This window comes from Rhineura floridana, chromosome 1 (assembly GCF_030035675.1).
Source record: "Rhineura floridana isolate rRhiFlo1 chromosome 1, rRhiFlo1.hap2, whole genome shotgun sequence".
NCBI lineage: Eukaryota > Metazoa > Chordata > Lepidosauria > Squamata > Rhineuridae > Rhineura > Rhineura floridana.
In genome coordinates, this window is record NC_084480.1 from 210448363 (window position 1) to 210520451 (window position 72089).

General features: G+C 40.6%; 1 protein-coding gene across 7 annotated transcripts; it reads right to left on the reverse strand.

The window, feature by feature from the left end:
* Positions 1–16339: 16339 nt before the first annotated feature.
* SLC35B3 (solute carrier family 35 member B3) lies at positions 16340–53429 on the reverse strand. 7 transcript variants are annotated; one of them, XM_061591651.1, is made up of 10 exons: positions 53106–53429; positions 47973–48230; positions 42190–42311; positions 40029–40183; positions 38300–38407; positions 27583–27647; positions 26700–26792; positions 25424–25535; positions 22608–22677; positions 16340–19733 (listed from the first exon to the last, which is right to left on the reverse strand). In XM_061591651.1, exons 1-10 carry the CDS (start codon positions 53247–53249, stop codon positions 19583–19585), a joined length of 1278 nt encoding a protein of 425 aa, XP_061447635.1. In that variant the 5' UTR covers positions 53250–53429; the 3' UTR covers positions 16340–19582. The 7 variants fall into 7 exon arrangements, with proteins under 7 accessions (XP_061447635.1, XP_061447627.1, XP_061447672.1 ...); XM_061591643.1 differs by having other exon boundaries at positions 27583–27680; positions 53106–53427; XM_061591688.1 differs by lacking the exon at positions 53106–53429 and adding an exon at positions 52926–53030 and having other exon boundaries at positions 27583–27680.
* Between the last annotated feature and the right edge of the window lie 18660 nt (positions 53430–72089).

A 72089-nucleotide genomic window follows, 5' to 3' on the forward strand; every position in this document is an offset into this window, starting at 1 on the left:
AGCTTTGGGGAACAGGCTCATGTGTTGGAGGCTGAACATTGCAAAGGAGAGCCTTTTCTCTAGGGTTCCAAATTACATGGGGAGCCTACATGAGTACAGCAGACTCCTTGCCTCAGAAAGACCGGGGGCAGTGATGGTGACATAATGGAGAGGGAAGGGTTAGGAAGCATGTCTCTATTCTTCTCCTCATACCATGGCAATCACATGTGGGGGGAGTATACCTGGCTTCATATAATAGGCGAGGGATCGCCACCGTTTTTGGACAAGTGGACACATTTGGATTTTTGATGAAGTGCTGTGGGTGCCAGTCACAAAATGGCTGCCTTGGGATGTGTCATAACACAAAATGGCTGCTGTGGGAATGTAGCATAACATAGAATGGCCGGCATATCTAAAGGAGCAGAAAAAGAAATAGGATCACACAGGCCTTCGGGCCCTGGGGCAAAAGCATAGTTGGGGCCCCCCCACATTCTTTCTCTCTATATATATCCTTTCCTCCAGGCAGCGGCGGAGGCTTTGTATTTCGGCTGCTAGGAGCTTGTGGTTGCGGCTCCCTTTTTTGCAGCTTTTGTTGGCAGCGGAGGCAGCTTGTATTCTTCGGCTGCGGCTTCTTTTTTTGCAGCCGTTTGTAGACTTGCTTAGCCTTTTTCACTGCAAGGTTTTCTCCTTCCTGGCTCGCTACTGCGGCCACCAGGAGACCGCCGCTGCACCTCTTCCTCCCTGCTCATTTCTACACTCCCCTCAGCTCGCTACTGTGGCTGTGAGGAGGACGCAGCTGCTGCTTTTATATGCAGATCACCAAGCACGCCCCCCCAAAGCATGGGGCCCGGGGCAACTGCCCCGCTTCCCGGTGCCTAGGGGCGGCTCTGGGATCACAAAATAGTGTGGACAGCCCCCCCAATCAATGGAAAAAAGGCACTTACATCAGCCGCCACCACCATGCTTCACTTAAAAGGTCTTTGCACCCCTCCGCTGCAGAATGGAAGGGAGAGTGGGTGTTAGATCTTGGCATCCAGTGAAATGTGAGCATGATTAATAAGGCTTATTCAGTGGAGGAGAGGCCAGGGCAGTGTGAACTGGAATTGAGCAGGAAGAGATAACAGTCTCTTCGGCATTGTGGATTTTTGAGGGATATTTATTGACACGTCTCATGAGTACCATAGGAGGCAGTAGCCTGATGGCTGTGGACTCCTCTGTGATAGGGTTATATGTATGAACCTTCTCTGCATTCCAAAGCCTTTGGGATGGTGCACAATAAATTTCAACTTGCTTTATTGAAGCCAATAAGCAATATGATGATAAGGCATTACAACATAACTTAGCATATCTGTACCAAGGATGCCCTAATAAGCATGTGATGTCACATCAAGGTTATCATCACAGGTTAAGGAGTAACAGCAGAAGCAACCATAAAGACTCTCCCTCCCCCAACAGTACAGCATTATTGCTATTAGTTATTTGTTATTATATTTCAATCCCACCTTTCCTCCCAAAGGGGCCCAGGGTGACAACCACCAAAATGTTAAAACAATACAATAAAAAATACAATAAAAACATTTTTAAATTAAACACAAACATCTACAAACATTTAAAAACAATTACAAAATAATCACATACCCTCACATCTAATAATTTTGAGGTTTCCAGGAACAAATGCCTGGGTAAACAGGAATGTTTTTTAAGTTCCTCCTGAAAGTTAATAATGAGAGAGACAGATATACCTCGCCAGGGAGAACATTCCACAAACGGAGCCACATAGGTCAATGCCAACTAGCCGGTAGCCAGCAACAGCACCAAAAACAGAGCCTCCCCTACCGATCTTAGGGGCTGAGATGGTTGATAGTTTTGGTGTGTGTACTCATTTGGGTACTTGGACCCCAAGCTGAATTGCATGAAAGGAGGAACCAATAGTCTCTTTTACACAGAACAAATCTGTGGGGCCTATAATGCATAAGAAGAGAAGAAGACAAAGAAGAGGAAGGAGAAGAAGAAGGCTAGGAGCCATGATGGCTATGTTGTGCCTCAACCGTTGGAGACAGTATGCTCCTGAACATCAGTTATCAGGAATCACAAATGGAGAGAGTGCAGTTGCTCCACGTCCTGCTTGCAAGTCTCCTACAGGCAGGAGAACAGGATGTTGGATTAGATGGGCATTTGGCCTGATCCAGCAGGGCTCTTCTTACATGTTGTTAAGAAGAGGAGGAGGAGGAGAAGGAAGAGTAGCACAATTCATTTAAATGAGCATTAGCTATTCTACTATGAAATATTTTCACTGTTAAGATCTTCCATGGCCCTCCTTTCTGTTTTGCCAATGTGCATTTGGTGGGAACACAGAAAAGTGCCTTCTCAGGGCCAGTTTTGGAACTCCCTACTGAAGGAGACTTGTCTGGACCCTTCATCTCTGGCTTTCCACTAACAGGCAAACCTCTTTTCATTTACAAAAGTTTTTGGCCCACTGAGCTGATTTGTTTTTCTGTGTTGCTCATTGTTTTAACTTGAATTTATAAAATTATGTTTTTAAATAGATTAAACAATTTTTTAATCAACATCTTTCTTCATTTTTATACAGTTTGATTGGAATATTGCCTTGTTCTTTCAGTGGATTGGTTTTCTGTTGTGGATGTTTTTGTTGTTAGCTGCCTTGAGTATTATTTATAGAAAGGTGAGATATAAATGTAATATACAAAAAAGAGAACACTGAGCATTTGCCAGAAACACTCCTCCCTCCCCCAACTTCTCACCCTTTAAAAGAGGATTTTTAAAAAATTGAAAATGTCTTAAGTGTGAAAATTTGGGAAGTGGGGTTGTGGAAGACAGCTTCAAAGCTCCATTCACTCAGAAAGTTTGCTAGGTAGTGGGGAGCAAACCACTGTGCACAACCATACATTTAAAGAGCATTTCTCCCCCAAAGAATTCTGGGAACTGTAATTTGTTAAGGCTGCTGGGAATGGTAGATGTCTGAGGGGTAAACTACACTTCCCAGGGTCTTTGAAGAGGAGGGAATGTGCTTCGAATGTGCTTTATATGTATGGTGGGTAAACGTACCCTGCAGAATTAATGTGAATTAAAATTGGTGTCACTCCAGGTATTGTGCTCTGAGCTCCTTGGAGGTCAGACAAGTTACAAATGTGATCAATATTCCTGATGATAATCTGTCATAATTTTGTATTCTGATTCTATAGGACATTTGCACCTGGGGGAAGAGGGGGGCGGATACTCCCAAGGATAGAAGCCATGATTAGATGTAAGAACAAAGCAACCTTAAGCATTGGCCCAGTGCTAGTAAGCCACAGTAAAAAATTGTGAGAACAAAACTAGAATGTGTGAAGTGTATGGGAAGTGAAGGGAAAGTTCACATACCCCTTCTTTTTGCCTTGGGATAAGCTGCTGAGGTAAATATACAACATGATTCCTCCACCTTCCATACCCTGTCAACAGCAAGCTAGGAGTCTATGACATTAACCACAACAATCGCAGCAGCAGCAGGGAAGAAAAAAAGCTTCCTGCAGCCAAGTTCAAAAAAAGGTAAATCTTGTTCCTGGACTTTCAAATTGTTACTGTATGTATTTATTTTTACAGAAATACAAATGCCCTTTTACATTATTTAAATGGCATGTAATTAAGTTGCAAGGTTCTTGGCTGCTAGAGAGGGAAATCCAGCTTGTGCTATGACTCCAAGCCCAGAGGGCTACAGCAAAGCACAATGAGAGGAAGAGAAAGGGGGGAGAGAAAAAGAGGGGAAAGGGAGGTGGGCGGGAGGGACGGAGGGGAGAGAGAGAGAGAACAGAGTGTTTAACATTCAGAATTTGTCCACGGCCGATAATTTATTGGAACTCATCTGTAACAAGGCCTGGCACTGATTTATAAGTTGATTTGAAAAATAAATAAAAGTGATAGAAACCTGCATTCGGTTTTAATGATAGACTGTTGCAGCGTGAAAAGTAAGGATATGAGACATTGCAAGGAAATTAGATATTATGCCCTCAAGACAACTGCAGCTACCAGCCCATTAATTGTTAGATATTTATTATTAAAAATTTCTTTTCATGACTGACTGCAGAATATTTGCGCTGTTAAAGTTGTTGAGTTCTGACATGAATGAAGTGCATAGAGGAACTCTCTCTCACTCTCCCCTTTCCCCACCCTAGCCTTCCACCCCTTTTATATATGGGCTTGTGGAGTGTGCCTGACAAGGAAACTGGCTTGAAAAAGGTGAAACAGTGCAAACATTAAAAAGAACATGCTGCTTCCAAACCTCTTGCTAAATATTTGGAATCTGAGGGCACTTCTGGAAGTTCTTCTGTGAAAGTTCCATTCATTTCAGTAGAACTTGTGCAGGAGGACATACAGGTAGATTGTGCCCTCACTGTATATGCTAAGTTTATGCTTGGAATAATACGTCCGTGAACAGTCAGTTCTAAGATGCTGCCCCTGATGTAGTCAGCAGCAAAATGTTACACTCACTGTTCTGCCAGAATGTGTTTACACTTCCAACAGACACTGCGCTAAAAGAACAGAAATGTGATGGGCAGAAACCACTCAAAACTAGAGATGCAAAGATCTGTCAATTTTGGTTCTCTCAGTGTCCCATTTTTCCAATCTTAAATTCAGTTCCCCACATTTCTGCAGCAATTTGCAATTTTAAAAAAATCCTCATGAAAATTCTCTAGCATTTTAGTGTAAATTTTTCTTAATAAACACATTTTTGTGGGCAGTTTTCCATAACATATTTTTGCAAGCAATTTCTCATCATATAATGCATTTTTGTTATAATTTTCACTTTTATTTATTTTTATGCACACTTTCCCCTAACATGCATTTTTGTAAAGAGTGGTTGGTTGGTGAACTGCATTGCAAAATTCAATTAAGTGTAAATTTCAAAGAATGGCTGTGTTTTGCTTCTCATATTGTTTTGGAAAGTGCAAATTTGAGATTCAGCTTCAAATGTGAACTGAACTGAAATTTTTGCCCATACCTGCTCAAAACCATGGCCTCAACTGCACTATACATTCAAAATAGGGTTATACCACTTTAAATTGTCATGGCTTCCCCCAAAGAACCTAAGAACTGTAGTTTGCTAAGGGTGCTGAGCATCCCAGTAGCCAGCCTTCCTTGTTAGGTGAGGCAGCTACATTTCTAGGTGGGGCATCTGGGGGTGAGAGGCGCATAGCGCCAGCCAGGGCTGGCTCTAGGAATGCCGGGGCCCTTGGGCATCAGCTTGCCCTGGGCCCCAGCGTGTGCGTGCGTGCACATTCGCATTTGCATACAGCGCACCCCACCCCCACCTACCTGTTACCTGTCTTTTACTATTGCCATTAACCAAGATGGCGGCCTCAGTTTCCCTAAGGGGATGAAGCCTCCGCCACCATCTTTGTTGATGGCACACATGCATGCTACATGCGCGCATCTCTGCCATCAACTAAGATGGCGGTAGGGGCTTCAGTACCTTAGGGAAACCGCGGCCATCATCTTTGTTAAGGGCAACAGTAAAAGACAGCAGACAGGTAAGTGGGGAGACGTGGGGGGGTGTGGATCACAGAAGGGGAGCGGAGGGGCGGCTGAGGGGGCCCCTGTAGCTCCAGGGGCCGTCGGGCCAGTGCCCAACCTGGCTGCCCTAGGCAGTGACCTTCCCTGTCACTCCTCCATCCAGAGAGTGTGTTAACTTGTGTGAATGAAGTTTAATCTGTTGAATTGTCTCACCCTTTTTTGAGAGATCCACAGGAATACCAGACTCAAAAGCTTAACTTTGCCAATAGTAACAGTCCCCTTTCATCTGGGTCTGTCCCTGTGTTCTGATTTTTCATGAACTGAACTACTATATTAAAGACAGTGAGCTCCTGAGCTTGCCTTTGATGCTGCATTCGGTATCTCAGTTTTAGATTCAACCTGAAAAACAAACTTATCCATACTACTTGGGTTCTTGATTTTAAAGGAAGCAAAAGCTGAGTGTAGCTATATGTGTACCCTGGACTTCAGGAAAGTTGATTTTAATAAACTTAGAACAATGATAAGTAAGGTCCCATGGCAAGTGACCCTAATGAGAAAAGGAATCCAAGAAGGGTGGGAATTTCTTTTTTAAAAAAATTCTAAAGGCACAATTGCAAAGAATTCCAAGAAGGAAAAAGGGTGGAAGGTAGCAGAAGAAGCCAAAGTGGCTTCACAAAAAGCTTAGAGATGTCCGAAAAACAAAAAAGGACACATACAGGAAGTGGAAGGAAGGCCAGGCCACAAAGGAAGAGTACAGACAGGTAGCACAGAATTGCAGGGATGGTGCCAGGAAGGCTAAAGCTGAGAATGAACTGAGGTTAGCAAGAGATGCCAAAAGCAACAAAAAAGCTTTCTTCAGGTACATCCATAGTAAAAGACAGAGAAAAGAAATGGTGGTTCAGCTACCCAATGAGGATGGCAAAATGATAACAAAATGCAAAGCACAATGTGGCTGCAAAAAAGGCAAATGCTATTAAGGCGGCATTAACAGAAGTCTAGTTTCCAAACCATGTGAAGTAATTGTTCCCCTCTATTTGATACTGGTTAGGCCTCATCTTCAGTACTGGATCCAGTTTTGGACACTGCACTTTAAGGATACAGATAAACTGGAACAGGTTCAGAGGAGGGCAGCAAGGATGATTAGAGGACTGGAAACAAAGCCCTATGAGGAGAGACTGAAAGAACTGTTTAACGTGTTTAGCCTTGAGAAGACTAAAGGGTGGAACTATTCTCAATCATTCCAATGTGCAGGACACAGAATAATGGGCTCAACTTACAGGAAGCCAAATTTTCGCTGAACATCAGAAAAACCTTCTAATAGTTAGAGCGGTATGACAATGGAACCAATTACATAGGGAGGTGGTAGGCTCTCCGACACTGGAGGCATGCAAGAGGCAGCTGGACAGCCACCTGTCGAGTATGCTTTGACTTGGATTCCTGCATTGAGCAGGGGGTTGGACTCAATGACCTTATGGGCCCTGTCCAACTCTCCTATTTTATGATTCTACAAGTTTAGGGAAAGGCACAGAAAATAAATACTGTAGGGTGTGTTTGTTAACCCCTCCTTGAGAGTCCCTCCTTTTAGTCTTGTTCTTGGCCTTTAGATTTCCCTTCCTGTTGGACAATCAAGGGAAAACTTTTTAACTACCTGCTCTATAATAGACAAACTAAGCAGTTGGAAACAAATTGTGGAAAGCAACTGGATTTTTTTAATTGGTTACTGGGCTGATCTTTCTGTCCAAAAACCCTGAAAATGCCTCATGCTGAGTTGCACATATTGGAAAAGCAGAAATTAGGCCTCAGTTATAACCTAGGTGTCTAGACAGCCAGCTAGCTAACTGTAGTGTACACTGCAATATTTCTGTTCCTCTAGAACTATTTTCTAGGGTTGCCAGGTCCCTGGTTTTCACCTGGAGATTCCACATTTTTGGCATCCTCTCTGGGTCTCTGGGTGAGTCACCCCAATCTCTGGACTCTGTTTTCTTTCTTTTTTTAAATTAAATTTCTAGGTGGTCTGGTTCAAGAGATATACACCAAAACATCAGCAGCCCTCCCACAAAGAGTTAAATTAGCTCATAGCTGGCTGCTCTAACCCTGTCCTTTCAGGTTTGTAGCCAATAAGTGCAGTCAGAATTGTGATTGACAAAGGATTTGTTGGCCTCCAGGCAATAGCTAAAACCTGTTGTAAGGCCAGAAAACTGTTGTCTTTTCCTGCTTGTCTGAAAATCTCATAAATTAAGTTTATAGTTTTCAGCAGTAGCAAAAGTCCCTTTCTCTTTGTGTGCAGGAGACGTAGAACAAAAATCACAACAGGATCTTGGTAGGTAACTGTTTACTGTAAACAATTTCAGTTATGATTATAATAAAAGTGTACACACAGGGTTTTTTAATTACTTGCAAAAACAGCTTATTATACATTTTATTTTTCAAATACTTTCTGAACAGAAATTTAAAAGAAGTGTACAGGCAGCTTATGATGCCATTACAGTGTGTTATACTTTTCTAATTATGAAGAGTCAAACAAGTTTAAATTTTCCTGGGCTGTTGAAGAGGGTAGTTTATTTGTCTAATTCATAGCCTGTTTTGAAAACCTTCCCAATATGAAACTTTAATCCTATAGTTTTTCTGGCGGTAAAGCTGTAATGCTAATCCCGCATACCAGGAGTAAACCCCATTGAATCCAATTAGATTTACTTTTGAGCAGACATAGTTAGGATTATGCTGTGAATTAGTGGGACTTTTGAGTGAACATAGCAAAGGATTGCATTTGTGTTGTAAATCTTTCTCTCCCATTCCAATCCTATTTTTAAAGCAATTAGGCAGAGCTTACCTAGGTGTCACTGCTTTTATTTGGTAGGAAACTAATACGGTAGGGCCCCACTCATATGGTGGGTTACGATCTGGACCCCCGCTATAAAGCGGAACTCATTTAATAGAATGGCACGCGATACCCGAAAACCGCCGTAAAAGCGGAACAAGCACTGTATGAATGGGGTTTTCGTCTAATTGCGTCTAATTGAGACAGCTGTATTAGCGAATCGCTGTAAAGCAAAGCGCCGTAAAGCGGGGCCCTACTGTACTGATTTTATTTTTTTTTAAAAAAATGTTCTGCAAAATCCAACTGGTTTTAACAATAAACAATATGGGTACATGTATTTTTACATCTCCAGTGTGTGTCTATATGGAGTCTTTCCAACAACCCTGTTAGGTAGGGTTGCCGATAGGAAACCAAGGCAGCTCACAATAAGAAATAAATTCCTTTAAAATCCAGTTACCATAAAAACAAGTATAAACAGTTGCAAAACAGCTTAAAGTGGCATGATTTTGAATTTTGGGTTGAATGAATGAAGTTCGTTATCACTTGAGGTTGCAGTTCTGTGCACGCTTCCCTGTTTGAGTAAGCCCCATTGAATACATTGGGACTTGCTTCTGCATAAACAAATATATGATTGCACTATAAGTATCTTTACAGCTTGTGTAAATAATAAACATCTTTGACAGTCATGCTTATATAAATATTTCTTCATACTGTGTCCCGATAAGTATCTGATTTCACTATGGTTGTACATTATTATTTTCTCTACATTTTAAGTGTGGCCTTCTTCCTTGACATGGTTCCCCTCTGTTGTTTTCATCCTGAGGGGCAGATTAGGCTGAGAAATGGTGAGTAGCCCATGGAAAAATGGAAATGGACTGCCTTCAAGTCGATTCTGATTCATGGTGACACTATCAATAGGGTTTTCATGGTAAGCGGTGTTCAGAGGTGGTTTTACCATTGCCTTCCTATGAGGCTGAGAGGCAGTGACTGGCCCAAGGTCACCCAGTGAGCTTCATGGCTGTGTGGGGATTGGAACCCTGGTCTCCCAGGTTGTAGTCCAACAAGTTAACCACTATACCACACTGGCTCTGGTCACTCAGTAAAGTTTATAGCTCATTTCCATTTTAAAAAATTAATGTAAACGATTTACATGCATTATTTATTTTTATTATTTATTATTATTTATTTTGCCTAAACAAAAATGTTTTAGCAGGTGCCCAAAAGAGTACAATGAAGGCATCTGCCTAATGTCAATAGGCAAGGAGTTCCAAAGCATAGGTGCTACCACACGAAAGGATTGATTTCTTACAAGAGCAGAACAAGTACTACATGGCACCTGTAACCTGGAAAGCACACCTAGAAGTATAATCTTGCACTTTTCCTTTGAAATGTATGATACCTGAGTAGTATAAAAATTGTGTTTCCAAGTAATTATGATTTATTTTAACACATAGTATTTCTATATAATGATTTCTGTTCATTGATTTTTGTAGTCAGTAGGTGAGATGGCAGTAATCAATAAAGGACTGTGGGTGAGATAATGAACCCATAGAGTCAAATGAGGAGTTTGAATAAGGATTTTGAGTCACAGTACTTCACAGTGCAAGCACTGCTCAATGGATCATAAGACATAAGATGATATCCAACACTGATTTAATGGGTCTACTCTGCATATAACTAACATTGGACATCACCTGCAGGGTTGTTGTTGTTATGTGCCTTCAAGTTGATTATGACTTACGGTGACCCTATGAATCAGTGACCTCCAATAGCATCTGTTGTGAACCACCCTGTTCAGATCTTTTAAGTTCAGGTCTGTGGCTTCCTTTATGGAATCAATCCATCTCTTGCTTGGCCTTCCTCTTTTTCTACTCCCTTCTGTTTTTTCCAGCATTATGGGCTTTTGTAGTGAATCACGTCTTCTCATGATGTGTCCAAAGGATGACAACCTCAGTTTCACCTTAGTGCTACTACCACTAGAAATAAGACACAGTACTGTAAAAAAACCCACACCATTTAAACATTATGCCCACCAAGCAGAAGGGCTTTTTGGCAGCCTTCACCTAAGGGTAGGAGTACTGGAACAGGGTGAAAGGATTTGTGTGTGTGTGTGTGCATCTGCATTTGGTTGACAACAATCTCCACGCCTACTCACCTTCCTCCCAATCTGATGTTTTTGATCTTATTGCAAACCCATTTCTTGTCCATTTCTCTGGACATTTAGACAGAGCAGAAGATCACATCTTAAATATAACTAGTAGAGGACAACACAGAAACTCAGTGCAACAAAAAGGACACCAGCTTTCCATCTTTTCTATGCTATGACCTTGGCTTACAAGAAAGGTAAAAAGTCTTTACAGTCATGGAGAAAGATAATGGTTATAATGAAGTTTTGCAGATAAGTAGCTGGGCAGACTGCTCAAGCTAGCCCCACCCTATGTCACACATGTGAAGAGGGTGTGTTGGCACCTTCTTTTTTTGTGGGCTAGATTTTTGAAAAGAAAAAATCTCTGCAAGGCTGTTGTGATCCAATCCAACTTTAGTCTTTTTGACATTCAGCTGTAGTCCTGCTTTTGTGCTTTCCTCTTTAACTTTCATCACCATTTGTTTCAAATCATTACTGGTTTCTGCTAGTAGTATGGTATCGTCTGCATATCTTAAATTATTGTTATTTCTCCCTCCAGTTTTCACACCTTCTTCATCTTGGTCCAGTCCTGCTTTCCGTATGATACGTTCTGAGTATAGATTAAACAAATAGGGTGATAAAATACACCCCTGTCTCACACCCTTTCTGACTGGGAACCAATCAGTTTCTCCATATTCTGTCCTTACAGTAGCCTCTTGTCCAGAGTATAGGTTGCGCATCAGGACAATCAGATGCTGTGGTACCCTCATTTCTTTGAAAGCATTCCATAGTTTTTCATGATCTACACAGTCAAAGGCTTTGCTGTAATCTATAAAGCACAGGGTGATTTTCTTCTGAAATTCCTTGGTCCGTTTCATTATCCAATGTATGTTTGCGATATGATCTCTGGCACCTCTTCCCTTTTCAAATCCATCTTGGACATCTGGCATTTCTTGCTCCATATATGGCAAGAGCCTTTGTTGTAGAATCTTGAGCATTACTTTACTTGCATGGGATATTAAGGCAATAGTTTGATAATTACTGCATTCTCTGGGATCCCCTTTCTTTGGAATTGGGATATATATTGAATACTTCCAGTCTGTGGGCCATTATTTAGTTTTCCATATTTCTTGACAAATCTTTGTCAAACTTTGGACAGACTCAGTCTCAGTAGCTTGTAGCAACTCTATTGGTATGCCATTTGTTCCTTGTGATTTGTTTCTTCCAAGTATTTTAAGAGCAGCTTTCACCTCACATTCTAAAATTTCTGGTTCTTCATCATATGGTTCCTCCGTGAATGAATCTGTCATCCTGGCTTCTCTTTTATAGAGTTCTTCAGTGTATTCCTTCCATTTTCCTTTTATTTCATCTCGATCAGTCAGTGTGTTCCCCTACTGATTATTCAACATCCCTGCTCTTGGTTTAAATTTCCCTTTCATTTCTCTAATCTTTTGGAATAGGGCTCTTGTTCTTTCCTTTTTGTTGTCCTCTTCTATTTCTATACAATAACTATTGTAATAGTTCTCTTTGTCCCTACATACTAGTCGCTGTATTGTTGCATTTAGGGTTCTGACTGTGTTTCTATCTCCTTTTGCTTTTGCTTTTCTTCTCTCTTTTAACCATTTTAAGAGTTTCATCAGTCATCCATTGAGGTCTTTCTCTCTTTTTAACTAGAGGTATTGTCTTTTTGCATTCTTCTCTGACACTGGCTCTGATTTCACTCCATAGTTTTCCTGGTTCTCTGTCAACTAAGTTTAAAGCCTCAAATCTGTTCCTTATTTGATCTTTATATTATTCTGGGATGTTATTTAAATTGTATTTTGGCATTATGTTTTGTTCTTCTTCTTTAGCTTTACTCTGATTTTTTATACGACCAGTTCATGATCTATAGCGCAGTCTGCTCCTGGTCTGTTTTCACAGTATGGAACTTTTCCATCTTCTGCTACCAATTATATAATCAATTTGATTTCTATATTGACCATTTGGTGATCTCCACGTGTACAGTCTTCTTTTCAGTTGTTCAAAAAATGTGTTCGCAATTAACAAATCATTGGCTTCACAGAATTCAATAAGTCTTTCTCCTGCTTCATTTCTGTCTCCTAAGCCCCATTTCCCCACAATTCCTAGTTCTTCTCTGTTCCCTAATTTTGCATTCCAGTCCCCCATGATTATCAGCACATCTTGTTTTGGTGTGTGATCAATTTCTTCCTGTACTTCTGCATAAAATCTCTCCAATTCCTCTTCTTCTGTGTTTGCAGTTGGAGCATAAACTTGGATGATGGTTATGTTAATAGGTTTCCCGTTTAATCTCATTGATATCAGTTGCTTAGACCTTGCGTTGTAGCTCCTAATTGCTTTTGCTACATCACTTCTCACTATTAAAGCAACCCCATGTCTTCTTAATTTCTCATTTCCTGCATGAAATATTTTGTAGTTGTCTGATTGAAAATGTCCAATCCCCATCCATTTTAATTCACTCACACCAAGTATTGTAATATTGATATGTTCCATTTCTTGCTTGACAATTTCTAACTTTCCCTGGTTCATGCTTCTCACATTCCATGTTCCTATTGTGTGTGTCGTACAACTCCGGACTCTCCTTTTGCATCTCTGCACATCAGCCTCTGGGCTTTCTTTGACCCAGCTGTGTCATTAGTCACAGAGCTACTCGTACTTGTCCTTTGTTCTTCCCCAGTAGCTTGGTGAGTGCCTTCTGACCTGGAGGTGTCATCTTCCAGCACTATGTAGTGTTGCATTTGGATTCTCTGTTCATAGGGTTTTCATGGTAAGAGGTATTCGGAAGTGGTTTACCTGTGCCTTTTTCTGAGTTTGGATGCATCTTAGTCTGGTGTCTCAGCTTTGACCATTCCGCCATGGGTGCTCCTGCTAGGAGTTTAGCCTCTTGTTCTAATTCCACTCCTGATGGCATTGCTCTCAGCTTTTTCAACACTCTGAAACCCCCTCACCATGTTAAGGTGTGCATCCTAAAGGGGGCAAGTAGAAGCAAAGTAGGCTAGATTAAATGTTCCTTACCCAGGTTTCCTAAGCAAGTGAGAAGGAACGATCCTGTCACTTCTGCTGGACCTGGGAATGCCGTCATTTGGCTAAGATTTCTATCTTAATTTCCAATCAGAGTTTTTTTTTGAGTGGTATGCTCCAAACAGTGGTTAATGCTTAATGTATCATGCTTAATGACATCACTAGGACTCACCTCAACACATCACTAGGACCCACCCCAAGACATCACTAGGACTTGCCCCTGAATGTCAGGGTTTGGGATGCTTCTGATCTGGCAACCCTACTGTTTTCTTCCTATGCCATCATGTAATCAAGAAAAAAGAAAAAATAATCTCTATGATTAAGTATACTAAGTACTTTAAAATAGTAAAGAGCAGCCATTTTTCCAGATCACTTCAAGTTTTCTCTTTATTTCACCCTTTAGCAATAAGCACCCAATCCTGCTCTACTCATAATAACTGCAGAATAAACAAACTCTTTACTCCTTATTGCTGGCAAGCATACATGCTGCTTTATTGCTGGCCTGATCGACAGCACAACTGAAACTGAAAAGCAGAGCAAAGAAAAGACCAAAGGGTGGAGTGCAACTCTAGCCCATAATATAAAGTTCTAATATTTAACTGTTCAAGGGTCATGCTACCATACAGGCTGGTTTTTCCCAGGAGTTAAGTAATTATAGGGTGATTGTGATAATGAAAACTCAACCCCCCGTCAGGGAAAGTCTTGAGTGAGCAGACTTTGGGGGCTGTTCCAGACGATGCTTTTGTTGTGCACTCGCCCTGCCTTATTCACTGAATTTTTCAGAGGGTCCTATTCTTAGATTGCTTCTGTTGTTAAAACAACCTGTCATTCTTTAAATGGAGGTTGTCATTGTTGGTCATGTCACAAATTAAAAAGACAATAAGACAATTTTCCAAAAAAATCTGGGGGGGGGGAAAGCACAGCTCTAGGGGAAGTAGCACCTCCATTCCCCTGCCCCCGGCTACAGGCCTGGTGCTGAGAGTTAGGAGATCCATATTCCCTTCACAGTATTACAGTTCTCAGAGCGGTTTAACAATCAAATCCTCTTCCCAAGAAACTCTGGGAACCGGAGCTCTGTGAGGAGAACAAGAGTTTCTGAACAACTCTCAGCACCCTTAACAACCCACAGTTCCCAGAATTCTTTGGGGGAAGCCATGACTGTTTAAAGTGGTATAATACTGCTTTAAATGGGGAGATGGGGCCCATGTCACTGCTTGTTATAGTGTACTACAGCAGTTGGCAACCTGTGACCTTTCCAGATGTTGTTGGACTACAACTCTCCTCCTCCCTGACCATTGGTCATGATGGCTGGGGATGAGAGAAGTTGGGATCCAACAAAATCTGGATGTCCACCGGATCCGCACTACTCACTATAGGCATACCAGCATGAAAAGACCCAGTACTCTGGAATCATGTCCTTAAAAAGTGTCCAGTTTCTGCAATCAGAATTTCCATGATTGAAATATTATTTACAAATTCAGTAAAGCTGCATAAATGGCTTTATTTGCTGAGGTCATTCTATTGTACTTTTTAAAAAAAAAAATACTAGTCTGTGGTGGAAGAGCACCTGAAACACTTCCCCAGGGTTTCAGTGTGTGGTTGGGTATTTCATGGGCAAAAGTCTCCTAGAGCATAGTGCTCTACAAACACCCTTTGTAGTGCAACACAAGGGGAGTGGGAACCTAAGGCACTCTAGATGTTGGCCCATCAGTCCCAGCCAGCATGCTTAATAGTAAAGGATGATGGGAACTGGTATCCAGCAACAGCTAGCAAGCCACACATTTACCATCCTTGTTATAGGTCTTCTGGGCACAGAATATGCCAATCAATGGACAGATTTTGGCACACTCTCACTACAATTAATATTAAATACTTGTGGTGATATAGAGGCAGGCTTTTTCACTGGTGGCACCTGTGTTTTGGAAGCCATTCCCTGCTGAATTAAGAGAAGCCTTGTCTGCATTGGCATTCTGCCAGCTTTGGAAGACGTACCAGTTTACACAGGCATTCTCTTGATACCGTGACCTGACTCGGTTTAGTTGCTGTGTTGTTCTACCGGTATTATTTTATTGTGCATTTTAATTATTGATTATATTTTAAAGTTTGTGTCATTAGTTTTTATACTTGTAAACCACCCAGAAGCCTATTTGGCATTAAGGAGTATAATAATTAACAGCAAGATATGCCACATATATTTATCAGAAAACAGAAATCATTGGCAAGTCCTATCACAACTTCTGCCTATCACTCAAAACCTTTGACTCTGCTTAGATTTGTGGCATTCTTTTGCTTTCTTTCCATTTGGCCTATGGCTCCACCAGCCAATCAAATCCTAAACATTTTTTCATTAATTTGTTACAAACTAACAGTACCTTGCCATGTTTTCAGTTATAATACAGCTCTTCTTAGGTGTATTCCACCATGTGGAGCCACTTTTGGAATTCTTGATACCGAGTCTCATTGTGGATCTAATGTTACTGGTGAAAATGAAAAATTGTGTTTGTGTCTCCAACTGTGAATATTCATATTCATTCATCTTTCGTGCATGAAAGCCTCCACTTAAACAAGAACTTAACATTTCTCATCAGTTCTGATCTGTTTAAACTTCATGGCATGTATAGCCAAGCTGCTGACAGGGAGAAGGAACTTTTTCCCCCTGCCAATAAATTGTTTCTTAATGGCAAGAGCTGCCAAGCATTAAGTGCTATCTTTTGGCTTAACAAAGAGAACAAAAAGCCCAACAATTTGGGGATGTCCATTCTCTTTTAAACTAACTAAAGTAGTAGGACCCCCATCATACCAGAGTCAAAGCAAAACCTTAGACAAGAATCAAGGCAATGGAAAACCATGATATTTATAGAAACTGGATTTTTAATGCTTGGAAAACGGTCCCCAATTATAGTTAAGGAGTGTGGTGTTTTGCTTTTAATCCAGACATAACAAGAAACATGGAGAGGGCTGAATTCTGTGTTCAACAGCTGCTCCATTTCACAGAACAGAGGTAGCCAACATAGTGTGGACTATACCTCCCATCATCCCTGACCATTGGACATGCTGGCTGGAGCACATGGAAGGTGTAGTCCACAATATCTGGAAGGCACTGTGATGGCTACCCTTGCCACAAAACTATAAGCAATCCACCATAATCAAATAAACAGTTTTGCAAAAAGCTTAATTATTTCATTTACTGCAGACCTTAAATTAATTGGCAGTCTAAGCATATGAACCATTCACAAGATATCAGTGACATTAATGCGCTGTTTCATTGCATACATGTACATCACTTAGTTTTTTTGAGACTTAACTGTACATACGCTTTTTGGCTGCTGACTATATGAAATGGTTTCAGTAAAAAGCATCATCTTGAAAGTGGTTTAAAGCATCTGGAAAAATAGATTTACAATGAACAATTTACACTTGTGTGAAATTCGCCTAGGCTATGCAGCTGAACTGGACCTAGAAAGGGCAAGAACATTTTCAGAATGATATGATGGACTCTATACTGTCTACTCCATATAAAAACAAATAAGCTTCTCCCTTCAGCAAAAAAACAATCCCTCTCAACATACCTCACTAGCAGATTATTATTTTAGTTCATTATTTAAAGTACCTGCTCTTGTTTCCCTCTTTTCCCATTTGCCTCCTTCATCTGATTTGGGTGACCTCTACTATTTCCTCCTTCTTGTGCAATAAATAATGGGAGACGTCTAAAGCTCATCACAACAGCAAATAAGGTGCTGTATAACACATCATCCTCTCCAAGTTGCCATAGTAGGAAGTGCTGGCAGTCAATCCATTACCTACATTATTTCAGGCACAAGCGTTCCCTATTTGTCCTTGGACATGGGGAGGTAGCAAGTAAGGGGCAGAGTAAACAGAGGGTAGTAATACAGAGGCCTGAATCTTTTTCACAAGGACCTAGTCTTATTTGTCATTTTAAATATGAATTTTGTTCCAGGGGGAAAATAGTAAGGGTTGTTATCATACATGCAATATTCAGCATGTTTTTGTCCACTATATGTATGCATGTCAGTGAGCTGCAGTCATTCCTAGCTCTCTGGTACCACAATTCTACATGTATTGACAATTACAATGTGGGAATGCATATCTTACAATTTTATATGTACACTTTACAAAGTAGGCCATTCAAGGCTACGTGCCTGAGCTCTACATAATGTGAAGTACTGCAGAGGGAAGAATGCCAGCAGCAGGTAGGTCTTACCAGTGTATAACATTTAGAGATTCCTTGCTGTTTCACTTTGCCAATGCATACATATCAACCCCTTTTAAGGACAGGAGAAAGATCAATAAGGATATAAGATCTGTGCTTCTTTTGGTATATCATGCTCCAACTGTCCATATTTCCTAGCATCCATTCTGAATAAATCTGCCTCTATTTTGTTCCTCTTTTGTGGAGCCGTTGGGGTGCCTTGTAAAAACGTATTAGCATGCATACAATCCAAATGAGTTCTTCAGGTTTCATCGCTTCCCACTGCTTTCTAGAAGTTAAATGTCTTAGAAGATGGTTGACACTAACACACATCTATGTAAATGTGAATACCAAATGCCAGTTCACTGCTTCCTTTACATCAGGAGTAGGGAAACTGTGGTCCTCCAGTTGTTGTCAGACTCCGACTCCCAGCAGCCCCAACTAGCATGGCCAGTGGTCAGAGACGATGCATGTTGCAGCCAAACAACATCTGGAGAACCACAGGTTCCTCATCTCTGCCCTAAGCTAAGAAAAATATTCTGGTAAGAAACACCACAGTCCTTGTTTTGAATATCTGGATGCAATACAGTAGTGACGATCTGTCACAAATCATGACAACATGAACTAATGTCAGGACACTGTATTCTTCAACTGCCACATGTAAATTGCAGCATTCAGCATCCTGAGAATGTCCACATTCCTTTAAAAGAAACTGCTACTCCATAAGGCTTAATAACAGGTTTAAATGTGTGTGCACTGCCTGGCAGCCTCTCAAAAGTTAAAAGGAAACATTAAATAGGTGATAGGTAAAATTTTGGCTCGAGTATCCTTTATAACTGTTTGTAGTTCCCCATGATTTGCAGAAGCAGAATGAAGAATGTAAAACAAGCAAATACGCACATCTGCAGAATTTATTCAGGTTGCAGAGTTTAGCTTTTTGTGCACAGATTAATTTTATTATTTCTTAAATTTATATTCTGTCCTTCCTCCCAGAAGGAATCCAGGGCGGCACTTTTAAAGTGCGCAATATAAAGAGCGCTCCACTAAATGAGCCAGTTTCTAAGCTAATTACAAAAAGCAATAAACAGTGCAAAGTAACCATTCTCCCACTCTCTAGTTTCTTTCCCAGCTTCCTCTCATTTCTTTACTATATGGAGAGATGGCCAGGAAATGAGTTGTTTGGCACATTAAGACCTTCTTGATACTTGTTTACAATTTTAATGTGAAAGAATCAATAAGAATCAATGAGAGAGAGAAAATGCATAGTCAGAAGACTGGTCCCTTTGAACTTGTCTCAAAACCCTCCACTAGGAGAGTTACATTTTTCAGAAGAAAACCTTCAGTACTAAAAACAATGGGAACAAAAGCTTTAAAAACCTGGATAAGCCTTTTTTTATTCAACATGAAAAAAGTTATGGCATAATAATTTAAACCCTTGCAGGCTTAACCTTTCAGTTTAGTTAATCAGGTTCTGATTAGCGTTTATCAAGTTTCTATACAGCATTACATTTAAATAAACTGATCCCAACAATAAAAAACAAAGACCTACTGATTTCAGCAGCAGCAGCATCTTTGATGCAATTAAAATGCCCAAATTAATCACATGCACCTTCTTCCACATGCCCTACTTGGAGTGAAGATTTCAACAGCTCACTCAAGAACTACTGTCCTTCAGAATCTATAGTCAAATGACATTATCCAGGCCAGGTCCCCTCACAGGATGAGATCCAAGGGCTCCAAAGATAAGGATTTCACTGAAACAATGATATCAGCCATCCATAAGTAGACAAAACTTCTTCGACTCCTTTGGTTTTAGTATCATTCGCTTTGGAAAATGTATCAGCTGGAGACTATTGCAATAAAAACCAGAAATGAACAGTCCAGACCAACGTATGGCACAAGTCTACACAGTTTCGGACAACGTCCTTGTAGTTTTTTCTTCAGTACATTTATTCCAGAGACCGCGTACTGAAGGCAGTCTGATTTTATCCATATTCTTGCTGTAAACATTGAGAAAAATACCAAGAACGACTACTAAGCCTGACCACACATACCTAAAGAAGGAGAGTGAGAACAAAAAAATCACATTAGCACTATCTGTGTTGTATAGAAAGCAAAACTGTAGCCTCAGAACTAAAATCAAATTTCTAAGGGTGGTCGTGGAGGAATGTGGTACACCTAGAAAAAACAGCTTTCAGAAGTATTCATTTATTATGCATCTCCTTCTAATTTCTATACAGTGAGACAGATCTGCATTGTTTGAAAGAAGGTTTCCATTTATTTATTTTACAAGTCAGGTCACTGCTGTTAGATTGTTTTAAAGTTGTTGTAACCCACCCTGGGAACTTTGGGTGAAGGACAGATAATGAATAATAATGATGATAACAATGACAACTGTTGTGTTTTCCAGATTTCTGAGCTAGGAAATGTTTTCCCTCCCGTTTTAATTAAAAATTGGATGCACACTTCACTCTTATTACCTACAAATGTTTACTTTCAAAGTGTGCAACAATAAGCATTGCCTGCCCCCAGAGTTGCCAAAGGCTGGGCTTCTGCATGTGTGCTGGAAGGAAGGAAGTCAGACAAAAAACAGGTGGCTCCCAATGAGGGTAGGCTATTCTGCTGCATTTCTGCACTGAGTGTGATTGAGCCCTCTGAAACCACACCTGATGCAAAGATGGGGCAACATTATCTGCCTCAGTGGAGATTAGGAGGTGACAAAGCAAACATCTTTGGGTGGCTCCTTAATTCACTTTAAAAGTTCACTCATGCACAGTTTGGAATTTTCTGGCAAATGATATAACTATAGTAATAATCAAATTCATTAATAGTATTCCTTAGTCCAATCCTCTTCCTTCCTTCCCTCTTGCCTGAAGCATGGCAAATCCTGACTGGGATTTGCCACTTTGAATAATTTGTCACTACTGTATTTCCTTTTCAAACATTCTGAAGATGTAGTGGTTTTTCCCCCTCTCTTCCCAATTTTATCCAACAGTGCCAAGTTACATTTGACAATCTAAGGTACTGCATTAAAACCTTTTCCAAATAAGCCTGATATCACAGGTACAGTAGGGCCCCGCTCATATGGCAGGTTCTGTTCTGGACCGCCGCCGTAAAGCGAAATCTGCTGTAAAGCAGAACGCATTGACTAACATCGTCTAAAATGGTGTCCGACGCCCAAAAAATGCTGTAAAAGTGGAACAAGTGCCATAGGAGTGGGGCCTTTCTGCAATTGACAACCGCTGTATCGGTGGAATGCTACAAAGTGCAGCGCCGCAAAGCGGGGCCCTACTGTATAGATGGTGCTCCAGTATAACAATGGCTAATTCACCCATGGATCACATCACAGATGCATTCTGCATATATTCCATGAGTGAAGAATGGAACAGAAGCAGAAAATAGAAATCCCGCTGTGGGTGTAACAAAACAGAGGAAGGTGGCTTGCCAGTGTGGTGTAGTGGTTAGAATGTTGGACTTGGATGTTGGCGACTACAGTTCAAATCCTCACTTGACCATGAAGCTCAATGGGTGGCCTTGGGCCAGTCACTAACTCTCAGCCTAATCTACCTCACAGAGTTGTTGTGAGGATAATATGGATTAGGGGAGAACCATGTATGCAATGGGCTCTGTGTAGGAAAGGTGGGATATGTGCAATAAAATAAAAGTAAATAATTCTTGCGGGTGGGCCATAAATTATGATTTTGTGAAAACGTTTGAACAGCATTATATTCGATACAATATTAATTTGGTATATTAAAATCATGTTGTTGTTGTTATGTGCTTCCAAGTTGATTACGACTTATGGCAACTGTGATGTTCCTATATATTAGTGTATATATGGTAAGTGCTGGTTGTTTAGAGTATACATGGTAAGTAGTGAAAGAGGAGAGGGAGTGAATGGGCAAAAGAATGCTTGATGATTGGCTGAATGTTTAAAATGGCTGACAGTATAAATGAAAGGATGACAGATAAATCTGGGTGAATGTGAGGTGGTGAATTGTGGAATCGGGGGGGGAGAAGAGAAAGAGTGGATTGCTTGGTGGGGTTTAGAGAGTTGTTTACCAGGAGGGAGGTGGAGTTCAGATTAGTATTGAGTAAAACCATATGCTTATGTGCCTTAAGAAGAAATCTTGTTAATCTTGTTAGCTTTGTTATCTTTAATAAATACTTAATTTGGTTTACCAAAGGCCTGATCCTTGGCTGGGGTTTCACAGACCAGAAGGGAGGGTAAGGTAATGACCAAGGCTGAAGGGGAACTGTAACAAATGGTGGCAGCGGTGAAGAGAATAACAATACCAGTATTCAGAGTCTCTGGGAATACTAGTATTGGGACGTTACTGGTGGTTGCCTAGCAGGGGGATCTGTTGAGATCTGTGCTAGAGCGGATAGGTAAACCATAAGAGAGTGCGGTCCGGACTGGTGGAGTCCCTGGTGGTGCCTAGAGACAGGCAGTAACCACGAGCAGGTAGGAACCTGACAGGGAGAGCCAGGGAAGGACGCATCACAGCGACCCTATGAATCAGTGACCTCCAAGAGCATCTGTCATGAACTACCCTGTTCAGATCTTGTAAGTTCAGGTCTGTGGCTTCCTTTATGGAATCAATCCATCTCTTGTTTGGCCTTCCTCTTTTTCTACTCCTGTTTTTCCAAGCATTATTATCTTTTCTAATGAATCATGTCTTCTCATTATGTGTCCAAAGTATGATAACCTCAGTTTCATCATTTTAGCTTCTAGTGAGAGTTCTGGTTTAATTTGTTCTAACTCCCAATTATTTGTCTTTTTTGCAGTCCATGGTATCTGCAAAGCTCTTCTCCAACACCACATTTCAAATGAGTTGATTTTTCTCTTATCCGCTTTTTTCACTGTCCAACTTTCACATCCATACATAATTAAAGTCATAACATGTAGAAATATAACCAATACTTACTGGAGTGTAAATGGCTTTGCAAAAAACAGAAAAGAAAGTACAATTGTCATTGCTTTTCTTCCTGTTGTGACTGAAAGAAAACAAGTCCATTAAACATTTATTCCTGCCCAGGTAAAATATAGTTTTTAATACAGCAGCAGAGAAACATCATGCAAAGGAAGACAAGCACAGAACTTCAGTCTTGCACCTTCAGTTGCAGTAGACTGACATCATGGCCCCCAATTATAGAGAACATCAGTTGCTCTTCAGCCCCACCAAAATAAATGGCATTTAAGTTAGTCGCAATCAACTTATCTTATTGTTTTCACATCAGATTTATTACGAATATTCTCTGAATTCGGAGGGGTGGAAATGGTTATGTGGATGCTGTATTACATCTGCCACACTGACATAAATGTAACCCTGTCTGAATAAAAAAGTAGCCAAAGCATCAAGGTAAAGTTATTCCAATATAAAAAAGAGACAAAAATCTGCTTGATCTAGAACTGTAATCTGGTGAAAAGCTCAATGGCAGGCTCTCTTGCTGACATGATTATATGTAATGCTTGAAGGTGCTTGTACAAGGGTTTCAATGGTATTGGTGCACAATCACCAAGAGGCAGTGAAGAAAAGCTACAAGAGACCAAAAGCATTGCAAAATTTTCATCAGTAAGCTTCTAGTTACACTTTATGCTTGTTTTGGCCAAGATTCACCATTGCAATAGAGAATAAAATAGAAAACATTAAAAGGTAGTTTGCCTAACAGTAAGTGGTAATATTTGGTTCTCTCCCTTCCTTCAGTATCTCAAAATGGGACTTACAGTCTGATGATAATCAATGTAATTGATTTAATTGATAAAAGGCGGACAATCAATCAGTCAATTTGATTGGCTGCTCTAATAAATCCTGAAGTATGCTGGCTGGTTACTACGGCTCTAGCACAGAGTAACCTCCTCATTCACAGCACCTTTAGGCATTTACACAATGAGGCAGACTTCACAGGGCCAGTGACTATACATGGTGGAATTCTCCTGCAGGCACAACAATGTCAGCAAATTATGTTGCTCAGGCTGCCTGTCAGTCTTCTGCTTAAGCAGAAGATTTTGCAGTTATGAAGCCTTTTTATAGGACAACTTATCAGCCTTTCACCATACCGTATATCTGTCTCATTCTGCCACAATCCCCTGCAATGAAATAATATGCAGCAGTAACACAGAACTTTTTTTCAATGGATAGCCAAAGCACTTCTTTATGGATATGTTAAATATTTTATTCCCATTTTAAAAGTGAAAAATGGAGGCACAAGAAGGTGAAGTGATTTGTCCAAGGTCATGCAGGTGTTTGTTCCTAGAACTAGAATCTAGACTTTAATGGTGAAGGAGAGTGTCTGTCCTATTTATTCTATTTTTTGCTTTAGCACAGCACTTCCAGACCTTTTAACTCTATTCACCTAATGGCAGGGCTTAATGAAGGCTGACAATTGGGCTGCCTAATCCCACAAAGCCACTTTAGCTGCTGCAATATAAAGCTTAGACTTGTGCTGCTGTCAATGTGGCATCCTCTGCTAGACAAACGGATCAGTAAAATGCAGCACTGTCCTGCGTACCATTTAATCCCCTATACTGCAGCATGGTTTGTGCTGGGACTCATCACAGTGACTGCAATAACCTTTGGATAGGACTACAGAAATAATCAGGCACATTATTCTGTCTTTGCTTGCACACTACTCTCCAAACTCATTTGTATACATGAAACTGCTGCCAGGAAAGGCTAAGGACCAAGAGTCTAGTGCAGAAATGCGGCTCCTGTGGCCCTCCAGATGTTTGTGGACTACAACTCCCATAACCCCTGACCCTTGGCCATGGTGGCTGGGGCGCATGGGTGTGTGTGTAGGCCCAGTCTCCCTACCTCTAATGTAAAGGGACATCATCCTTGTCCACACCTCCAACCTAGTGCAGGCACAGATTTCTTAAAGTTGAACCTGAATATGTTTGAAAATTTGGACTGAAACCATTTCATATGTTTCATTAGACTACGGGGCAGAGAGCTCAATAACCATCTCATCAGTGCAGCAACAGGCTATGTGGTCAGTTGTGGGACAATTTATTGTTCTCCCTCTCTAGTATACTATCAGAAAATGTTTTGGAATATAGATTTAAATTTTAAACTAATTCAACTTGTGTTTTATATACAAAGACTAGCCCAGGATGTCTGTTTGATGGATGTATCTAGGATCCTTCTAGAGCTTCACATCCCATTCCCTTTTAAATTATTAATGATTATATAGGTTCCCCATCCCCAAATGATTCTTATTGATTCCTAGAATATATTTGTCTTGTGTATTTAATTGACTTGTGAATATAATGCTTTACTGTTACTGAATTCACTGACTTCTTATTCATACATAATTTGGATCCTGTTGAAATAGCAAATAATAAAAGACAGCTAAAAAAGAACCTCAAAATTTACAGTTAAGGAACTTAACAAGATATTCTAATGCCATCATTTTCTTTTCTCTACCTCATTTGCTTTTATACACATTTCTTTTCCATATAATGCATATTCTGGTGTGCATTTTTGAATTGCAAATGTGTGGAAGGTGATATTTACCTCTACAGCAATGACCTATCTATTTGTGCAAACAGCCTTCTAGGTGGAAGCACTGGATCAAAGCCAAAAAGTTGTGCAGTTGTAAGATACACTACCCCTCACCAAATGAGCCCATTAAACCATTCATGGAACAAAAGAACAAGAGTCAGAGCAAAAATAATGTACAAGCTTTACCCAAAAGTGGGATTTTATTCAGTTTTTCTACTAAAATGTGAACTATATAATACCTGTCACAGCCAAAAGAGCCCCAAAGATTTTAATCAAAGCCAGGACAAAAGAGATTCCAAAATAGCCAGTCAAGGAGAACAAGAACGCATAGCCATACGTTTGGACCGGATGCTGCAGAAATAAAGAAAAACAAAATAAGAACTGAGGAAAACGCAAAACAAACCCTGAGGTACTGCAAAATGAAATAACTGTCTTTGATCAACTGCCTGAACAAAAGTAAAAAAAAAAAATGCTCAAGGCGTTCAAATATTTTATTTAATTTTTATTGAACAATAGAGAAAAGTAATTTGGTTATGTAACAAAATTTATATACCACTTGATTGTAATAAAACTTCTGTTTTACAGAAATATTAAAATTATCAATAAAAACAGTTTAAAAACAAGTAATTAAAACATCTTAAAGATTTAATTATTTAATTTTAATTTAATTTAAATTTTAATTGACTGTGAAGTAAAAAGATTGATAGGCTTGCCTAAACAAAACTGTTTCAAGCAGGCGCCAAAAAGAGTGCAGCAAAGGCGCCTGCCTGATATCAATAGGCAGGGAGTTCCAAAGTGTTGTTGCTGCCGAGCTAAAAGAACAATTTCTTACAAATGGCACCTATAACAGTGGCACCTGCATTATGTGGTACCTGTAACAGTGCTTGTTCTGCACATCAAAGCACTCAAGTGGGCACATGTGGGGTAAGGCAATCCCTTAGGTAAACTACTTCCAAGCTGTTAAGGACTTCATATACTAGTAATAACACCTTGAACTTGGCCTGGTAACAAACTGGCAGTCAGTGTGGAACTCTGGGGAAAGGTGTTATAAGCTGACAGGGTCTCACTTCTATCAGCAATCATGCTGCAGCATTCTGCACTAACTGCAGTTTCTGGATCAGTCACAAGGGAAGTATTGCAGTAATCCAATCTTAAATTTCAGTAATCTAATCTTGAATAATGAAATTATAAAAATCATTCCTAGACTTTTCATAAAAGAATGAAAAGTCTGATGAGGTTGGGTTTATATAAGAGAGTTAATGAATCATGCAATTTACTTTTATTATTTTAAATACATGTAATTTTATTTATTTATAAGGGTATGGTATTACTATCAACTCATAAGAAAAATATCATGGCACTGTACACCAGAAAGTACAATAAAAATCATTAAACATCATACAAAAATGTTCAAGCAGGGCTACCTTTTCGTGTAGTTTGGTCAAAGAAATAATCAAATAGCACATAAATGAAAAACCTAACACTTTTTTTAATGGAAAAAATAAATGTATTTACCTTTGAGCAAAATGTTACTGCAGGGGTTAAGCCACTAGTGCATGTCAGTCCCAATAAAATATACAGGAAACCTATTGAATAGGAATACAAAACCTGGAATAGTTACAAAAACAAATTATTTTAATCTTGCAGTATTTTTTAAAAGACCATGCATTATGTACTTTGTGGATCTATTTGCACCTCTCTGCTAGAATAATATAGCGTTGTTTGAAAGTTACATTTTTCAAGCAAAACAGAAGTGATAAACTCTGTTTCTGAGTGACTAGGACAGCAACCCTAACTATGGGCAGCCAGCATAATTGACAATGGCTTAAATTAAACTAGCTTACTTATTAGTATGCAATGAAATACTGCCTTGCCGTTACTGACAACTATAGGGGGCTATATCAAGACTGAGGAACCTCAGGCATACAGATTGAATGGGGCATCCCAGACTTCTCGTAACTGGCCCTCTGGACTTTTCTGAGGCCACACCTCCTCCCAAATACATTGATTAGGTGAAGAAAATGGTAAGAACAACTCAGTGGTGGTGGCCTTTTCTCTGTCAAGGTTCACAGCATAGTGGTGCCAAGTTGGTCAATAAAGTGTTGTGTTTGAACTGCTAATATAGTAATTAGTTGCAAAGATAAATCCTTCATTACTGATTTTTTAAAGCTCTGTCTGAAGTTGCACTTTAAATAATGCACCATTTTTCTTGCCATTAACTTAGGCCAGAGAAACAAACTCTTACTATTGCCAACCATCAGACAATCATATTCCTGAATTATGATCATCACAATTTTAATCACAGTTGCTGGACTTAAAATAGAAGACAAAAATATAACAGAACTCTACCTCCTAGCTCCTAATTAACTGAACAACATAACAGAATGGGAACATTTACCATTTCAGAGTTTGAGCCATTGTGTAACTTCATAGCCTTTTCCTGTACATTTCCTATAACTGCATCTGCACAGAGGGCAAGAGATATAAGGACCACACCTTCAAGTAATCAGAAAAAGGCAAATAAACTTACATATTTCAAAATTAGCATAGAATAAAGCAAACAGTAGGTGTACACTCAAACACCATTTCTCACTGTCTAGGATACAACCGAACCCTGTATGATGCAACCATCCTTCGACAGCATAATACAATATTTTTTAAATTTACACCCTACCAAAGCTTATATTGGTTTATATAATAAAACACCAATGAGCAACAATCACCGCACAACGAAATGTCATTGGACCAGGGCTGTGGAGTTGGTACGCCAGACCTTCGACTCTGACTCCTCTATTTTTCTACTGTCCGACTCCGACTCCTTCATAAATGGCAAATGTATATTAACTATACATTATTAACTATACACTAGCCTTGGTCGCTCTGGTGGATGATTTAAGGAGGGCGTTGGATAGGGGAGAACACTCCTTCCTCGTCCTCCTGGATCTCTCAGCGGCTTTTGATACCGTTGACCACGGTATCCTCCTGGATCGCCTGGAGGGAATGGGAATTGGGGGCACTGTTTTACGGTTGTTCCGTTCCTATCTCTCTGACAGGCACCAGAGGGTGGCATTGGGAGAGGAGGTTTCAGACCCTTGGCCTCTCAATTGTGGTGTGCCACAGGGTTCTATCCTCTCTCCCATGCTGTTTTACATCTATGTAAAGCCGCTGGGAGCCATCATCAGGAGATTTGGGTTGCAGTGTCACCAATATGCGGATGACACTCAGCTCTATCTCTCATTTAAGTTCTCACCGGAGTTGGCTGTGGGGACTATTTCCAAGTGCCTGGAGTCTGTAAGTGAATGGATGGGAGGAAACAGGCTGAAACTGAACCCTGACAAGACCGAGGTACTGCTTGTGGGAGATAAGAGAAGGATAGGAGATATTGACCTGACGCTGAACGGGGTTAGATTGCCCCTGAAGGACCAGGTTCGCAGCCTCGGGGTCATTCTTGACTCCCAGCTGTCCATGGAGGCTCAGGTGTCAGCGGTGAGCCGGGCAGCTTGGTATCAATTACGTCTGATACAGAGGCTGCGACCCTACCTTCCGGTCCATCTGCTCCCACAGGTGGTGCATGCCCTGGTCTCCTCTCGCTTAGACTACTGTAATGCGCTCTACGTGGGGCTACCCTTGAAGACGGTCCGGAAATTACAACTGGTACAGAATGCGGCGGCACGGTTGATTAAAAACAGCCGCTGCCGGGATCATATCACCCCAGTGCTGGAAGATCTGCACTGGCTACCAGTTGTGTACCGAGCCCAATTCAAGGTGTTGGTGTTAACCTTTAAAGCCCTATATGGTGTCGGTCCAGTTTATCTAAAGGAGCGCCTCCAGCATCACCAAATATACCGCCTGACGAGATCTGTCTCACAAGACCTTCTCTCAGTCCCACCAGTTAAGACACCTAGGCTGGTGCGGACCAGAGAGAGGGCATTCTCAGTTGTGGCCCCCACCCTCTGGAACTCTCTGCCATATGACCTTCGCCATGCCCCCTCCCTGGTAGGTTTCTGCCAAGGATTGAAAACTTGGTTGTTTCAGCGGGCATATAAATCTCCTAGATAATTTTAGTTTACAGTGTATAGATGTAGGTTGGTGGATTATAATTGTTTTATATGTTAAAACTGTATTATATGTTGTATTTTTAATTATGTACGCTGCCTAGAGTGGCCGTTCATTTGGCCAGATAGGCGGCCTAAAAATAAAATTTTATTATTATTATTATTATTACTAGTAATAACAAATTTACTGTAGTAAAATGGTAGCGCTAGGCATTTCATCACCACCACGTGAATCCAGAGCTTGGAAAAGTTACTTTTTAAAGCTACAACTCCCATCAGCCCCAGGGATTGGGCTCGTGGGAGTTGTAGTTCAAAAAAGTAACTTTTCCAAGCTGTGGATTCATGTGGTGGTGATGAAATGCCTAGTGCTACCATTTTACTACAGTAAATTTGTTATTACTAGTTAATATACATTTGCCATTTATGAAGGAGTCGAAGTCAGAGTCGGAACATTTCTACCGACTCTGACTCCACAGCCCTGCATTGGACTCAGGATTTTTGATCAGTACTATGGCCATGATCTAACAAGCTACTTTGGGAAAGCCCTATGAGATTTCTGATGTTTATGGCACTCTCTCCCTCATGCCATATTGCAAACAACTTTTGAAACTCCCCTCGATACAAGAGCTTGCTGATTTGCACAACTGGCAGCTGTTGAAGAAGCATCACCAAAGCTGCTTTGGTCAAGCAAAACTAGTACATGGTGCAATATACAATGTCACACCAGACTTCCGGGAAGGGTGACTTCGCTTGTGCCTGCTTTTGAGACGGGCTCCCGCCTCAAAAGAAGCTTATTCAGATATAAATCAGTCAGAACATTTTTTTTTTTGACTGATGAAATTTCTCCCGGGCAGGGAGAAACGTAGAGATCAACCTCAAAAGCCTGTTTTTGTTGGGAGGACTGGATTTCATTAATTTATGAGAAAAGGTCCAGCCAACAATGCCGGACGGACTTCCAAACTTTTGCTCTATCTGTTTAATGCGATACGTTTATCTTTTCTTCAAAGAGAAAACCGACTAACAGGCAAGCACCCTTCTTTCTATTATTTTTCTTACTTGGTTTAAATTGTTGCAGCAAAAGGAGATTTGTCAGATTGATCGGCTTTGAAGTACTTCTGGGTGAGCTATAACTCTTCTCTGTTATTCACGAAATTAACACCTTATCTCTGTTTCTGTTGCAAAAAGCTGTCCTGGAAGTGCATTCTAAAGATATAAACAGAAGAGGGATTTCTATTCCGAGGAATGTTATATTGTCTGGGACTATTCTCTTTTTGGTCTATTTTATTTCGACGAATCTGCTTCTTCACGACGCCACTAACTGTTTTGATGCTGGGAACCAAATTTGTTTTGTATTCTTGAACATAGAGAGATAAGGCAGGCTGCTCTGTTTATACTGTGATGTCATCAAGCCTGGAATATTAACCCAATTGTTGCTGAAATAAGAAGTGGTTCTTCTTTACTTCTGTTTTGCTTTGTTTTCGTGGTTTTGTTTTAAAAATGGCAATCAAGAAAGTGGCTGAGAATCTGGAAGTAATTATGTTTCAGAAAATAATGGATGAGATTGAGATAACGAAACAAACCCTGCGACAGGGCAGTAAGGAGCTGAAAATTGAACTGAGCAAAATGACGCAGGAGCTTAAAGAAATAGGGGATCCTGTGAGAGAGGAGAATGAGATCAGAGACGTTATCTCTGAAGAAATTAATGAAGATATTAGAGATAAAGTTATCAATGGCTTGGATAATCTTCTGGACTGGAATGACATGATGGAGTTTGATATAGTGAAAATCTATGGAATTAACTGCAGCCATGTGACAATGGAAAAACTCTCAAGAGATGAGCCAGTGCATTTTGTAAAAAAGAAGAACAGAGATATGACTTTACAACAGTACTTCAGCAACTTATTCAGAATGGATGGCAAGAAAATATTTGGGATAGAGGAAATTCCCATCAGACTCTTATTATATGACTATGGCTATGACAGCAAGATTATTATGGAATACTGATAATGGAAGATTGGACACTGAAATTACTGGACTTAACAGGACTATTGAAGATGGAAGATGAAATTAATAGGGATAATGGAATAATGGCTATTGAAATTATTGGACCTAACAGATTTTGATGAGATGGATTAATCGAAATGTTTATTTGGAGAAAAATTGATAGATATATTTCTTAAAGAATTGAAACCTCTCTTTGACTTTTTGTGGAAAGAATAAAGTAATGTTTATGAGATTTGATGATTAATTAAGATAACTACTGGAGGAAAGTGATTTTATAATATAATTTAAGAGACAGGATTGTTATATATTGTAGACCTATAACTGATTTGATCTGTGACAAATGGGAAGTCAATATTTTATTTAATTTTATTTATTTTTTTTGTTTAATCATTTTTGTGTTGTTTTGTTTTTTGTCTTTGAATGTTTTATGATTTTGTTTTGTATGTTTTATGAAAATTTGAATAAAAATTATTGTAAAAAAAAAAAAACAATGTCACACCAGCAGGTGTGACCTCCCCTTCCTCTCCCCCTCCTGCAGCCCCGCAATCTTAGTCCAGACGTATAAGTCCCATTTGCACCAGTGGGATGCCACAACTGGATATCACCCATGATTCTTTGGATCCAGAACTATTGGCAGTTTAGAAAACAAAGCAAGGACTATACATTCTCTCCTTCCATGCACTCTTTTAATCTGTGGAAGATCTAATTTTTACATGTGATGCAACAAACAAACAAAGTAATACAAAATACTCTATATGGAAGGCAATAATGTCCCTCAAGTTTTTCATTTTGAAGGGGGGGGCATGGAGGAAAGAAAGACATTAGAGGGATATACTGTTAACACTCATCCTACTTTGGAATATATATTCTTTCCAGATACAAATCAAACAGTTGCTTTCTTTGCTGACAATGTTTTAATGCATTAACAGAATTTGTAGTCCTGCATATTTCTTTAGGCTCATTGTATTTCCCTCCTTTTATACAACATTGCTTTCCATGTTCTTCAATACTATTAAAAGAGCCTTAAATCTAATTTCCCAGACTTTGATGGACACAATATGGGTAATATTGTTCCTACAGCTGATACTTTAAATTCACTCAGCTTTTATGTTTCTAACATTTGTATCAGCAAAAATTACAAGTTCCGTTTAACCTCAACGCTCAGTTTTGTCTCCTTGGGCAAAAACTGTCACATGTAAATAGATTTGCCCTTGACAATGTGAATGTTTAAAGAATTTTGATTAAATTATGCAACTCAAAAAATGCTTCAGCTAAGAATAATACAAGCGTGAGTGTAAATGCTTCCACCACAATTTGATTATAAACTAGTGGAAGGAAATCTAATATTATTTAGTAACCAGCAACAGGGCTGCATGCACTGCAAGGCAAGTGAATTTTTAAGAATCTGACATTCTGATTGACTTAGGAAAACTTTATTTCAGCACGATGACAGCAAAACATTTTGCTCAAGACACATAATTTTTAAGCAGGACCCAAGGCAAATTAGAACGCAGTGGCTGCATTGGGATGTCAAGCAAAACAATAGTTTAGTGATGAGAACAAGCATGAATGAATGCTTCCTGCTTGCACAACTGCAAGGATGATTTTTGAAGTTGTCTTATTCTGTTTCAAAGAAAACCATAGTTAACATTAGCCACAGTTTGTAGGTGACAACAACACAATAAGCTACAGTTAGAAAAACAAAACTAAATGCCTTTGAACTCCTTCTGGAAGAGGGCCAGGGAGGAATGTGTGAGCCCAAGAGTTGTTGTAGTTTATTCATATCATGCTAAACTGCAGCCAAACTACCTACTCTACATGCGACATCATAAATGAAGCAGGTGAGTGTGGTTTGTGGACAATGGCCTGGCAGGCCAAATTGGGAAGTATGCCAGGCTAAATTTGGCCTGTGGGCCAGAGGTTCCTCACCCCTAGTTTTGTGTGACATCTGAATTGGACAACTGAATAGTCATATCTTCTAAGAGTCTTATTTGCTGTAGTAATATAAACATCATAATTATTTATCTATACCCTATCATCAATGTATCATCTCAAGGGACCTAAATTCAAATTTTGACAGTGGGGAAAGAGATGAAGGGGAAAGTCAAGATCAACAGATATGTGCAAATACAGTTTACATAAACTTCATTGCAGTTGGGCATGAAGAGTGGGGATAAAAGGTAGGATACATAAGGAAAGCTGTCACACCAAAAGAGTCATGTGTTATACTAGCATAAGGATACTCTTTTGGGACATTATCCGATCTTATGCCATTACATTCAGCAATTTTTTCAGAATTGCCAACTAAAGAGCTAGAATTTTGTTATCCAGAAAACCCCAGCTAATTAATACTGGGCTGTTTTATAAGTAAATACATGTAGAACACTAAAATGGACTTGGAGACTGTACCAGATATATCGATTTCAAAGATGAAAGTGTTGATGCCCTCAACAGAAAAGAATACAATATGTACCAACTGTAGTACGAAAAACAGAGCTGGCTTCTAATACTCAATGCATGTTTTTCTATATGCTCACAAACTGACTGTTAACCATCTGGTATCAATGCTGACTGGTTTATAGTTTCCTGGATTTTATTTATTCAACAAAATTTATATACCGTTTACTCGACAGAAGAACTCTAAGCAACTTGCAAAGGACAATCTAAATCATTCATTAAAAATGCCAATAAAAGCAAACATTAAAAACGTAATGTTTAAGTATAAATAAAATTATAAATAAAAATACAGCAATTTTAAATTATATACAGTAATGTCAGAATTTACTCTTTCCTTCTTTTAGAAGACAGAAACATCCTTTTCCCATCCCTGGCATTGCACTAGTTTTCTACGAACTCTAAAAAGATTACATCTTTGTAATCTGAAATTACATTGGCAAGCTCCTTGAGGACCCTGGAATGTAATTCATCTGGCCCTGGAGACTTTGACTTTAACTTTAAAGTAGCTAATTGTTTTCTAACCATCTTCTTCACTGTGCTGGTCTGCAAGTCCCTCATACCATTTGTTCTACTTTTCCCAGCTCAAATGATTCTCCTAACTGGAAAAATAGTTGATAATTCCACCTTCTCTCCATCACCTGTGAAAACTTCACCATCTTCTCCAAGCAGCAACCCTACCCATTCCTCCCCCTCCTTCTGAACATAGCCAAAGAACCCTTATTTGTTTTTAGCATCCCTCATAAGCATCAGCTCATTCTGACATTTAGTTTTCCTTTCACCATCTCTAGAGGTTTGGGCTAATGTATTTGATTATATGGTCCTTCTTTCTTCTCTTAATGGGTTGATTATTCATTTTTATTTTTATTTTAAAAAGTCCCTAATAACTATTTCTGCAAGCAGCAGAAATATAGACTTTCTGCATTACATCCACAACTTTTGGTAGTAAAGTAACAATCTGATCATCATTACTCAATATACAGAATCCTAAACATAATCTCTTTGTACAGCAAACACACACACACACACACACTCACAAAGCAGTAATATTAATCACTGAAGGAAATGGATGACTTTACATAGCTATGTAACAGACATATGGAATTGGCTTTGCCCTCAAAGTGTAGAGTATTCTGCTTCATTAAGTGTGCATCTTGCAAAGGTCATTGAGTTCCACTGCTATTCAGCAAACAGTTCTGCTTTACAGAACTCGTTTTCCTTTTTATATTTTCGAAACAGAAAACTGCATGCAAAAGTACATTCCAGGGCTGACTGCAAGAATTCAATAATCTGGAAAAGTCTGATTTAAAATTGAAATTTTAATTAAAAAAATGAACCTGGGATGCAATGCAGAATATACAACATTCTATTATTTTGTGAGTATTATGTTGTCAGAATGTAGAGGAGTGCATGTGTGGCTGGCCTTCCTTCAGGGCAGTGGGTCCCAGCCTAGTCTCTCTAGGGTTCAACCTTTATGAAAGCAGACATAGAGTTTTTGTTTTTTGTAAAATCCACTTGGAGGTTCTCCTGCACATGCTCTGTCTATAGAAATTTTTGGCAATGGATAGCACTCTTCTACTCCTATATATCTTAATGAATGATGCGGGGTTTTACAGAGCACAATCCCAAGGTCTCTAGGCTTTGATGAAGTAACGTACTTGCACACAGACAATAAGAAAATAAGGACTGCCTTATTGTCTTCAGCACTACAAATGCTTAGAAGATCCACAGGATTTGTTTTTGTTCATTTCAGGGTAGATAAAAATTGATGATTTTTTAAAATGGTAAATTTATCTATTTACAATATTTATATGCAGCTTAATATGCAAAATTTCTAAGATTATATAAAAACAATAAGATTGTTAAAAAAGAAAACAGCAAAATCTGTTACAACACTAAAATAAAAAATACAAAGAAATATCAATAAAACCAGATAATCCATCAATAAAATATTCAGCAAAACAAAAATTAAATTTCTATTAAGTAATAAGTATCTGGATAAAAACAAGCTAGCCCTACAGTTAATGTCTACGTTGAATCAGAGCCCTCTACTATAAAGAGGCTTTCCCATGGAAACGAAGAACCAATGTGAAATTTATACTACCTACCAAACATGGGCATTTCATTTTCAAAGGTTCCCCATCCCTGGTTTAGGAAATATTTGAAAGGATTGTGAACCCATGGGTCTTCTGTTGATGCTGGACTCCAACCCCCATCAGCCCCAACTAGCATGGTCAATGGTCAGGGATGGTAGAAGTTTGAGTCCAACAATATCTATTGTGGAATTATAATAAACTAATAAACTATATTCTTTAGGAATATTGATGAATATTGAATACTGAAGTTATAATAACTTAATATGTGAATCAAAGTTGAAAATATTTTCTTCCCTGTTATTTTGTTTCTTTAATGTCACTTGCAAGGTCTCTTCTTGGAATATTCAGTATGCTAGGGCAGGAAGACCCTGGAGTTTAGATTTGGATGTATAAGACCTTGCTCAAACAGACTTAAGTGTCTCCATCAGGTCAGGAAGGCCCAGCTTTGGAATGTATTATGTCCAAAAAGTGATGGGCTGGTAATAGAGTTTCTGACTATTCTCTGGTTGGCTAGTTTTAATGTAAGCAGCATCATAACTATGTATTGATGATGTATAACTTTTGGATTGAAAGATGCGAATTTCTTTGTCCTGGAGGGTATAAAATTGTGAACATCAGTGCCGTGTGGCAGAGCTTCATCGAACATTGTGGGAAACTGACCACCTGTACGTTCCTTATTAAATAAAGGCCTACCTTTTGCTACAAGACTGTGACCTCAATTTCTTCAGGACCTCAAGTCCATTGGACCCCTAAAATTCCCTGTCATATCTAGAGGATTACAGATTCCCCACCTGATTCAAATCAATCCATCCTGCTTCATTTTTGCCTCCAAGGTGAAAAAACAATCAAACAGCTCTTATTATTTATTTATTAAACTTATATCCTGTACTTCTTCCCAAAGAAGCCCACGGTAGCAAATTCGTAACAATAAAACAATGAAAAACAATTCCAACACAGACGCAGACTGAGATAAGACTTGTTGGAAAAGGAAGGTCTTCAGTAGGTGCCAAAAAGACAACAGAGATGGCACCTAATATTTAATGAGAGGGAATTCCGAAGGGTAGGTGTCACAACACTAAAGGCCCAATTCCTAAACTGATGCTAAACTCTTGTGTTTGTATCTTTAATGTTACATACACTATCATTACTTTGGGTGGTGTTCAATGCTAGTCCTACTCAGAGTTTGTTGTTGTTGTTATGTGCCTTCAAGTCGATTATGACTTATGACGACACTATGAATCAGCGACCTCCAATAGCATCTGTCATGAACCACCCTGTTCAGATCTTGTAAGTTCAGGTCTGTGGCTTCCTTTATGGAATCAATCCACTAAAGTTAATAAGCATGACTAACTTAGGTTGATTCATCTGAATGGTTCTACTATTAGTAGAATTTTGTTGAATTCAACTTATATTTTGTCATTATATTTATAATATTAAGATTTGCTGAGCCACCACTGTGATGTTCCTGCTTATAGTGTAAATATGGTAAGTGCTGTTTATATAGAAGACATATGGTAAGTGGAGTGAAAGAGGAGGGGGGAGTACATGAGCAGTAGAATGCTGGATAATTGGCTGAGCGTTTGAATGGCTGGGAGTATAAATGGAAGAATTACAGTTGAATCAAGGTGGATGTTAGTAGGGTGGAGAAGAAGGTGTTTGGTGGTGGATGTTGGGAGTGTGGAGAAAGAGGTGTTTGAGGGTGGAGGTCAGGAGTGTGGAGAAAGAGGGAGTTGGAGTTCTGATTAATAATAAGTCAAGTACAAAACAGGAATAGATGAAACCATACGCTTGTGAAACATTCTAAAACTAATCTTGTTATTTCTGATATTTAATAAATACTTATTTGGTTTACCAAAGGCCTGATCCTTGGCTGGGGGATATACATACCAGAAGGGAGGGCAAGGTAATTACCAAGGCTGAACAGAAACAGTATCTAATGGTGGCAGCGGTGAAGGGAGGAATAATAACAATTCAAGTATCCAGAGCAACCCAGAGTTGTATGCGTTATCTATAAAGATACAAGGGGGTTGGGAACAGCATAAGCACGCAGTCACAAAAGTAACCAGCTAGAGAGAGACTCAGGCAAAGTCTCTGGGAGTATTGGTTATAGAACGTGACTGGTGGTGCTGCCTAGCAGGGGGATCTAGTGAGATCTGTGCTAGAGCGGAGTGAGAAACCATATAAAGGACGGTCCGGACTGGTGGTATCCCTGGTGGTGCCTAGTGAAAGGCAGTAGCCACAAGCAAGTGGGAACCTGACAGGGAGAACCAGGGAAGGACGTCACAACCACCAAAAGATTTAAGACAGGATCTATCAACAGGTATGGCTGTTGCAACTTTACAAGTAATCTAGAATACTGCAGCCATTGCAGGAATGTAATGACTGTGCTGCAACCAGAAATGTTAAGGTTCAGCTAGTTGGCAATTTGTACAAGAGCTTCATTCTCGTAAACAATATTAATTTCTATTGAAGTATGAATTTTCATTAAGCAATAAACATATTTTACCTGTAAAGTTGAAATTCGGTGCAACGGTGCTATCAGCTAGAGTAAACCATATTAAGCCCAAGCTCATACATACTGCGGCAGAAACATCTGCAATATTATAACGTTTTCCTGTGCCAGAAAAAAGGGGGGAGGGGAAGACACCAATGAGAGAAGATTTCATTCTTCAGTTCATTTGGTCCTGAACACACAGCAGGTAAACAAATATTGAATTCACCACCTCACCCATCTAAGTTTCATGATAGACCACACTGAAGCAGTGATAAGGTTGTTCTCAACACTGCTGTAGTAACATACATAATGAACAGATGGAAGAGGTAGATGATGGGGTTACTCTCCACATCAGTGACCCCATCCCTGGGATCCTAGATTACTGGCATGAGGAGTAACTACACCATCATTTTGTCTTCCAACTTCATACATTTACTGGAGTGATGTGGGAAACAATATGGCACCCAGTATCAAAACCGATGGCCTACACATGCATTTTCTGCTAGACCTGAAACTTTGTAACACATACTTTTATAACGTTATCTACACACCATCTAAATTCTTGGGCCATATGAATACTGAAATTTTGCAAGTGGTACATTTGATCTGCCATTTTAGATGTTTTAGAAGTATTAAAAAGTTTTGAGTCCGAAATGTTCAGTTTAAATGGTAGGATTTCAACCTTGAAATCACTTTAATATTGCAGATCTAATTTATTAAGTAAACCAAAAATGATGATGATGATTGTTTGCTAGTTCAGTTTCATTGCTTAACGGTAGCCAACACACTGAAAGCAACAGAATGTTAAGGGTTCATTCTGTTCAAAAGCCTGTTTTCCTGGGTTTTTACCATGGAGTAAAAAGAACCCATATATGCAAGGATTACTCTCTGGTGAATCAAATGAATAAAGTAACACATTATGCATTTTATGAACGGAACTATATGATTAATTATTCTGGGCACAGTTGTCAAACTTTCACAGTGAAACCACCATCACGAGCAAGCACAAGTGTAACCAGGACTCAATGAACACAGTTAACCTTGCAATGCTAATTTTCCTTCAATGGCTCAGGAGTAGTACAATCAACAAAACCAGAAAGGATTTGGGACATATTTTCTGATCACGTGCTTTGAAATCAAAGAAATGAAAAGATTGCCTTACTCGGCTCTCCTTCCCCAAAATAAATCAACAGGACAAGAGAATTACACAGTCACCATCACTGAACTAGTGGTGTATGAGTAATGAAGGGAAATAGGTGTAATAAAGGGACGTTATTATTAATAATTAATAAAAATTAAGAAAGGCAAGTTCAGAAAATACTTTTATGTCAATTAGCAAGTGTCTACACTTTGGACAGCCTCAATCAGGAATACACCGAAGATAGCTCGAGATACTTTCCCAGTCACATACTAAGCTTGCCTCTGCAACCATGACAGCAGATTAAAACAAAAAGATTGTAAGTGAAAGGTGAGATTCTTACTAACATGACTTTGCAATGAACACTAAAATTCATTAGGAAGTATATGCTGCCTTACATGTTGCTTCTAGTCCTCCTTTGTAATTTTGTTTTGGTTCACTGAATTGACTCAAATTTAAAGTTAATCCAGGATTTTGGTGTAACCAAGACATCTATATGAAGGCAGTGGATAGTGGTCAGGGGAGAGAAAATAAACCAATGGTGGGTTTTTACATGTTTATTTTCTGAAATAAATAGCATTTAATAGCAAGAATAAGGCATACCTTGTATAAAGACTCCTCCTATCATAACTGGGATCAGTTTACAGCACTTGAAGATTACTTGTGTGGGATAATTCAGATATCCTAAGGAGGTATTTGATAAACCCATTGTCCCCACTGTTAGAAAAGCTATTATCATGTAGGTTTTGCCTGGGATCCTGGAAAACATAAATGAAACTCTGTATTGGGAGCAAATGGCAACACTAAAGAGAGGCTTTAATACTGTGGTAAGTAAAGAATATTAATCAAGCTGGTGACTTTTCATGCAATTCGTGGTATTTATAAAATGCAAAATCTGAATTTATTTTTCTTTAACTAGATATAATAAATCAGAAAACTTTTAACTATTGTACTATCATTAAAGGTAACATTTTTATTTTACTGCCATTATGTAGGTCATTTCTTCCGTTTTACAACAGAAATAGAAGGCTAATAAATAAAAACACTTTCCACTGTGGCTTTCATTCATTGCCCTGCATAGACATACTTAAAGGAAAAGAGGTGATGCTCAATGGCAATCATTCCCACACTACAGAATACAGTTCTGCATCAATCATTGTTATTTTGGATTATTCCAAAATAACTGGCCTGAGAACTTAGTGACTTTCCAGTAGGTTCATATAAAGCTGAATATAAAATCTCAATCCCCTGAATTCTACCTATTATACAGCACTAGAAAAATGTTTTATTTTTATTTATTTATTAAATTTATATCCCACCCTTCCTCCTAGGAGTTGTTGTAAAAACCCAAAGAAGAGCTGGTATATCAATAGCCCAGTTTTCTTTACAAACAGCCCGTTGTATTGAAGTAGAAGGGTGCTCTTACAGGTCTTCCAGTTTTCAGGAAAAGCTTGTCAGGAGTTGGTGTTCAGAAAGGGGTGTTTCCAAACAGCCACTTTATGCATGTAAACTCCCCACACAGTGCATTGGATCCCAGACTTTTATTAAAAGGTAAAGGTGTCCCCGCACTTATAGTGCGAGTCATTTCCGACTCTTAGGGTGACATCTTGCGACGTTTACTAGGTAGACCGTATATATGGGGTGGGATTGCCAATTTTGCCCCCAGCCTTTCTTTACCCCCCAGCATATGCCGGGTACTCATTTTACCGACCATGGATGGATGGAAGGCTTGAGTGGACCTCGACCCCTTTTACCGGAGATTCAACTTCCTCTTTTCGTTGGAATCGAACTTCGGCCATGAGCAGAGCTTCGGCTGCGTTACCGCTGCTTACCACTCTGTGCCATGGAGGGCCTTAGACTTTTATTAAGTTTCCATTATATTAACTTTACCAGTAGTGTAGTGGCGAATTCAGAAGTGCAGGGTCCCTTCTTGTTAGTCACAACCATGCCCACTCCCTCCTTCTTGAGAGGTTGAGAATAAGATCCTTGTTAATGCCTTCTCCCTTAACAGACATCCCTAGGAGCCAATCAGCATGAAAGAGGAAAGTGTTCTCAGTGGCTGACTCGCCTCCTTTCACTCTGATTGGCTCCAATCAGCAGGAAAGGACAAGGAAGCATGTTAGAAGACACTTCTCAGTGGCTAACACACTCCTCTTTCATGCTGATTGGCTCATAGGATGCTGGAGACATAGGGACCCTGCTGGGACCCTGCTCCCCAAAAAGTAAGGGGTCTAAGACCCCCAGAGACCCTGGACGACTACATCCCTGAACTTTACTCAAATATTTCAAAAAGTCTGTAATCGGCAGGTATCTACCATGTGATAAGATTATTCTGTAAAAGCCAACAAAATATAATTCTGAACTTCAGCATAAAATAAATGAGAAAGTTATGCATCTGTTGCTATGAAATATTTTTATAAATTGTAGGTTTTGTGCCAACTGACAGGGTGATCTTAAGCAAAGATTTATATGTAACAGCTCCCCATATTAAGAGTGGATGGAGAGAATTTCTACTTCATTTTTTTGGACAACTTGTCAGTTGTTGATAATTCCATAAGCCAAAAGCATGTGGGTATTCTCAATAAATCAGAAAAATGTTTAAAAAGAATATTTGACTCTCTACTGGTTTCTATCCTAATTCAACTTAGCTAATTATGTCTAATTTCATTGTGCAAGTATCCATTCAGTAAAATCAAGACTGTTAATCAAATTTAATTCACACACTATTCTGAATATGTAAGACTGTAAAGAATATATATCATACCGTCTTCTTTTGTCCTGAATAAGCTGCAGTTCTACGAGTCCAAAAATGGAGTAAAACCCAAATTGCACTAATGTAAGGTACCAGCCAAAGGGCTTAAAACCCTCTATTGAAAATATCAGTTCCTGAAGGAAAAAACACACACATAGGTATGAAGAATACAGTCTATGTGATCATATTGTATGGTGATATTTTCAACTTTTTAATAAGATTTAATCATAAATTTGCTTTGATATTCAATATCAACTTTCAACAAGCCTTTTAAATAGATACCTTTATCTTAATCTGCATCAGAACTGTCTTTAAGATGTTGTTTTAAATACATTTTTTATTGTTTTATCACTTCTGGTTTGCCGTCCTGGGCTTCTTTTGGGAGGAAGGATGGGATAACAACATTTGTCTCCCTACTCAAAAACACGAAACAGCATAGTCATTAGCTGAATGATTCTGGACAATAATCAGGTCAAATTTAAGACTTGGTATTAATTTGTGTACTCTTTTTGACCTGGTTTAAATTAATGTACTGGGTATTTGAACATCAATGCCCAGTGAAAGGCAAGCACCAGCACTAGAAATCTCGTTTCGTTGGCCCATAGGGCGAGGTGTAAGTTTTGAGAAATGTCTCCTTCACCTATGCCCCCCTTATGCAGGGCTCCAGCATTAAGAAAGTACAAAAGAGAAGCCCTGATTGATCAGACCATCTACGCCTGTATTCTGTTTCTAACTGTGGCAAGACAAAAGAAACAGCCGCTTAGCATTTGGTATTCAGATGCAGACTGCCTCTGAACACGGAAGTCCCAATTATCATCATCATCATGATCACAGCAGCAGCAGTATTTATTGCCCACCCTTCACCCAGAGATCCCAGGGCAGATTACAACAACTTTAAAATACAGTGTTAAAACAATTAAACAACCAGAATCACAAAATAGGGCGAGTCCTAAAAATATACATCTCAGGTGTCAAAGACCAGGGTACAGAGGTGCGTCTTCAGCATTTGCCTAAAGCTGTTCAGTGATCCAACTGGCTATCATACAGCCATTAATATTGCTAGTAGTCATTGTCATAACAATTGCCATGAATTCCATAAATTAGTTGTGCATTGTGTGAAGAAGTACTTTGTTTCAGCTATCCTGAATCTAGTTCAGTAGATTTCACTAGATGATCCAAGTTCCAGTGTTACAAAAATTTCTTCATCCTCTCTCTACACCATTCATAATTTAATAAACAGCTATCATGTTTTCCATGTCCTAGCCATCTTTTTTTCCTAAACTACAAAGCATCACATCCAAAGAAGCTCAAATCTCCCAATTCTGATTACCCTTCCCTGCACCTTTTCTAGCCTATGATATCCGTTTTGAGATGTGGCAACCAGAACTGTTCATATTATTTGTCTATGGCATGGGCATATTTTAGTATTTTTATTTTAAATTGCTTTCTGAAGAATCCTCAACATGGTATTTGGCAAAATTATTGCACCTATACACTAATTTGATGTTTTGATTGAGCTATCCACCAAGACTCCAAAATCTCATTCTTATTACTCACAGACAGTTCAAACCCCATCAGTGTATATGGGACAATAGGTCCCAGTCTATGCCCTGACAGCATATAAAGCTGAAGCTAAGCAGGTCTGGGTCTGGCCAGTTACTGGATGGGAGACACGAATTCCAGGCAAGTCATCTTGAATTCTATGATGGAAGAAAGGCAGGATATAAATATACTAAATAAATAACCTGATGCATCACTTTAAATTTAACTTGCCATTTTGTTGTCTGTTCACCTACTTTCAATACTTTTATTGGAGCATGAGTACTGATGGTACAGGTGGTAGCAATTCCCAGCACCAAGATTCAAGGTCTTGTCTTGCACCAGTGCTGGGAGCTAAGCAATAGATCATATTCTCTGTGGCTGGCATAGGCAAATCTCATGGATATAAACAGAAGTTATTTAAGGCAGGCCCACATAATATTAAGGCTATAATCATGTGGAGAACTGCATATGAACAATATAAAAACAGCCATGAAAAGTTTGTGGGTTGGACTTAGGTCCCATTGAAAAAAACCTCACAAGTAAAGATTTCAACAAGAACATAGTGGAACTAAAAGTAGGGATCAAACCACACATGTTCATTTAGGTCTAGTTCTCTAAGAGATAATAAACCAGTGTCTCGACTGCACTACTTCAGACCCAGCTGAATGAATACTTCTCCATACAAAAAAAATCTTGGTGCATAAAATATTAGGATGTCAGGGAAAAAAGCAACCTAAAACTCTTCTCCTCAACCTTTCATTTTCTATCTGCAAGAATCTTTTTTTTATGAGGGAAGAACCTATCATGGGACCTGAACTCGGGGTTGTAGTGGACAGCACGATGAAAATGTCGACCCAGTGTGTGGCAGCTGTGAAAAAGGCAAATTCCATGCTAGCGATAATTAGGAAAGGTATTGAAAATAAAACAGCTGATATCATAATGCCGTTGTATAAATCTATGGTGCGGCCGCATTTGGAATACTGTGTACAGTTCTGGTCGCCTCATCTCAAAAAGGATATTCTAGAGTTGGAAAAGGTTCAGAAGAGGGCAACCAGAATGATCAAGGGGATGGAGCGACTCCCTTACGAGGAAAGGTTGCAGCATTTGGGGCTTTTTAGTTTAGAGAAAAGGCGGGTCAGAGGAGACATGATAGAAGTGTATAAAATTATGCATGGCATTGAGAAAGTGGATAGAGAAAAGTTCTTCTTCCTCTCTCATAATACTAGAACTCGTGGACATTCAAAGAAGCTGAATGTTGGAAGATTCAGGACAGACAAAAGGAAGTACTTCTTTACTCAGCGCATAGTTAAACTATGGAATTTGCTCCCACAAGATGCAGTAATGGCCACCAGCTTGGATGGCTTTAAAAGAAGATTAGACAAATTCATGGAGGACAGGGCTATCAATGGCTACAAGTCTAGAGTGTGCCCCGACACATGCGTGGGGCCAGTAACAAATTGAGACAGCCCCATGGCTGTCATGGAGGTCATGAAGTCCTGAGCTGCTCCAGACATAGCGGTGTCAGCATGAATGTTGAGATCCCCCAACACCAAAAGTTTGGGGGATCGCAACAACAAGTCCGAGACCACCTCTGTCAGGTCAGTTAGGGAGGCTGTTGGGCAGCAGGGTGGACGGTACACCAACAGTATTCCCAGTCTGTCTCGCTGACCCAACGTAATGTGCAGACACTCCAGACCATTAGCCACATGGATAGGGTGCCTAACAAGAGGGATGGAACTCCTATAGACCACAGCGATTCCCCCTCCCCGACTCTCGGATCTACCCAGATGCTGAACTGAGTACCCAGGTGGGCATAGCTGGGAGAGATTAACACCCCCCAGATCGCTCACCCAGGTCTTGGTAATAAATGCCAGATCGGCCACCTCATCCACAATTAAATCATGGATGAGGGAGGTTTTATTATTTACCGATCTGGCATTAAAAAGCAGCAACTGGAGATCCGAGAGTTGACTGATAGAACTACCAGCAATCCTGTGGGTGTGAGGAAGACCGGAACACGGCACAGCCACCAGTTGTCTGGGCCGAGTTCCCCTCAGCTGGCATGTCTTCCTCACAACGCCATACCTCCCATTACCCGTCACTATGCTGACAGGGGCCCCCTCTGGTTCTCCCTCCCAATACACTATCCTCTTGCCCAGGCACATACTAAAATAAAATAAAATAAATAACAAATCACAAACTGTACACAATCACACACTCACTCATACAAAACACTCAACCATAATACTGCAGATAGTAGCGGCTGGTGGGGCTGCGTTGCTTTCCTGGATTCCCAACACTGTGTGTTGCTGCCAGTTACCAACAGGGAGAGGGGCAAGACAGCGGGGATCTCAGCATGCTACAGCACAGCCGTTCCACAGCGGCTACACTGCAGTGAGCTTCCTGCTGCCTTGCCCTCCTCCACTCAGTAACCAGCAGAGACACACTGTGTTGGGAAGTCAGGAGCAACGCAGCCCCACCAGCTGCTACTGACTTACAGAAATGTACTCACAAAGCCACTTCTAATTGCCAGTGCTAATCATTTGATCAACTTCCTGCCCGGCTGAACAAACCCTTCCCGTTTTAATGTATACTTGAATCTTTCACTCCGATCTGAAGCATTTGTTCCAAAAGCAGTCACAGAACTACTTTGTGAGGGGGCTTCCCTACTTCAGTACTTCAAGCTACTGGGCCTCTTTGTGGGCACACAGCTTGCTTTTATGTTGCTTCCCTACATAACCTCTCAGGTGTTAAGATCACAGCCCTCAGATGTTCAGGGGATGGCAGCCCAGGAGAGGGCATTCTCTGTGGCAGACCGTAAGTTGTGGAATTCCCTCCCCAAAGAGGTGCGTCTGGCATCTTCATTTTATCATTTGTTGTATGCTGACCCTCTGGCCTTGTGACGCTTGATATGCGTTTTTAGGACCCACTCTATTCTTGTGACTCTACTTTGTTTTAACCTGTTTTTATACTGCATTTTTAAATTGCTGTGATCCTCCTTGGGACCTTAGAGCAGAGCTTGGAAGATTACTTTTAAAAAGTAATAAATTACAGTTACAGTTACATGGCCCCAAAAAAGTAGTAATTACCGTTACAATTACAATTGCTCTGAAAGTAACTGATTACTTTACTTTCCTCCAAAGTAATCACTACAATTACATTTCAGTTACTTTAAAAAAAACACCTACAAGGTGCTGGCCTTGGCTGCTGCACATCTAAGTAGCCTAAAACAATATTAAAAATAAACGAACACATACAGAGGTAGTAGAATAATTATTTTTATTCATAAAATAGCAATGGTGGTCTCTCCGCTGGTAAGGGTGGTGGGGAGGGAGACTGAGGCCACTACTCAGATCTTTGCACGCTAAACCAAGTGCAATCCCCCCCACTCAGCCAGCCAGCATAATCTCTCTCATTTAACCACCTCCCAGACCCTGCCCTGCCCCCAACTAAGGGACACTCACTCAAGCAAACATTTTCCCGAGATGCAAAAAAGTTAAAACACTGCAAATGCAGCACAGTAGACAGAAAGGGTGGTAGAGGCCACTTTGTGAGCCAAGTGCAAACACAGTATTCACACACACACACACACACACACACACACACACACGTTGTTATCATTCACCTCCACAGTTCTTTATCTCCATTCTGCTGCTGCCTCCTTCTCCTCCTTTATCCATGTTCTTGACCTCCGGATCCTTTTTCCCTCCACTCCATTCTTCACCACCACTATCTGTTTTTTTAAAATAATTGTTTTCTCCACTCCACCCTGTCTCACTCTCTGCCTCCTCCCTCGTCACCTCCTACCCATCCACAGAGCATGGGGAAAGAGCAACACTGCACAGAAGCCCAGTTTGAGGCACATGATTTTCATCCACAACTCAGAGGGGCAGAAGACTTCCCCTGCTCCCCCCCCAAGTAATGCCCAAAAGTAATTCTGGAAACGTTACAATTACTCCACAAAAGTAGTAAAATTACTCCTAGTTCTATTACAATCAAAATGTAAAGGGATTACCCACTCGTTACTCAAAAAAGTAATGAATTACAAGTAATTCGTTACTTGTAACTAGTTACTTCCAAGCTCTGCCTTAGAGTGAAGGGCGAGAAATAAATCAAATCAAAATGGTGATGGTTTATCTGTATCATTATTGTATCTGCATCAAGCTACTGTAGGTTACAAAAGAATTTTCCTGAGTAACAAATTATTCTACAGAAGAAAACACATATAATAAACAATTAATTACAACACTTACCTGAAGATATCCATAAATAAGATAAAACAGAAAGACTCCAGAAACGCAAATGAAAAACTGGGTAGTCTTGTTAAATTTGTTGAGATTAATACCAAGCACTATTATGTCATCTACTGATTTGATGTGCGGTGACATAGCTTGGGATTTTGAAGGTATGCTGATAGAAACGTACTTCCGAGAGGAATTGAATTTCAGATCCATGATTCCTAGTTCGCTGCATTCGGTGACAATGAAATCTTTGCTTTGTTTATTTGAAAGCTGAAAGAAACAATATTAGATTGAATCATGATAGCATTCAAATGAAAACCACCCAAGTCCCAAACACGTATTTATTTTTAAATTGATTCAGTCTAACACCATGCAAGGATTTTAAAAATTCCAGTTATTATGGAAATCATACCAACAGAGAAAATGGCTAAATTTTTTGATCCAACACAGGTTGCAGAAATGACATAAGGATATAGATAGAATTAGATCATTCCCAATTTTGTTAGCTAAACTTGAAGCAACACAGCTTTTCAAAAATCAGGCTTTAACAAATGTGAAACCAGGCTTCCCTTTTTCTCTTGAGATTCAAGCACTCCCACTTCAGATTGGTTTAAAAAAGGGAAAGTTTAAGACCAGTTATAACTTTAGCTGCATTAACCACCTTTCTGCCAATATACATTTGCAGAAGGGACATCCCATGTGCATCTATAGATACTGCAAACAGGGATTTTCCTGATACAACATGGTAATCTTAATTTTTTGAAACCAAAACTAACTGTGTGCACATTCTCATCTGCAAGTACAGGATAAACAATAAGAATTTTAATTATGCCGTATGCTACCTTTCTTGCAAGCTGGCTTGCAAGTGTGAGTAAAACTTCAGGTTAGAAATTAAATAATTAAGTATGCATGTATTATGCAGGGAAAAGGTATTTATTTAACAGAACGCTTAGCTAGATGTGTCAGTTGTACACTGCTTCAAAATACTTAATACAGTAATTGCTAACTGTGTCCAAGACAAGTTTTTCCATTTTGCACCTTCAGGCTAAACATACCATTCAGTCAATGCTCTCTAAAAGTTCAAATCAGCAGGTTATTTAGCTAGTAGTTAGCAATTAATTTTTATGTGCCTGGATATACTAGTCAAATATTACTATATGCATTTAGTGATTATCTGGAGATACCCAATTTATTGAGCTTAACTTCGTGGTGTCTCAGTCTAAGAGAGTCTTTCCCCAATAAAATGGATCTAAGTGAGGACTGCTACTGCCATCAGAAAGGAGGAACATTAAGCAATGTGGTTGCACAAAGCTTGTGGAGTGAGAGTCCTCAATATGTGTTGACATCACAATGCTTATATGAATGTGTTGCCACTATACTCATTTTCTCCAATGCTTTCTTTCTTTTTTCCAAACAGTATTTCTCCTGTAAGATCATCAAGTTGCTGAACAGATCCTCAGCTACTCTTTATAAAACAAAAACAACAAGCTCTGATTTTGTTTTATTTGTTGATGTGGCAAACATGACAGCTGCCATTAATGATTAAAAAACTGATCTCTAGAAATGAACACACAACTTAACAGAACATGTAAAAACATATTTATTCTTCCCCAAGATTCCTTTATGCTAGTCTTTTTTGTTCTTGTCACCAACATGGCTTACTGAAGTATTGTTAGTAGCACTTCAAAAACATAAATTCACAAAGTATGTGCCAAATTAGGCATACTTCGAGATTTAGGAAATCAGACTATCTGTCATATTGGGTGCAGGATTTAAAATATTCAAGTCTGATCACTTAGAACGATCATATTTCTATATTAAGTAGAGAATAGCACCACCACTGGTATATTCTTAAGTTTATTATGCAACACGACTGATCTACAAATAGAAAAAGTGCTTGGTATAAGAACAAGCATTTTTTCCTTGATTACAATTCACTTCTCTGGCAGACGCTCTGCACAAACCAACACCTATTAACAATACAACTAGTTCTGGAGAAAAGATCTTATAGTGCTAATGACAGATAAAGCACACAATGTGCAATGTGAACTTATGTGCAAGAAAAATATTCTGGCTTAGGCCATGATCCTCAAACAGGTCTGCTAACACAAGCAATTTCAACAGGACTGAACTGACATAAAATGCTTTCATACTTAAAAATAAAACTTGAAAAAAAAGAGGAGGCTAACTTTTTGTATATACTTTGTGTTCTGTAACTTAACACCCGGCAAAATGTTTAGAAACATTTAATTTTCACAAAGATTGTTTCTTGTATCTTTTTATGCGTTTTTTGCTGTGAATGTCTTTGGATGGTCATTTGACCAGAACAGTTGCATAACAATATTTTAAATAAAAATATATATTCCAGGGGCGCAATCCAACTCACATTTACACCAGGCTGAGCGGAGTTGGATGCAGCGGATCTCCAGCTCAGCTGTCAGGGTCTTGGCTCAGCCAAGACCGGTGTAAGTGAAGTAAGAGTAAGTCCAAAAAACAGGAGTGTTCGGGGGGGGGGTCAGGGGCATGTCAGGGGAGGAGGCAAGGTAAAGGTAAATAGGCCACATCCTATTAATGTTCAGAGCACTCCTGCAGGCCTCAATTCAGGCACAAGTTACACCGGCAAAAAGGTTGGTCTAAGAAAATAATTGCAATAGAATCAATGGAGGGATATTTGAGAGCAGGCTTTTACTTTCTGGTCCCTGTGCACAGCTCCCAGCTGAGCCAGCATTCAGCCAACCCAGAGGCTCCTGAATGGCAACTGGATGTGGTAGAACTTCACTCGGCTTCTCTTGTGCCAGCTTCCCCTGAGTTGGATTGCTCTGTAAGCATTCCGCTCAGTGGCAACGTAAAACAAATTATCTCATCTATCCATAAACAAACGTCAGTATTTGGGAAGATTATGGATGTGAGTGCAAATAAGTAGTGTAACATACACAAATGATAAGAAATCTATACCAGAATATAATCCTAAACACTTATTTGGAAGTAATTCTCACTGAACTTACTAAGGCAGGTAATTTTTTAGTGAAAATGACTAGGATTGGGATGTAAGTTATCATGGATGTGCACTTCTGAAGTTCCCATTAACAGTGAATTAGAATTAATACATGTTTTTACCAAAATATTTTCCATAATGGCAGTGCTTGATACACAGTTTTAACTCTTCCATTATTACAGGAGTGTCTCAAGCTGGTATGGGTGTACTGGTGTGAGGCAAAAATAGTCCTAGGACTGCCATACACATATGCTCCAACAAAATTCTTTGACTTAACAGCTAACTCACAAGACAGAAATTCAACAAGTGTGTATTTTCCCCCCAACAAGGATATGTAGCAGTGGGCACATTTTACCTTTTCATGGTGTTGTTAAAAACCACAATGGTCTGGTTCACATATCACACTAAGGTAAATTATGGCATAGTACAAATGCATGAGTGTATGGGCTTCTGGGCACTTCATTCATCCAATGCCAAATGATCCTGGTAGGTCACACACACTTTGCAAAAGGAGATTGCGGGGGGGGGGAGGGGAGGAAGTGGAAGAGACGAAAAGAACCTTGCCTTGTTGCTGAGATTCAGGCAAGAAAGTGAGGAACAGGGAAAATGGATGGGCGGAGAAAAACAAGCAAATGGCAGGGAGGAAACTGGTTCTCTCCCCCCACTCCACTTTTTTTACTCTGCAAAGTATTTGTGACCAACCCAGAATCAGCTGGTGGTGGTGGAACAAACTCAAAAAGTGCAGCAACAGCAACTTTGCTATTTTTTTACAACAAAGAGGCAGCCAAAAACGAACACACACACTCCACCGTACTTCCCTCTACCCGTCACTTGTTTGATTTCCCATGTGATGCCCACAAACTTAGTTCTTTGCGATCTCGCCTCATGCTACTGCATATTGTGTGGGTGAGGGAATGAAGCCCCCATTTCCCCCCCCCACACACACACTTCTGCAGAGGGGGAAAAGGCTTACATACCCCTGCTGTCATGTGACTAGGCAGGTGGAGGACGGAGCCCCATTCTCCTTCTTCCCCTTAGTGAAGCACAGAAAAAAGGTAGTTGGCCTGCCTTGCCTTGCTGCTGCCATACTGGTGGAGGAGGGATGGTGCCCCTGATCCTTCCCTACACAGGAAAAACGCCACCTTTTAGTCATTTGCATTTTCCTCTCCTCAGACCAGCAACCAGACAGAAGGGAAAGAAAAAAAATCTGTCCTGACATTCTGAAATAGGAAACGTTAAGGCAGTGCAAACATTGGCTTCAGAAGTGGCTGCAGGGCTGGCCCAAGCCATTTTGCTACCTCAGGTACAGCAGCGCCCTGTCAACCTTGCATGATACCCAGGAACAAGCCAGCCAAGTTGTTTTGGCTCTGAAGCAAAGAAGAAGAAAAACCATTAGCACCTCTCCAGCTGTCTGACAGGAAAAATGCAACAACTACTAACAAATCTGTGGCCGTTTCATGACACCTCATATAGGCTGCCTGCAGCGCCCGCCTCACCCTTCCTAATGGTAGGGCCAGCCTCAAGCCATTTTGCATAAATTTAATCCGAGGGTACGCTTCTCCCACCCCCTCCACAAATCCACCCCAACCATCTGGAGCCTCGCCGGCAATGAACTTAGAATTCCTGATGATCAGGAACAAGCACAATCAGATCTGGGAAAAAGTCTGAAGATGAAACCGAAACAACGACGCTACAACCTTCTGCCAATTGAAGCCACACACTCTCCACCCTCCTCTTCCCCTTCTGCCCTTCCCCCTTTTCAAAATCAGTCGATCGTGGGACACAGGATTGGGGTGAGCTAGAGGGCGGCGAGCCGCGCGGACGCAGATCGCCGCTGTTTATCTTACGAGTTTAAAAAGCGAAATTGCTTTTTTTAAATGGTGTGGCTTTTAAACGCAATACAATAAAGAAGCAAGAGAAAGCGCGCTTTGCAGAGGGAAAGGTGCAACAGCAGGGGGGGAGCCACCTGCCTCGAGGGGCTGCCGTGGGAGGAGGGAGGAAGAAGCCCCCTTGGCTGGGCGTGGCTCAGCCTCTCCCTTCCCCGCCCATCTTTGAGCGATGCCCTCCCGGAAACGGCGGCCCTCCCATCCCGCTCTTATCTCTTCTCCCGCGACGAAGCAGGGAGGGACGACGAGAGACTTAGTCAGTACCTGAGTCTGCGAAGACGGGCTGGGTGAAACCGGTGAGGGGAGGAGGAAAGGCAGCCGGTCACGATTGCTCCGGCCGCCGCGGCTTCGCTCCCCCTCAAACGCCCAAAATGGCGGGGAGCGCCGAGCCCATCGAGCCGGCGGCATCTGCTTCCTCAGCGCTCCTTTGGCTCGGCCTGGACGGCTCGGTGGCCGTAGCACGCCTTTGCCCCATCTCTGTAGCTGTCAGCGACAGCTCAGCTTGACGCCGATCGCCTGGCATTTAAATCCCTCTCGCAGAGCTGATGGTGGTCTTTCCCTCCTGAAACAAGCAAGCAACATAAGCCACGTAGCCTGTTACATAGACGCCATACATACACTTATCCGTCACATGTTTCCATTGATTCATTCACAGATCGTATCATAGTCGCTCCCCCACCCACCTCCCGTTATAAATATCTATACATGCGGCAGGGCTAAACAGTTTATATTTTGTGGTTTGGACTGAACAGCCGTGAACGCAAAAGAAGAGACTTTTCAAGATAACTTGCCACCATTGTCCTGTGCATGGAACCGGTGCAAGTTGTCCAAATCTGAATCCTGGGCACCCTTACCTTGGATTGCATTGTACACAGTGAGACTTACTTTTCTGAGTGAGCATGGATAGGAATAGACTGAGCAATTATTTGTTTTTCTGGGACGTGTTCCAGATCTAGGCAAGTAAAGGGTAGTTAACAACTTTATACTATTGGTAGGGTGCAACTTTTAGTCGATTAATTGTTACGTTAAAGTTTATTTCTATGCTGCCTTTTGGTAAAACAGAAAGCCCCCAGTGCAGCTTACAAAGGAAAATGCAAAGAGTAATACAGTAAAAATATTGTAAATGAATAAAAGGGTGACCCTGATTAACCATTTAAAAAACTAATTAAAAACAGCAATGGCAAGTTGCATCTTACAGGGCAATTCTATGAATATTTACTCAAAAATAAGTCCCAGTGTTGAGTTATTTACTAGAATGTTGGATTAGGCCCAGGGAGAGCACGGTTCAAACTCCCTCTCAGCTATGCAGCTCTACCTACCTCACAAGGTAGGCAGGGGGAGAACAATGTGTGCCACTCTGAGCTCCTTAGAGGAAACACAGAATATAAATGTAATGATAAAATAAATAAATAAAGCAGCAACACGGCACCCGGTTGGCAAAGGCTGTCCTAGAGTAAGCTTACCAACTTCCTTTCTAACAGGGTTTCTGCATGCCAGGAACAGCTTCACCTGTTGAATTTTTGCTTGCCATGTAGCTGTTAAAGGCACAGGTCCCCTGCAAAAAAACAAAAAAAGCCTAGTAATCATAATCATTACTGCCCTGTTAGATAGCGGCAAGAGGGCAATAACAAAGGTACCTGCAGCTTGAAAATGACATAGGATTTAATGGGTGGTGACTGGTGAGTTAATGGAGTTGATGGATACTAAGGGGAGGAAAACAAAGACCTTCCTCTGGATTCAGACTCAGTATTTGTTACATTACCCTTCCCTTCCTTCAGGAAGCTTGAAGGGCTATACTTGAGATTCCTAGCAAGTTTTCCATTTCTGCACCATCGTATTTAAAGTTCAACATGGAAGTACACCTAGTGCATTCAGACCATTCTCTGGGTTGTCAGTAGTAGGACGGGGTGAAGCAATTAGTAGTCAAGTCTTCACTTTCATGGATGTCTGTGTCTGCACCCTCTAGGCAAAAGCTTGCTTGTTTTCAAACAATGAAGAATGGGATTCTCAGGAATCTGATGGATGCCTTGGAAGCCAAAGTTTGCAATATGTGGTGTAAGTGAAACATGGCAAGATGCTGATGGTCCTGGATCTAGATATTTTGCAGAGAATGAAAAGGAAGCAAATTTGGGGGGCCAGGAAACAATTAGAGGTTTGTCTGTGAGTGGGTCTTCTACTTGGATGTCCCAGAACAGATAAGAAGCAAAGTATGTGAAACTGATATGCTCCAAGTGGAAAGTTACAAGAGGCTGATTTGGTGGGTGACAAACATACTTAAAACTGAAGAAATAAAGAGCTTGTTTTAGGAGAACAGCTGAAAATATTCAGAATCTGACATTATAACAGAGCAGAGCCCAAACCTTTCTCTCCTGTGTTCCTCCAGACAACCAGTTCATTTGCTTGCACAAAGGTTATATGGAGGTTTGACTATATCCAATCTCTATTGAACATTTTTCTGCTTTGTTTGCAGGCAATTATACAACAGTGAGCATTCATCCTGATTTTCTTGTGCTGCTTTGTGTTAATAATGTGTTCATCCCAAAAAGTCAGGTTTTTTTTAAGTGGATTTGCTACATTAGGGTGACAGAGCACTTTAATCCTAAATTTATATTGAAGCCTAAATTTCTGGTATGCACTTCAATCCCTCTTACTAAGAAAGTGACAATCTGGAAGCACTCAAAAACATTCTGATGTGACATAGACTTTTTCTTCCAGCAAGGAGAGGAAGTTGCTTTTTGCCCACAATCCCCAAAGCAAGCAACCATATACACAGTCTGCCTGAATCTATATGAAGCTGTCTGGCAAAAAAAGAGAGAAGTAACTGCTCAGTTTTTCTTCAGTGATTTAAGGTGGGGGGGGGTGTTGATTGTTGTCATCCTGTGAGGTGATTTATTCAGAACCCTATTTTTGCCATGCCAGCCCTTCCTCCTCCTTGGAACCCAGTCAGCATAAAATGGATAGCTTTGAGCACAATTTTGTTTACATTCACTTGAAGCTGATCTCAGAACAGTGTCCCAAGTTTCATCTGACTCAATGGAGGTGCTGTTATGTAAATCTATTCACTAATTAGGATTGTCTGTTGATTATTGTTAGTCTAAGCTAGCCTAATGTGGGCCTTCTCTAGGAAAACCACTCATTTATTTTCTTTAACTGTTGTCTCTCTGCTTGGTTGGTAGTGACTCTCTTGAATATTTTGTGACCTTTTGGTTGACTCTAATACTTTATTCATTATTTACCTACATTTATGAATCATTTCCCATAAAACGAGTGGGGAACCTTTGACCCTCCAGATGTTGCTGAACTACAGCTTCTATCAGCCACAGCAAGCATTGGCAATGGCCAGGAATGATTGGAGTTGTAGTTCAGGAACGTCTGGAAGGTCACAGTCTCCCTAAACCTGCCATAAAATATCTTGAAGACATTTCATGATATGTTTTCCCGGCTAGACAAATAGGTCTCTGCCTTAGGTGTCCATTTTGTATTGTTGTTAAACTCCCGAATGAAGCGTAGAGTGTTCAAGGATCAGGATATTCGCAGGGAGACCAAAATGCTTATTTACAAAGCCATTGTACTACCGACCTTACTGTACGCCTGTGAAACATGGAACATCTATAAACGCCACTCTCAACTTCTTGAAAGATTCCCACCAACACTGCCTCCGGAAAATTCTGCAAATTACTTGGGAAGATAGGCAGACTAATGTTAGCATATTGGAAGAAGCAAAGACCACCAGTGTTGAAACAATGACCCTCCAACATCAACTTCGCTGGACCGGCCATGTTGTTCGAATGCCTGATCACCGTCTTCCAAAGCAGCTACTTTACTCCCAGCTTAAGGATGGAAAATGGAATATTGGTGGGCAGCAAAAGAGGTTTAAAGATGTTCTCAAAGCTAATCTAAAAAAATGCAACATAAGCATCAAGAACTGGGAAGCCTTAGCCAATGAGTGTCCCAATTGGAGGTCAGCCATTATCAAAGGTGCTATGGACTTTGAAGAAGCACAAGTACAGGGCGAAAGGGACAAACGAGCTAAGCGGAAGGCACGTCAAGCAAATCCTCGTGACCGTCTTCCATCTGGAAACCTATGTCCTCACTGTGGGAGGCTGTGTGGATCCAGAATCGGCCTCCACAGTCACTTACGGACCCACCGTTAAAGATGTTATCTTGGAAGACAATCTTACTCAGACACGAGTGATCGCCAATGAAAATGAATGAATGAGTAAGGGCTGAGATGATCTTTTAGGTATCCTGGCGCCAGGCTGTATAGGGCTTTGTACACCAGTGCCAACACCTTCAACTTAGCTCGATAGCTAATTGGCAGCCAGTGCAAGTATTGCCCAACTGTACATTTTGGAATCTTTTGAATAAAATCCTTTAAGAGGCCTGAAGTTGACTGACTTGGTGCATAGTTTAGGACTTGTATTACTTGCATGTCTTACCAGCTTGGGTCCATGCTATAAATGTGAAAGGTGAAATGCCTGGGAATAACAGAGTTAAGTCCAGCTGGTTGTGACCAGTGGGCTTGTGGAGTGTTACTTCCTTACTTGTGAGAAACTTCATAACTCTGAAGTGTCTTGAGGTAGTGGCAGTAAATGATTAATAAGAGACGCATCTCCTCTGAGAATGTGCCCCCATCCACATCACTGTTATGAAAGCACAAAGAGGATTGGAAAGATATATTTGTTAATTTATAACATTTCTTGGAGGTTAAGGCAATCAGAAAGACAAATCAGTGGGCTGCTCTTACAGAGAAAATCCCTCTAATTTTGTGAGAAGTTTTTGGTGTGTGTGTGCCTACATTTGCCTATAATGAACATGGGTTCCAGATTTTTAAGACTCCATGATTTCCCCTTTACTTGCTCTTAAAGGAATACTTATGTCATTTTCACATCTGAGTAGTTTCTTCTTGCTTAACTAGTTAATATTGTGGGTCAAGCACTCTATTCACCTTGCTTTATGGTAAAAAAGTGTTTTCTACGGTTGGGAATTAGGTAAAACAAAAGTGCATTCAAAAGCAATATATCATATTCCATGACTAAGCAAGCAAAATTAATTTCTGCTTATTTAGTAATAAATATCTTTGTGTCTAACAGGAATAACCACACTGCAATTAATAATGGGCTTTTATGTGCTTTCTAACATTTTTTCATGGCAGAGAAAATTTGCTTTAAAAAGTGTGGCACAATATATTTAAAAAAAAATCTTTTTATCATTATTTAATGCACACTTATCACACTATTACAGGTTATACATGTATATTAATTAGCACTGTTGTGGCTGCTGATAGACCAGCCTTTATTGAGCTCATTGTCTGCTAATAGTCCAGGATGACTAGCTGACATTTCATTAGTGAGAGCTATGGCAGGAGGTAGTGTCTTGACAGCTCAACACCTCCAACTTTTGGAATGTGGTGCCAAGCAGAACTTTGAGGATGTGGTATCCCTAACAGAGACTCAGTTACAAGCAGTTAGCTGTTTCAATGAGACAGAGTTTTTGGAGCTGTGGTTTGACTGCCAGTGAAGTACCCTTAGATGCAGGGGCAGCTTTGAGAATTTGCTGCTTGCTTCCAAAAACAACAGAGGCTTGTGGCATCTTTAAAGACATATTTCAGGGACTAGAGTGCACCTCATTAGATGCATACTTGCTTCCAGTGGGTGTTCCTTGTAGATTTTTAAATGGAAATATTACAAAGACACTGTAATTTTCCAGTGCACTCTCATCCGAAGGAAACTAAATCTGGATGTGTTGTCCCTGGAGCTGTCCACTGCTCAAGAAAATGAGAAGCACCTAGTAACACTGTACTTCCTCCTATTCAATTTTTATTTAAAATCTGGGCTTACATTTGGATGCATAATTCCTCCCACCTTAAGGTCAATCAAACCTGTGGCAAGACAAACATGTTTGGAGTTAAATAACTTAAGAAGTAAGTATCAAAAGTTAGTTTTGACACTTTTGTTTGCACACAGTAGAAAAAATTGGGAATTTCTGTGGTTGGTTCAAAACTCCTGTCAGGCTCATTGTATGCAATGGGCACAACTGAAAGGTACAGTGATGATGACCAGTCTTTTTGGCAAATGTCCCACAAGTCAACAAATTATGAGATGTGCCACTCTAATATATATTGCAGAATATATTCAGCTCTCTCTGCTGCCTTCTTGAGATTTTGTCTCTTTTATGCTGAGCCAAAGGAACAGGCAGCACATAGCACAGGAAATGGAAGCTAAAGTTTCTGTCTGTGTCTCTATATAAGCTTTTCTGCTCCTGTCAAGGAATGTCACAAGCTGCCACTTCCTGTGCCACTTGTGGCACCCAGGCAGTAGGTTGGCTACATATGCCAAAATGTTACAAGGGCTGGGCATGTAGCATTTCTCAATAGGTCCTGAACATGGAGCAATTTACATACCATAACAATACGTTTTTATATATGCTCACCCATGTATATAATACTAGAGACAGACTGCAGTCCTGACCCTTTTATTTAAGCAGAATATGGCCCATTGGGTTGGATCCTAAAGAAGTTAGTGTTGCTTCAGTACCATTAAAATCAATAGGGCAAGTTATCCATGTTTAACTTAAACCCCATTGATTTCAATGGGACTAAAGAGTAATTAATGTCCTCTGGATGCAAATCACTGAACTTGGCAGGACTTAATTCTAAGTAAATATGTTTAGGGTTAGGCTGCATGTTAGATCATTTTCACTCTGTTTATAATCTGGTTTACGGGTCATCTAATGGTGGTTTCAGTTCAGCAGCCATGAGTATCTCATTTCAACCAGGCTTCCTTTTGTGTCACTTTTTACTTTATAATAGTGCACACCTTAACAAAATATTACGGTGTGGAGTGCTCCTGTTCACTCCATTCCATTCCCCGTCTCCTGGTTTTCCACCCCCTAGTCAGTTACCATTTCATGACCACTGAGCATGCTCAATCCTTACTGGGCTATCATGGTTTCCCCCCCCCCTCCACCAAGTTTCTTTTGGTACTTCTGCAAACCTTGGGGCTCCAAGCATGCTGATACTCCCTTCTTTTGTGTGTGTGTATGTGCAAGCGCAGTGCTGGTTTAGCTGCATAAGCTGGCGCAATGTAAGGAATGATGATTAGAACAATATAATATTGAACATTATTAGTCTGCCATTATTCTGACCTCTATGGCCTATCAACAGTACTAAAATCATGCTTTAGCTGAAATCCACAATTAAAGCTGCAGTAGTAAGCATGGTTACCTGGGAGTAAGGTCCATTAGAAATAGTGGTACTTACTTTGACGCCAACATGCATAGGACTGTGCTGTGTGAATTGGCTGTTGGGTTGTTCCCTTTGAGTAATATCTTGCATATTAATGAGATGACATTTAAATGCATACTCTATTTGTTTAACAAATTTGGCTTCATTATACTTGTTTTGCACAGGTATCAACATTGATGCCACTTCATGGTGCTGACTTTTGAACATCTATCCCCCTGGTACAAGCCCTCACAAAGATTGATCAGATAAATCACAGTAATGGTCCTTAAGGATTTATTTCGGAAGAGCACTTGGGGTGGATGTGGGGATGAGAAGCAATGCCCGCAAAAAAGGATAAAAAACACTGGTATGATAGGTTAATGAATTCACATTTTTATTCTGTATGTGATTCTTTCATTCATCACAGAGTATTAATTGTTCTCCATAGAATGCCTACTGCTGTCTTTTCAAGGTTTTTAATAAAAGACAAACTGTTTGTTGAAATTAATGTGCCATGGGTGTACAACAGCAGGACCCCTTAAGAACTTAAAAAACATGAATAAATGGATTCCAATTACCACCTAATGTAGGTAATGGGTTTATGGTACTTAGAGGATTGGATCTGTTCTCCGAGAGCCTGCAGACATTAGGAGCCCCTCATGACCAGCTTGCAATGTCGGCATTATGGAGTGATTTTTACTTTACTGCCTTTGCCATCAGATCATCCCCTTTCCTTCCACACACAAGGTTAATTCACTTCTTGATCACATTATTTCCTCGCTGCTCTTTGACAATATAAAAATTCTGAGTGGACAGCTCAATCCCTCTTCCATCTCAGATTTGATTGTTATGGTATTGCCTGGCATCCCTCTGAGGCCTCTAGCAGCCTTTGCTGCACTTTATGACACTTAAATGGCTGGGCTACAATTTCTCCATCTATTCACAAAATGCTGTTAATAACTCATTTCCAAAGAGGCCCTTCTTTATGTAGTGGCATTAAAGGATTTTTTATTAGGTGCCAGGATAGGTGACACACAGCCCCAGTAACCAAAGAGTTAATTAATCTGTTGAAATTTATAGCCTTTTATACTGCACTCAGTGTGACAGTCCCTAAGAGAAACAGATACTATATTTACAACCCAGCTGAAATATTCAGTAATATAGTCTGCATACTGACCCACTCCATCAGCGTATGCCTGTTGCTGGAGCAGCCATTAATCAGCCAAGATGGATTTGTGTAATCTGTCTTCTTTCTTATTCTGGGATTCCAATAAATATTGAAATAATAATTTATTGATTAGCCTGCAATATAAATGTGTAGTAAAGGAGCCCAAGATATTTGCATGGTAATGCATTTTGAAAGCTCTTGGCATTCTGTAGGCATGAGGAGGGGAAGCCGTAATAGTTACAAAACAAGACAGTGTTTCTTCACAGGACACCAAATTCAATGATGTCAGTCAGCTACAGAGGCCTTTTTTTTTTTTTTGAGATCGTTTTGGATACGACAAAGCATAAACTCTTTAACAGCAGCATTGTTACCCTCATCTACAGCAGCATACTAGCAATAAAGTTGTGTAGCAGAATTGTCCAGTAATTTGTCTACTGTACAAATGCAGAAGATTTTGATTTTTTCCCCTTCTTCTCTCTGGGCATAGTAGTAATTCTACCGCTTGTGTCAAAAATGGCAAAGACACCATCTTAACTGAGTGCACTCAGTGACTATGCTGTTTTGAAATCCTTCCCTTCATAACTCCCCCTTCCCCTACCATGCCTGCTTCCCCCCCCCATATGCACACATGGCCTAGTGGTCAGATGGATGTGTATAAAAAGTCAACACACCTCTGGGGAAGAGAAGCAAATGCATCTTTTTATCATATCATTGCTTTGCCTGAATCTGAGACTTGCCTTGCTTGCGCCAAAAGCTAGAGTTGTCCTTAGGGCTTGAAGCCGCTCCTGTTAGCGATGATAGATATTCATTGCACCTCACAAGCACAGTAGCGCCAAGTGCTGTGAGTAGGAGTAGCTTGTCATTCAGATTTTGCAGTGTGCACCATTTTTGACAAGGGAAACAAGGAAAAGCCCTTGTCATAAGATGGATATCGGCGCACCGTGAAAGCCCCTGCACACAGCTCGCGTTAAAAACAGAGAGAAACTCTTAATGTGAAGTTGTGTCCAAGCCAGTGTTAGTACAAAAAGGCCATTCAGGATTTGCCCCTTAGGTGTGGAGGGTGGAGAAGAGGCAATGTTGGAGGCAGGCTGGCTCTCAGGCACTGGGGCAGCTTGAGAACACATGTAATAGGTAAAATATACCTTAGGTCAGCCTTCCCTAACCTGCTGGTCTCCAGATGTGATTTCACTCCAAATCCCTTCATCTCAGCCAGTATGGCCAGTGGATGATGGGAGTTGGGAATCCAACTACATCTGGAGGCTACTTGGTTGGGGAAATCTGGTTTAGATGAAGAGATTAGGGTTTCATCTATTTACCCCCTATAAGACCTATCAGGCTTCGCAGTTTGGGTGGACCTCATTTTTTAAAGATATTTTTTATTGGAATATCTCAGGTTGTCATTAAATTATGGAAGCCTTAAAGTGTCAAGGAGGCTGGGCCTGGCAACCAAGAGGTCTTCTATATCTTTAAAAGTTGTGCAGGGGGAAGAGAGAATTCCACCTTGTGTTTTTTCCCATTACAGGGTTGCAAGAACACCTGCACTTGGGTGACTTTCTCTTCTCCTAAAGATACAGGATCATTCTGAACCTGGCAACCCTAGCTGGGAAGCAGCTTGGAACTGAAGGATCCAAAGATGTTCTGGTCCTCTGACACCACCTCCCCCCCAAAAAAATATTTGGTGGATTTAACATGTTTCTATATTTCTCCTTCCCCCTTCTCATTGTTTCCAGTGTGAGGGAAAACATTTTTTTAAACCAGGAAATAGACAGAGAAACTCTATAGAGTGTTCCACTGTCTTTACTTCAACCCTGCCTGCTCAAGTCTGGCACAGCATAGGATAAGTCATAGAATTGTCTTCATATTCCCTCTCCCTCCCAATACACACACTTTAGGATTGCAGCCTAAGGCTATAAGCCCCATGATAAAATGTGACCTAGAGTGAAATATGCCTAGATGAAAACTGATAATGCAGTGCAACTGTCAGCAAAAACATATGCAAGAGACTTACTATATGCTGATATTTACTGATGCAAACCTGATTAAACTGAGAAACTCTAACCAAACTGGAGTGTTTTGTTTGTTTGGGATAATATTCTTGTAGCATGACCAGGCTTAAGATCTGTTCTCTTAAAGCACTGGATTTCTGTCAACTGCTATCTGTGTCTTGCATCACCACCTGTCCCACCAAATGCTGATTGTTACAAAGTGCAGCTATTGCAGGTCTATTCAATCACAAATCATTGGTGCAGTACATTTTGAACATCCATAACAACCTATCATAGTTTTCGGTAAATGCCTCTGATCAGGATAACTCTAAGGTATAGATACAAAGAAAATTGCCCTGCGCACATATTTTCTAGTGTCTTACTGATAAGGTTAAAAAGATGGTGAAATGAAATCTCCTAAGGAACGCAACAGATCATCTTAATATGGCTTTGGAGAAGAGGGAGAATGCTGTGGTTTTTTCCTGATCCAGAAACAGAAAAGTCAAAATAGCTCATTTTCTTTATGACATGTACCTCCAAGTCCCACCGAAACGGCAACCCACTTGCAGTCGACAGGCTGCTCTAACATTTCTTAGAAATAGTTGTAAGTTGTATGTGTCATGCAATACTCCAATTCACATTCTGAAACATTTTGTACAAGCGGGGCCTGTAACAAAACTGTTGCAGTGTGGAGCGCTTCTGTTTCCAGGAAACTTCACTTTGTCCCCATTCCAGCCCCACAACACTCAGCAGTCCATGCATGCTCAGTCCACTTTGAGCTCTTTTTGGTCCCTACCCCTTTATGGTTTTTCCATCCTAAAATATCCTGCAAACCTTGGGATCCTCCTGCTGATACCTCCCTCTTGTACATGAATGGTGCTGTTTTGCTAAATAAGGACCAGCATATGGAGAATTAAGATCACTATTTGTATATATAAATCGAGTGGGACCTCCAACAAAATGTTGCAGCATGGAGTTGTCCTCGTCACTGTCACATGCCCTCTTCCAAGGTACTCTTTCCATACCCCTCCCACCCCATTTTCCATTGTCTCCCGACAGTCAGTCAGTGTTCTGTGCCCATTGAGAATGTTCGGTCCTCACTGTGCTCTCTCTCCCCTCCCCAGTTTTTTTCTTAATTTTTTTTTTGTACTTCTACATTCCTTGCATTTCCTCTAAGCTTGCCGGTAACTTCCCTCCTGTATGTGGATAGTGCTGTTTTGGTGACATAACAACTGACACTTGCCTCTGAACTTTAGAAATAGAGGGAACAAGTGGGTCCTATAACAAAATGTGGGAAGCTTATCTTCAGGATTCCAACCGTTCTATTCTGTTCCATTCCATTTCCCTTCTGGTTTTCTGTCTATCCATCCCCCCCCCCAAGAGTCAGTTAGCAGTCTGAGTCCTCTGGACATGATTGATCCTACTGAGCTCTTTGGGATTTCCCCCCCTCCTTAGCATTTGTCTCTTAAATATATATTTTTTGTACTTCTACAAATCTTGTGGCTCCTCAGAGCCTGCTGATACATCCCACTTACGTGGCATTTGGGCTATCTAAGGCGACACCTGGAGAACTGAGTTTGCCATTAGTATATGATGATGATTCTTATGAAAAGTAAATTGTTGCTTTCTCTGACATAATTAATGCTAACTAATGTGTCAATCTAATCAGGTGTATGCCTTGATTTTACTGCTTGGTCCAGTTACACACAACACCAACATGTAGGCAGGATGCATGGTGGCCTGTGTGAGCTAGCCTAAGGCTTATGCTCCTTCCTAAAACTTATAGCTTCACAAGAAGAACCTTCAGTTCTTCTTCTGCAATCCACCCACTGCAAGACACTGGTGGATGGATTTGGTAAATGGGGCCTCTTAAAGCATGAGCTTTTACATGTGCAGGCCTTGCTTCACACTGAAGGTCCTGAACACACTTAGGTTGCTGTCCTAACCATGTGTAGTCTACTCAGAAGTAAGTCCCACTTAACTGAGTGGGGCTTACTTTCAGGTAAGTGGGGTTAGAATTGCAGCTTATGTGAATTCGGGTGCTACAGCATGAGGCTTGCTCCTGAGATGCACCTGAACTACATTTTGGTGTCATGAATTGGATCTTAGGATCAATCCTAAAGCAACCAGGTATCATTGTACATCTCTGGCTACAGCTAAAGGCTGAGGGCATGCCAAGAGGGCATGCCAAGTATTTAGTGTGTGGTCTCTGAAGGACCAAGATCAGGATATGACCACTGGAAAGTGGATCTTTGTGCAGGGCTGGCCTAAGACGTTTTGCTGCCTGAGGCACAGCAGCAAATGGTGATCCACCCACAAGCATCTCTCCCACTATCTGACTGTAAAAATACAACAATAATACATTAATAACTAACAAATCTTCCCTTTCATGACACTCCAAACCAGCTGCCCTGAAGCAGCTTCGTTACTCTGCCTAATTGTAGGGCCAACCTTGTCTTTGTGGTGATGTTAGTCTCCCTCTCTCCAGTTTGGCTGTCTGGTTAACCGGAACAGGGCGGCTCATCACATGAGTTGTCAGGCGAAGTCAAGGAGCCTTATTTCTAGGGTTGCATATTACATCTCCAAACTAGGATCTAGCAACACTCAAAGCAAGCCTGCCTATTACTGGTTGTTGTTGTTGTGTGCCTTCAAGTTGATTTCGACTTATGGCGACCCCATGAATCAGTGACCTCCAATAGCAACTGTTATAAACCACCCTGTTCAGATCTTGTAAGTTCAGATCTGTGGCTTTGTGGAATCAATCCATCTCTTGTTTGGTCTTCCTCTTTTTCTACTCCCTTCTGTTTTTCCCAGCATTATTGCCTTTTCTAGTGAATAATGTCTTCTCATGATGTGTCCAAAGTATGAAAACCTTAGTTTCATCATTTAGCTTCCAGTGATAGTTCTGGTTTAATTTACTCTAACACGCAATTATTTGTCTTTTTTGTGGTCCATGGTATGCACAAAGCTCAATTCTTGAAGTTAGACATGAACAGTGTCATCTGATCTGGACAGAAGGACCTTTTCTACCTTAGACCCGTCAATGGAAAGAGCCAGAGCATACTTTCCTTCAGCTCTATAGTCCCAGGGCAACTAGGGTTACAATAAACCCCTTATCTAAAAGAAGCGGGATATGGTGGGGGGATGAAGTTCCTTCAGGGTTCCATATAAATAGAACACAAGGCAGATTCATGCATCTAACAACTTGGTCACGTTACACGGAACACAGGGACAAGCTGCCTTACATGTGCACAACTGTTTTTGTGAGAGTCTACATGTTGATTTGTATAGCTCAACGAATGTGTACAACGGGCTGCCAACCTTTTTGGGCCAGTGGGCACATTTGAAAATTCGAGAAAGTGCCATGGGCACCAATCACAAAATGTCTGCTGTGGGGGTGTGGCATAACTCAAAACAGCTGTCACATCTAAAACAGCAGAGATGGGACCACAAAATGACTTTCTTCTTCTTCTTCTTCTTATTGAGGATTGTTTTACTACTACTACTACTACTACTACTACTAAATCCCACCTTTCCTCCAAAAGGGAGCCCAGGGCAGCAAACAGATTATAAAGCACTAAAAACATCTTTAAAACATTTTAAACAAAAATATTAAAACATCTTTTAAAACATCTTAAAAAACAGTTTCTGAAACAAATGCAGACTGGGCTAAGGTATCTATTTAAAATGCTTGTTGAAAGAAGGTCTTCAGTAGGCACCCAAGAAACAACAGAGAATGCATATTCCCCCCCCCCATGGAAAAAGGCACCCACATCAGCTACCGCCATGCTTGCTCACAGAGATAAGCTCTTTGCAGCTCTCCCTTCAGAATGGGAGGGTGTGTGTCCAGTCATGGCGTCCAGTGAATTGTGGGTATGTTTTTGGTATGTGTGTGTTCAAACAGCTAGTGCGAACAGGAAGAGCACATAGTCTCTCAAGCATTGTACATTTTTAAGGGGTTATTTACTGGGAACTTTTCATGGTGCCATTGGAGGGATTGGTGGACACAGCTGCCACGCTGGCAACCCCTGGTGAACACAGGTACATATACTGTACATTTGTTGAATGTTATGTGTGATTAACTGTAGAAAATGCAGCACAAAACACAGATTGTATGCTTGTTTAATGTAATGTGTGAACACCCTTTAAGTCTCATGCATGTGGAGTTAGGTTTCTGGCCCATAAGGTACGATTGCCAGTTAGTGATGGTTATCTATTGTTCTAACATCTCTGGCCCAGCTGCACATTAATTATTTGTTTGTTTTCTTACATTTTTATCCAGCTTTTCAGGCCATTATTGTTTCCAACATGGCTCACATCAATTATAATGAAAGAGAGCGATTAGCCTTACAAATTAAAAAGACAAGACAGAAGAGAAGGGGAGTGGAGAGGATATGTGGAGGAGGGAGATCAGTTCATCAAAGCCAGAATGAAGTTGTACACCTTATACTGGCATTTTCATCTAGGTGATCTTGCTTGAAAAGTAGCTGGGGGCTCTTGCTTCTTTGGCCAATGGGTGGGGACAGAGTGTCCCCCCCCCTTGCTTCTGCAGTCCCAGGGCAACTGGTAATTTGTTGATTCAGGCAGGGAGAAGGGGGAGGAAATAAATTCAGTGTAGCTGGCCCTTCTTGGGCCCAATGGATGGAACCAGGTTGCAACTTGACATCTCCCTTGCTATGATGTCCTTCCTGGGAGGCAGTGGCTCCTGGTCCCCTAGATCCTGCGCTAGAACAGTCCATTGTCTTACCTTCTTTCCCCAGGCTCGTGCCAAGAAGGCATGGAGTAGGGATGGGTGAGAATTTAGACTCAGTTTGCATTTGTTAGGTCCAAACCCAACACGCAATTTTTCTTAACCCAACACATTCAAAGCAGAATTTATCAAATCCGCAGTTTGCAAAACAATTTGAGAACTGAAACAGACATCCTTCAAAATTCGCACGTTTGAATTTTGCAGTGCAGTTCTCCAACCAACCAATGTTTACAAAAATGCATGTATTGGGGGGAATGTGCATAAAATGATTGTATTAGTGAAAATAACATACAAAAATGCTTTATAGGAGAAAGTTGCAAAAATGTCTACATTAGTCAAACCTGCATACAAAAATGTGTGTACTAGAAGAAATTCACACTAAAATGCTGAAGAATTGTCATGAGGATTTTTTTCAAAAAAAATGGCAAATTGCTGCAGAAATGTGGAGAGCTGAATTTAAGACTGGGAAAAAATAGAAACTGGGAGAATCGAAATGGACAGATCTTTCCATCGTTTACCTGGAGTCCTGATAAACTGTGACTGGGCAGCGGAGAACAGGTAAACAGGCTGTTGCAGATGTTGGGTGACATTTTCCATCTCCCTATTTATCAGCATTTTGGATGTATTGGGCGGGGAGAGGGAGGTAAGTATGTGGTCATTTTCACAGTGGGAAAAATGTATTGTTTGAGTTTCTTCAGAAGAAACCTTTCCCAGGTTTGGCCAGAAGAGGGAGGCACCTCCACTACAGCTGCAGGTTTTTGCAACTTACACAGGTCTTGGAGTTCCAGATCTGAATTCCAAATTCTTAGTAGGACACCCAAGGAAGCAAAGAGATAGAAGGGCAAAAAGGATGGGCTGCTCTGCTAAGTGATGCTTAAACTGTCTCATGGGTTTGTATTCGAACATTTACATTGGCAACATATTATAACGAATTTAAAAACATACAGTAGTGCCAAAGACATTTTCCTACCATAAGTGATGCCCTAGTGAGTAGTGCCAACACTTTCAAAAAGGGATGTTCACACATTACAGTAAATGAGTGCACAATGTGTGTACTCAGATAGTTAAGCAGTACACTCATCCAGTTCCCATGTAACATTCAATGAGTGGTCTGTATATCTGTTGACACAATAGCTGAGCACTACAAATCAACAAATGCATACTCTTTTGTACAAGCACTTGTACATGTGTAGATAGTCAGCTTGTAGCAGTGTTGAGGGTATGTGTGAACAAACCTAAAGCCTTGCAACACCTTTAAGAGACCAATCACTGCCTTATGCTGCAATTCTACTCAGAAGTAAGCTCCATTGGGTTCAGTGGGACTCACTCCTAGGTAAGTGTGTATTGCAGCCTTAATCTACCAGCACCACCCCATCTTGTGGTGCTGCCAAAAGCAGGATGCTTCACCTTGCTGCATGGCAAGGCTGGCACCAAGTGCAAGAGTTTTGTTTTTACACAGATAATGCATTTCATTGTTTTTACACAGGTAATGCATTTCAGCTTGAAAGGCATTTTTTAGCATCTCTTTGTGTGCTACAATATAATATCTCCTGGCTTTGGGGTAGTGGCATTACTTTAAATCTTTCATGAGATAGATTCTGCATCTCTTTCTGTCTCTCTCTCTCTCACCCCCACACACAAAATTGTTCACCAGGAGGCTGATTTATTAACACAGAATCACTAGTCCTTTGGTTTCCATACTTGCAACCACCCAAATGATCCAGGAATCACATTTTACCCCTAACCATTCCATGGGAGGGGGTCCATACTATCATTTTCTTCACTGTGAGTACAAAAAAGAGGATCCACCATGAGGCTGTTCCCAAATCTGTAAGGATCTTGTCTTCACTTTTCCTTTATGTTGAGTATGAAGGCACATTCCATTCACTTGGCACATTATCTTTGGTCTTCAGGGCCCAGATTTTTCTAAGGAATGTAGTTTTAGCAATTAGATTGTTAGATCTTGCACAAGCCAAAGGGCAATGAATCAAACTCCACTCTCAGTGTGTATCAGACAATGAAGATTGTTAGATTAATGGACACCATGCAATCGGAACAGATTAAGTGCTGTAGAAGCAGCAGTGACCTGATTTTGGGGAGGCATGGTAGTGGTAGGTGAATAAGCGCTACTGCTAACTTTTGGGTGCCTTACTTCTCCCCACGTCCAGGAGCTGCCACCTCTGGGATGGTGGACCACTTTCCAACCTTTGTCCCAGGATAATTTATAAATACTATTTGAATTCTCTCTTATGCCATTAATTTCAAAATAAGGCAGGGGGTGTGAGGGAAGAGGAGGAGACTCAGAATAGCCTAACTCCCTTCCTTGTACAACTGCCTTTCACGGTAGTGCTTCTCAAATTATCCGGTAGAGCTGTCACCACTTCCTACACCCCTTTTCCCAGACAGGAAGAAACTGAGGGTCCAATTTTGTACTAGATCCCAGGGCCCTGAACCAACATTTCCTGTTTCCAGCCAATCCCTCTGTAATGCTGTAGGGCTGAAGCCAGCACCCCACTCTCCCTCTATTGCTCCCAGGGACCAGAAGTCTGCTTTTCTTTAGCACCCCAAAATCCTTTTACCTGGTAGCAAGAACCCCAAACACCCTAGGCACGTGGGGGGGTGTCTGAATAACCTGAGGGTTTGGCAACTATGCACACAGAACCAACGGTCCAATTATAGAACGTTGATTAAGAACAAAAGATATAGGAATTGGACAAATGGACAGAGCAGAATTTTGGGAACATAAAAAAAGAGCTCTTTAGCTCAAGTAACCACCTGATCCCAAGCTGCTACTTACATTTAGGTTTTTGGTCTTCTCATGTATAAAGCAGCTGCCCACTTTCCTGATGGGTGGTGAGGTACAGACTCTGGGGCAGACAAAACACAAAGGACTGCATGGCACAGTTGGTGGCCAATCACATCACAAGTCATGTTTCACAGGTAAGGGCAGGTGGACACCTGCTGGGGCATGAAAGGTTGCTGACTCTCCCTGGGGTTCTGAGAAAACTGGGTCTCTTGGTGTCGATTCTGCTTTCCCTGTCAGTCATGCTTAAACCCCATCCTGTGGGTTTAGATTCCAGCTAGGAGTTAGTGTACTGTGCCAGGATAGGCAAAATGGAGGGGCAGGAGACCAGATTTTTGTCATAAGGGTCACCAAACTTCTTGGGTCAATGGGCACATTCTGGAATTTTGAGAAAGTGCTGTGGGTGCCAGTTACAAAGTGGCTGCCATGGAGGGGGTATGGCATAAGGCAAAATGCCACTTTTAAAAAGGCAGAAAAAGAGACAGGTGTGGGCATGCTCCCTTCCAGTCCCCCCCATCAATAAAAAAAAGGCATCACTGTGCTTGCTCACCTCTGTTCAGGACAGAAGGGAGAGTGGGTGTTGAATCCTGGCATCCAATGAAATATGGGCATGTTTAAGGGGATGGGTTTAAGGGGATGGATAGGAGAGGCTGCGCCAGCGCAAACAGGAGCTGAGCAAGAACAGCAAACAGTTTCTCACAGATACTGGATTTGTGAGGGGACATACATTGAGACATTTCACGGGCCCCATAGGAGACACTGGTAGGCAATTCAGATGTTGCAGTTATGCTAAGGACTAAGTACCCCATCCTCTCATTACTTGTCTGCTCTTGATTGCAGGTATAACAATTCTGAACAAAATGTTGTGCAGCATATGGAAAAAGACACAACAGTTTGCAATGTGTATTTTGGCCTGGGTGGAGAGAAGAGTGCCTTGCTAAAGACCATCTACTGTGTTTGTGTGTGAGGGACAAAGAGCACCAGGATGGTCCATAAATAGACACAGGAGAGAGGATTCTTGGTTTGCATGCCCCATCTCTTCCAAGGCTAAGGTGCCTAAGGATTGGATCCCCCAAATTATCATTTATTTATTTATTTTACAGAAATTTTTATTCTGCACTTCAAATGAGTTCCGAAGGCAGCTGGCAAAATCAGTATAAAATACAATAAAACAATGAAACCCACACGATAAAAGAAGCATAAAAACCTTCAGCAGACAACTTTTGTTTGAAAGCCAGGGACGGTGTGTGTGTGTGTGGAATCTTCACCTGGCACTGAAATGACAGCAAAGTTGGTGCCAGGCGAGGCTCCCTAATG

What these genes read in the sequence shown, in the direction of transcription:
- SLC35B3 (XM_061591643.1), bottom strand. Translation starts at nt 53,249, where the DNA reads ATGCCGCCGGCTCGATGGGCTCGGCGCTCCCCGCCATTTTGGGCGTTT. An exon ending in TTATTTATGGATATCTTCAG is followed by an intron (nt 42,312 to 47,972) that starts GTAAGTGTTGTA and finishes TTTTTCCTTCAG; the next exon opens with GAACTGATATTTTCAATAGA. An exon ending in GCAAAGCCATTTACACTCCA is followed by an intron (nt 19,734 to 22,607) that starts GTAAGTATTGGT and finishes CTCCTTCTTTAG; the next exon opens with GTATGTGTGGTCAGGCTTAG.